At 46.6% G+C, this 70,885-nt stretch overlaps 1 protein-coding gene, 1 long non-coding RNA gene and 1 pseudogene across 4 annotated transcripts; 2 read left to right on the forward strand and 1 right to left on the reverse strand.

The window, feature by feature from the left end:
- Positions 1-13,638: 13,638 nt before the first annotated feature.
- On the reverse strand, positions 13,639-14,593 carry LOC147376145 (uncharacterized; annotated as a pseudogene). The gene has a single exon (XR_015160787.1). The product of XR_015160787.1 is annotated as an uncharacterized LOC147376145 (transcript).
- On the forward strand, positions 14,377-46,739 carry ATP1A1 (ATPase Na+/K+ transporting subunit alpha 1). 2 transcript variants are annotated; one of them, XM_086392052.1, is made up of 23 exons: positions 14,377-14,654; positions 25,816-25,920; positions 26,541-26,600; positions 28,684-28,887; positions 29,560-29,673; positions 30,054-30,188; positions 30,298-30,415; positions 30,867-31,135; positions 31,667-31,865; positions 32,117-32,226; positions 34,156-34,290; positions 34,948-35,140; positions 37,353-37,528; positions 38,520-38,656; positions 39,900-40,050; positions 40,646-40,814; positions 40,929-41,083; positions 41,455-41,578; positions 42,726-42,871; positions 42,997-43,127; positions 43,617-43,718; positions 45,794-45,885; positions 46,376-46,739. In XM_086392052.1, the coding sequence occupies exons 1-23, from the start codon at positions 14,643-14,645 to the stop codon at positions 46,402-46,404; spliced, it is 3,066 nt and encodes a 1,021-aa protein (XP_086248178.1). In that variant the 5' UTR covers positions 14,377-14,642; the 3' UTR covers positions 46,405-46,739. The 2 variants fall into 2 exon arrangements, with proteins under 2 accessions (XP_086248178.1, XP_086248179.1); XM_086392053.1 differs by lacking the exon at positions 14,377-14,654 and adding an exon at positions 14,817-15,436.
- LOC147376147 (uncharacterized) lies at positions 18,864-22,636 on the forward strand. The gene is made up of 2 exons (XR_015160788.1): positions 18,864-18,995; positions 22,405-22,636. It is a non-coding gene; the product is annotated as an uncharacterized LOC147376147 (long non-coding RNA).
- Positions 46,740-70,885: the final 24,146 nt, after the last annotated feature.

The following is a 70,885-nucleotide window of genomic DNA, read 5'->3' on the forward strand; positions in this document are numbered from 1 at the left end:
TTTCTTTATTATATAACTATCTCTCTGTAATTTCCATATTCAGTTCAATAAATGTCACTCTTATAATCAGAAAAAATATTAAAATGCTCAGATATCTTTTCAATGGAATTTAATTTGTCTTAAAGTATCTTTAGAGGTATATAGGGAATAGATATAATTTTTCTATTTTAAAATGGATAAAATGGACATGCGAAGTGTCATGAAGTGCCTGCTTCTAATCTCATAACTCATGACAGAGAATTGGAATTTAAAAGAGAAGCCAACCTCTTGGAGTTGTATAAACTCCAGGGCTGGTCTCTCCTTGGAGCCTTTTGGTGGCTGTACTCTCAGGGACCAGCTTCCTCACTGCACCTGGAGGAGACCCTGCGGCCAAGGCAAGGCTTCACCTCCCTGAGTCACAGCCCTCACCAGCCTTTTGCCAAGGGAAGGGAAAAACCCTTAAATGTATCTCTGGATTACCACAATTTCCAAATAACTGGATCTTCTCGTTGAGATCACCTTAGCTACAAATGCTAGCATCAGCAAAGGCCCATATTCCACGTTTTAAATTACTGGATGTCTAATTTTAGAGTCATTGTGCTCTTTTTACCTTGAACACCTCTCAAGAACAGGTACTGTGTAAATTCTTTTCCAGAGGCTCCAAGGCAAATTCCTCATACAGAGATATAGTACTCATTAACTCATCAACCATCTGCCTTAGGACATTGTACCTTGAAGGCACTAGTTCATATTCAGACTTTGTGGACAGTAGATGCAGTATGCATTGTCTTATTACCATGTGAGATGACTCATTCATCCCTGTAGGATCTCTGAATTTCCACTTGGAGATGCAATAAATCTTATGATTTGCTTTTCAAGTGGTTCTTGGTTCTTTTAATTTTTTTTTTAAGTCCCAAATGACAGCTATTTCTTTCTTTTTGTCATAGTTCTTGATTAAAAAATAGTAATGATAATTACCTGAGTTCACCTATGAAGACTTGGCTTTGGACTTACCTGGTAGTCCAATGGTTAAGAATCCACCTGCCAATGCAGGGGAAACAGGTTCTATCCCCGGTCAGGGAAGATTCCACATCCCAAGGGGCAACTAAGCCTATGAGCCACAACTACTGAGCCTGCGCTCTAGAGTCCTTGGGCCACAACTACTGAGCCCACTCACCGTAAGGAATGAAGCCCCACGTACTCTAGCCTGAGTGCTGCAACTACTGAAGCCCAAGCCCTAGAGCCCATGCTCTGCGACAAGCAAAGCCACTGCAATGAGAAGCCTGCATCCACAACTAGAGAAAGCCCAATAATGAAGACCCAGTACAGCCATAAATGCATTTATTTTTTAAAATGTAAAAATGCCATATATATATATATATATACACATATACATTTTTAAAAATAAACGCATTCATGGCTGTACGGGGTCTTCATTATTGGGCTTTCTCTAGTTGTGGATGCAGGCTTCTCATTGCAGTGGCTTTGCTTGTTGCAGAGCATGGGCTCTAGGTCAGGAAGCAACAGTTAGAACTGGACATGGAACAACAGACTGGTTCCAAATAGGAAAAGGAGTACGTCAAGGCTGTATATTGTCACCCTGTTTATTTAACTTCTATGCAGAGTACATCATGAGAAACGCTGGACTGGAAGAAACACAAGCTGGAATCAAGACTGCTGGGAGAAATATCAATAACTTCAGATATGCAGATGACACCACCCTTATGGCAGAAAGTGAAGAGGAACTCAAAAGCCTCTTGATGAAAGTGAAAGTGGAGAGTGAAAAAGTTGGCTTAAAGCTCAACATTCAGAAAACGAAGATCATGGCATCCGGTCCCATCACTTCATGGGAAATAGCTGAGGAAACAGTGTCAGACTTTATTTTTCTGGGCTCCAAAATCACTACAGATGGTGACTGCAGCCATGAAATTAAAAGACGCTCACTCCTTGGAAGGAAAGTTATGACCAACCTAGATAGCATATTCAAAAGCGGAGACATTACTTTGCCAACAAAGGTCTGTCTAGTCAAGGCTATGGTTTTTCCTGTGGTCATGTATGGATGTGAGAGTTGGACTGTGAAGAAAGCTGAGCGCCAAAGAATTGATGCTTTTGAACTGTGGTGTTGGAGAAGACTCTTGAGAGTCCCTTGGACTGCAAGGAGATCCAACCAGTCCATTCTGAAGGAGATCAGCTCTGGGATTTCTTTGGAAGGAATGATGCTAAAGCTGAAACTCCAGTACTTTGGCCACCTCATGCGAAGAGTTGATTCATTGGAAAAGACCCTGATGCTGGGAGGAATTGGGGACAGGAGGAGAAGGGGAGGACAGAGGATGAGATGGCTGGATGGCATCACTGACTCGATGGAGGTGAGTCTGAGTGAACTCCGGGAGTTGGTGATGGACAGGGAGGCCTGGCGTGCTGCGATTCATGGGGTCGCAAAGAGTCGGACACGACTGAGCGACTGATCTGATCTCATCTGATGGCTTTAACTGGTTACCAGTGAGACCCAGGCACTGATTTGCTTATTTTTTTTTTAATCTTGTTTGCTAATTCTAATGCTCAGCCAGGATTGACAGCAACTGATTTAACCTCTGAATCTTTGCTTCTATGACATATTTAGCATCTCTGATTTATCTGAGGTCAAGTCTTTGGTCAAGAATGTAACATGCAGGACTTCCTTGGTGGTCCAGTTGTTGAGACTCTGTTTCCATTTCAGGGGGGATGGGTTTGATCCCTGGTTGGAGAACTAAGATCCCTCAGGCCCACTGTGTGGCTAATAAAAAAATAAAACTAAATAAAAATACTTTAAAAAAAGGCAACCTCCAATTAAAACACAGATCCCATGGGTAAAATTAGATTTAGGATTTTCCACATGGTTTCCAGAAACATACTGCAGCAACAATCAACTATTTTTGGATATTTTATAGTTGTCTAATGCCAATTAGGAGAGGCCTGTTTTCTTAAATCTATAGCTCAGTTTAGAGAGAATGACTTCTTTGCAATAGTGAGTCTTCCCAGTCCATGAACATTATTTATTCTTGCATTTATTTAGTTCTGGTATCAGTCAGGGTTCAATGGAGAGATAAAAACCAGACCAGACTTTGAATGGAAAAATTCTAATATAAAATTATTTTTACAACGAGTAAAAAGGTGACTATTCAGAATCTTGGATATGCCTCTAAGGGGTACAGAAGGAGCCACTGTAGAAAGGACCTATGACCTCTGGGGCAGAGGAATAGTAAATGTGAAGGTACTTGGAAACTTTTTATTTTTTATTTTATTTATGTGTTTATTTTTGGCTGGGCTGGGTCTTTGTTGCTGCGTGCAAGCTTTCTCTAGTCGCGGAGAGTGGTGGCTCACTCTCTAGCTGTGGTATGTGGGCTTCTCACTGCAGTGGCTTCTCTTGTTGAAGAGCATATGCTCCAGGGTGCATAGGCTTCAGTAATTGTGGCACATGGGCTCAGCAGTTGTGCACAGGTTTAGTTGCCCTGTGTCATCCTGGACCGGAGATTGAGCTTGAGTCTCCTGCATTGGCAGGCTGATTCTTAACCACTGGACCACAGAGGGAATCCCAGATGCATGGAAACTTTAAAGAACCCACTGAAAGGGAATGGAGATTCAGACTTCTTTGGAGGTGTGGCTGCCATAGAAACATGCAGTCCACTAGTGATGGAGAAACAGGAGGGTGTGGACCACTGTTGAGTTGTAGGAAGGAGGAGGAAGCTGCTAGAGGCATGGGCTGAACAGCTGGTCTCAGGACTTCTGTGTTGGTGTAGAAGTGGTGGTAATGGGTAACAATCACTCATTTCCAACTTTAGGGTGAAAATGATCAATATTTCACCAGATTTGTTTTCTTCATGTTTTTGGAGGCTGCAAGCAACACCCAGGGAAAATCACAATGTAGTTCTCCCCCAAAAAGGCAACATTTTATTACCAGTGGGGTATGATTTATGGTAAGAGGGGCAGCCTTAAAAAGGAAAACGAGGTTACCAAAGAAATCTCTGATCCCTGTGTTGAAAAAGGTAGGAATTTTGCCACTAACCCAGAAGCTCTTACCTCGAGGGCACTGGGGTTAATCGGTCCCCCCACCCCGACCCCCAGCAAAAGGATCTAGAATCAGTACTACACCGCCCACCACCACTATTCCAAAGTGTGGGGATCTGATTTTCTGTACATTAAACATGATCCAGACTTGGCCAGATGGAGTTTTTCTGATTAGAATTTTCAGAGGAGCCAGGAGAGGCTGCTCTGTGTTAAAGCATGGCTGTGGATAGATGGATGTTGTGGCAGCAGAGGGAGAAACAAGAGTGGGCGAAGGAACAAGGAGATTTGAGACACTGTCCATTTGGCAAGAAAGAGGAGAGTAATGAGACAGTAATGCTTCAGAGGCTATAATATATTACTGATTGTAGATCAATATTGAAAGAGCCCTATCAGACAGAAACTTGTTTTGAAGAGGAAATTGGAACTTAACTGCTTCAGGACAGGATATGGTGGATAAAATAATTTTATGGCACCTTTTCAAATTTAGGCAAGTGCCTCTTTATTGGATTAAGAAACGAGATCTGAGCCAGGCTGAGGGAGCAGAAGAGAGCCTGCTGGGAGTTGGACCAGGCAACTGGAGGCTACTCCAAACTGCCTCAGACTCCCCACCCCCCACCTCCCCCCACCACCCCTCCACCCCTGTTACCTGCCCAAGCCTCACTCCAGCTCTGCTTCCAGTCCCCGGCCCCCACGCTACTGCCCTCTGTGTTCTTTTTCGAATGCTCCTCCATCCGTTGGCAGAAGGAAGAGAAATTTGAGGATGTTGGAGCCAAGATGCCCATGGAATGGAGCTGGGCATTGTCACCTAGCAGCTTGAGGAAACCCCACACAGGTGTGATGCCAGGTCCAGGAGACTGTCACTGAACAGACAGCAGGCTTCCCAGGAAAGAAGTGAAGGAGCCTTGTCCAAAGCCTGGGACCCCTGCAAGAAATTTTAATTGAATTTTACACTGACACCATCCAAGGCTTCCTTGAAGTGAAGTGAAGTGAAGTCACTCAGTCGTGTCCGACTCTTGCGACCCCATGGACTGTAGCCTATCAAGGTCCTCTGTCCGTGGGATTCTTCAGGCAAGAATACTGGAGTGGGTTGCCATTTCCTTCTCCAGGGGATCTTCCCAACCCAGAGATTGAACCCGGGTCTCCCGCATTGCAGGCGGACGCTTTACTATCTGAGCCACCAGGGAAGCCCAAGACTTCCTTGAATTCTCTCAAATTCAAAATAATAGTTTTGTTTATGTGTGTGTATCTTTATGTGTGTGTGCAGATATAGCTCCCTTGATGTGAAAAGAGGTCAAGATTTTTAAGATGAACCTGTATGAGTACCCAGTGCATCATGGAAAATTCTATTTTCAAAAAGCTGGCTCTTTAAATTGAATGTTTTGGATAACCCTCAGTTTTTGGTTTGGAAGCAAAACAGCTCTGTCCTTGAGTAGATGTTTTCAAGTGGTCCTAAAGCAAAGGAAACAGCATAGCGTGCTGGAAAGATAAGTGACTGGGGTCTCATTTTGACATTAAGCAGGTGGTCGGTCATACTAGGAAAAGCATATGCAGACCTGATTCCTCTGTAAAGGAGGAGAGCAGACCAGGTTATCTGTGGTGTAGAAGTCTCATTCCATAAGCTCAATGTCCCTTGTAAAGCTTAACTGCCTGTGAGTAAGATTTCTGTCCAGTGCAGAGCTCTACTCCCAGCTCTAGTATCCCATGTTGCCTGAACACGGCTCCTGATTGTACTCAGTTCTGTTATAGACATTTCAGATACAGGGAAACAGACTTGAAGAAAGTGTAAGGACTTGCTCAAGACCACCCAAGTTCCCAGCATTCTGTTTCTTTTTTTTTCGATTAGCCTATATTTCTTTTTTATATATATATATTTATTTATTTTAATTGGAGGCTAATTACTTTACAATATTGTATTGGTTTTGCCATACATCAACATGAATCCACCACGGGTATATCTCTGTCCTCACCAACCCTCCTGCTTGACACCAGCTCTGCTGTGCATGTAAACAGGAGGCGGGGTTACGAGTTGCATAAATGGTACTGATTTTTCCTGGTGTGTGGGCGTCTCAGGTCAGGAAACAGGACTGCAACCCCATTCAAGCTGCTTGATGGTGCCTCCCTTTGAGGCACAGGGGCGGCAACTGAGAAGGCTGCTAAGAAAGGCAGAGCATGGCATCCAGCCCATAGACACCTGATATTCCTCCCAGGCTGCCCACCCCTCTTTCCACCATCCAAGGAACTGGAAACACTCAGCCTCCAGAAACCTCTAAGAAAGCAAGGTGATTTCACTCACACATATTTCTATGACATGGATGTCCAAACAGGAAGCCAAAGAAAACCAGCTTTTCAGTTTTTGTTTTTTTTTTTTAAGGCAGCATGTGACCAGGAATGGATGAGACCAACACAACTGCTTTAATTCTAAATGTCTGCAGTCTGAGAAATCTACCATGCCTTGAGGTAACCTGATAGAACACCGCTTTCACTCCTCAGAAATTAAGGTTTCTGTACTGTGCGTGGAACGCCAGCCTGCATTTAGAAGTCAATGCAAGACCTCGACTGACACTTCCATACCTGCCAGGAGCTGCTGATGGAAACCAGGTGGCCTGCTTTAAGCAGAATTCAATTACCTAGATGGCAGCTGTTTCTTTATTCAAAACTTTAACATCGCCTTTTTTTCCCCATTATGAAAAAAACCAAAGAGGGAAGAGAATACATTGAGTTTGAGCACTTCTGGTTGATAAGTTTAAAGGCATGACAGGGAAGTGGATTCTTGCCCCCGCCACCCCCCACACCCCCTCTCCCTATCCCCTCACTCCCCAGCCCCAAGCTCCCTGCAGCTCTAGCCTGCAGCACCTTGTCTGGCAGACTTTTACCAGGAATGGGAGTGATGGTCCTGAAACCCAGCATTCTCTTGGGTCATTCTTAGGAAGAGAAAGAACTCTGGCTTGCCAATTAGAGACTACCTTAGCAGGTATTATCTTCCTTCCTCTCTTTCTCTTCCTCTCTCTCTTTCTCTCTTTCTGTGTGTGAAGGGGGAGGGAGGATGTAAAAAGGGAAAAAAAAAAAAAAAAACCTGTAATGGTTTTAAGTTACACTTGGACACAATGCTTTCTCTCTCTCCCCAATGCTTTCTCTCTCTCCCCTTCCCGGTCCCCTGCCCACACCCCACACCCTCAACCAGAGAGGTTACCCTGTATCAGCCCCTGCAGTCCAGAACATGGATAGTCAAGCTTCTTATTCCGAAGATGACAATTTCTCAGTGAGGCCAGTGCTGTTGTGTTTCAGCGCAGAGTTTATTTCCCTAGTCCTCACCTGCAGTTTGGTGATAACTAGACCAGTTCAGACAGGTGGAGCATTACCCAACCCTTTCTCACCAAGCTCCTGCATTCTGTACTGTGGTTTCTGCTACAAGCTGGCTGCATATCCCTAGACAGGCCCGCTGTTGGATACGGGAGGTTGCTGGGGCAAGAGGAAAACCAGCACAAAGCCGGTTCTGTTCTCACTCCCTTGTCCTCTAGACAAATTTTTGTGGATGTCCATCCTTCTTTGAACCTTGTTTCTTGCAGGCTGAGTAGGAATTTGAAATCAACAAGATCATTCCTTACACTGTTTGAACAGTTACAATGTGACAGGCAATGTTTCCTTAAGAGTATCACGTCAACTGATTCTCACAGCAGCAGCCCTGGTAATATGGTTACAGATAAAATAGGCTCCAAAGTTACATTTGAGGAAGGAAGACTCAAATTGAGCCACATTTTAAGGTCAGGGATTTGTATCCTAACAGATTGCTAAAATTATGTCCAAATCCCAATTTTCCACCATATCTAGCAACTTGAAAGCCTCTGTTTGGGGGAAGGAGTAGATAATCGGGATCATGATGAGGATCAAGACATGCATGTAAATGCACAAAAAAGGAAGAAAAAAAGTAACATGCCATCTCAGAGCTAAACATGGATGTCCTGAGATACTGAATCCAATAATATGATCAGAAGAGCTTTGGTAAATGCACTGATTCTGAAAGCTTATCCCAGAGCTCTGGTTGTTGTTGTTGTTCAGTTGCTAAGTTGTGTCTGACTCTTTATGACCCCATGGACTGCAGCATGCAAGGCTTCCCTGTCCTTCACTATCTCCTGAAGCTTGCTCAAACTCATGTCTAATGAGTTGGTGATGCCATCCAACCATCTCATCCTCTGTCATCCCCTTCTCCTCCTGCCTTCAATCTTTCCCAGGATCAGGGTCTTTTCCAGTGAGTCAGCCAAGGTATTGGAGCTTCAGCTTCAACATCAGTCCTTCCAATGAATATTCAGGTATGATTTCCTTTAGGATTGACTGGTTCGATCTCCTTGCTGTCCAAGGGACTCTCAAGAATCTTCTCTAGGACCACAATTTAAAAGCATCTGTTCTTCAGCACTCAGCCTTCTTTGTGGTCCAACTCTCACATCCGTACATGACTCCTGGAAAAACCATAGCTTTGACTACTGTTTTTTTAATGGACATTTGTCAGCAAAATGATGTCTATGTTTTTTAATATACTGTCTAGCTTTCTCGTAGCTTTTCCAAGGAGCAAGCAAATACTACCACGGAAATCTTTCCAAAGCACAAATCTGATCATGACACCTCCCTGCTTAAAACCCTGCAGTGTCTCCCTATGGCTTACAGGATAAAGTCCAAGCCCTTAGAATAGTACCGAAGTCCTCCACAATCGACCCTGCTCACCTCTCCAGGCTTATTTCCTGCTGTGTTCTTTCTCTCTCACACACACACACAACCTATGCTCTTGTGATTTTAAACTCCTGGCCAGTCCCCCCCAATAGATTAAGTTTATTTAGGTGCCAAGGGTCTTACTCATGCAGCTGCTTTTGCTTACAACCACCCCACAGTACACAAGCACACACACGAGTACGCATGCGCGCGCACACACACACACACACACACACACACACACACACACACGCACTCACGTGCACTCACAAGAGGCTCCACTTCATGAACTCCCATCTGTCTTTCAAGATCCAGCCAGGGAAGCCCTTTCAGCTCCACAGGCAGAACTGACTACTTCTTCCTTCATGTCCCCATGATATGCTACATAGATACAACACCTCTCACTGTGTTACTAATCTCTCTTTACATGCCTTACTTTATGCCAGATGGTGAACTATTTGAGGGTAGAAAATATGTCTTAGTTGTCGTTATATGCCAGCATCAAGCATGATGTTAGGCTCAGAGTAGATCCCCAGTAATGGCTATTTTGGGTTTTTGGGTTTGTTTGTTTGGGGGTTTTAAATTTAATTTTTGTTTGTTTGTTTGTTTTGGCATGAGTTAGCTCTTACTTCTGTTAAACAATGGAGAGTGCCAGAGGTAGGGGTGGGAGAAGGGATGAAAGAGAGGGAACTTCTCTAGCGGGCTTATCAGTAAGAGTCCACATGTAGAGGTTACCCATCAACCAAATGGCAGTCTCCAGAGTAAAACCTAAGCTGTTAAAAATGAATTGAGCTGGTTACTATTTTTGTACCTGACCTACTTTGGGGTTACTTTCTTCAAAAACTCCCAGACTTTTGTAAATGGACCAAACCACTTTTTGATGATTCTGTATTCTCTCCTATTATGGTGATTTCTCACTTCAGTGAAGGGAAAATCTGCAAAGTCCCTGAAACCCCATTTTAGTGCAAAGGGATCTAAGGAAGAGTGCTGTTCTCAGTGGAACCAGCCTTCACAGAACTTTCTCAATTGTTTTTCCATGGAAGATTTTAAGGCCAAGAATAGCAGATCTATCCACCCCAATGGCAGCCCTCATTTCCTCAGTGCTCATGGCTGTTTTCCCCTGAGAACAAGGAGGGTTCCACGACAGTTTGCTCCTGCTGCCTCTCCTTGTGCCTCCAGCTTGCCCGTGCTGGCTTGTAAGCCTGCCTGAAGCCATGTCTATGCTGCCTGGACGCAGATAGGACTTTGGCAGTAGAATACTTTTAGTTACAGACCCTTTGTTTGTTGCCATTTAATTTTTGTTTGCAATGCCCCATGGTGGTTGATTTGTAGAGAACAAAATATGCATTTTTACATGCCAGGATATTGTAACATTTAATACTGTTTTGATACTATTATCACAATAATAATCCCCGGGGTGAAGGGAGTAGCAGTGTGTTGGAAAGTGCTAGAAAAGAAGACCGAGCTGACTCTGAATTGAGGACACGGTGTAAAACACTTGGGGGGGGGACAACTAAAGAGTCCTTTATAATTGTTTTCTTTACAAAGACAGCTATTAATAAGAGCAAATTGTTTAAGTGGCAGTTGTAATAAAGGAGGGCTTCCTAGGTGGCTCAGATGGTAAAGAATCTACCTGCAACGCAGGAGACCGGGGTTTGATACCTAGGTCGGGAAGATCCCCTGGGGAAGGGACTGGCAACCCACTCCAGTATTCTTGCCTGGAGAATCCCAGGGACGGGGGAGCCTGGTTCCTAGTTCCCTAAGCAGGGATCAAACCCAGGCCCTCTACATTAGGAGCATGGAGACTTAGCCACTGGACCACCAGGGAAGTCCCCAGAACTGTGCTTTTAAAGCAATGGGTATTACATCTGCTGCTAGATGGGGACAAGCAGATTTGCAGTGGTGGGATAGATATTGGCTAGGAGAAACTTTGAAATTGTGAGAAGAACTGGCTTTAATGCAGTAAATATGGTAACTTTTATTGCAGTAACAGTGGCAGCTAAGTGGCTTCCTGGAGTACCAAGGAAATGGTTAAAAATAAAGATGCATGCCTAAGATTGTTTCCATGATAACTCTAGTGCAAGCTGGACCAAAGACTTCTATCTTTCCAGTTTCCGAGCTCATTGATCTCCCAAGTGTTTGCTTCCAATGGAAAATGCTAACTTTGTTGTAGGTTCCAACTCTTTTTCTAAAGCCCTTAATTGCAATGGCATGTTTATTCATTTCAGCAAGTACTTACTCAAAGTGCTAGCACTCTTGGCTCAAAATACTGACTTGCATCATGTTTTTCAGACGTCTCCTGACTACTCACAATGACTGGGCCAACACTCTGTGGTTGTGTCAAATCCTCCTCGAAGCCATCCACATTTGGCAGCCTTGGGGGCTGTAAATGCTGAGTCTCTGGTTCCATCAGTTTAATTGTTTCCCAAGCTAGAAGCTTAATTAGAACTGATAGTATAAGAGGTAGATAGAATAGAGAGACAGAATTTGTCCCCACATTCTCTTCTGGAAGTTTCTTTATCCTCAGCACTGCTCTGGGAGTTTGAAAAGATGCCCAATAGTTCTGCCAATGTTCAGGGACTGTCCAGTTCCAATCACTCCCTGATCCTCAGTTTTTTCACATAAAATGAGAGGAATGTTTGCTTTCCAAGGTTCCATTCAGAAAGCTCTCCCAAGAGGGGAAAGAGGCCTGTCCCCCAAAATGGTATTTCCCTCTTTGGTCACCCATGTCCCAAGGCATCTGTGACTTCTGCACCTCAGTTTTGTCCACAGTGTCTCTTTGTCTTAATTTTATAGGCATGCTCAGGGCTCCATTGTACAATCCAGCAGGGATTCTTTTCATCACTCTTTCCCATAAAAAGTTTTCAGCTCCAGCTTCCTTACCATATTTTTTTCCCTTCACCTCTTAAGATTTGTCCTCAACACCTGACGATAAACTTTATCCCTAAAAACACTCCTGAGAATTGCCCAGAAGTGCCTGGACCGTAACACTTGGCTGAGCACTTATAGAAACATCAACATTAGAGGAACAGTAGCAACAACATAACTTGTCTGATATTCTGAAATGTTTTTGTCAAATTATGTGTCTTTCAACAGGACTGGAATTAAAAAATGGATTATCAAATGACTTGAAAATGGAATGGGATACACCTTGAGAAGTGGGATTAGGTGGGTGAAAACAGGGGTGAGGGAGTGTTTGTTGATCTATAGCAAACATTTTTATAAAATGTTCTCAGACTCAATGATTCACACAGTAGACTGATGAAGAGTAGAAATAGGCAAAAGAAGGCTTTCGCTGGGGTCTTCTTGGTTATAAAAGAGGAGAAGCACATGGAAACCCTCTGTTCTTGTGAGGACAGCCCTGTTGAAAGCAAGTAGTATCCTTCCACCAAAAATTTCCTGGTGCCATGCTCAGAGACCAAATTTTACAAGTAGGAAGACGGTTCCCATCTTGCAATTTTGAGACCAGGCTCCTCCATCACTTGCTGAGTGCCCTTGTTTTGAGAAAATCCTCAAACCTCCTGTTTCCCACTCTGTAAAATGCAGCTAAAGCCCTTTGCCTTCCAGACTTGTGAGAATCCCAGGGAGGATTTTATATGTAAAAGTGCTATAAAGTGGAGCAAAAGTAAATTTCAGATTTTAATACTTCTTCCTTTTATGCCTTTTCCCCAGTCTAGAATATAGCTAGAACTTTGAGGTCCTCTTGAAAGGACCTTCAGCAATCTTCAGCTGCCAAATAAACTGCTGAAAAGGCCAAGGGATTTTTAAATAAATGTCTGATCTTTCAGGGTTATGTTGTTGAATTAAAATTTAAAAAGTGATAATTTTAGTTAGTTAGGGTGGAAAAGGTGATCCACCAGCAGGAGAAACCTACATTGTTTAGAATTTTGCTTTCTACATTTTGTTGTTCCTGCTGTGCTTTTTCCGCTCCGAGCAGGGCCCAAGGGATAATTAATCTCAAACAAGCTGAGAGATCTTTAGTAAGCAAAATCCTCCTACAGGTTAGCAGTAATGGGGGATATAGTGCATGAAAATAAATCATTTTCTAGACCTTTAGAGGCAGAGCCCTGATAACACTTGATAAATTCCTTCTGTTGAATTAGCAGCATTGGGAACTCTGTTCTGGATTTGGGGGTTCTTTCCCCAGCAGGCATGAATTTGAATTTACAGTTCCTCTGCTCTTCATGACCTGCGCTGATTTAACCAAGCCTGAAGGTCGCTGGAGAAGGCACCAGTCCTGAACAATGCATTCTTGGAAAAGAGGAAAGAAACAGTTTCTTCTAAGAAGGAACAAGACTTACTCTAATGGCCTAACAACTAACACAGATGCTAGTTTTTTCCCCCTTCGATTTTCTTCCTTCCCTCCCTTCTTCCCAGTTTCTTTCAAGGCTTCACCTCTTTATTTTTTCATGTTAAATTAATAGTTGAAATTAACAGGGCCAGTTTTAGCTTGCTTAGGAAGTTAATGTTTTCCCTGTTGTCAGAATTCCCAAAGACATGGAGTGACTCTCTCCTGCAAACCTTGTGCTTTCCCAGAGCATGCTTGACTTCCTGAAAACATTGTTAATAAAACCTTGCTTTTTAACTCCAGGAAACCTTCATCCATTGCAGCCTCTGCAGAAGCTGTAATGGGAGGAATGCCACACAGCGCAGCCAGGCCAGGGCCCTCTGGGGAGTTTCTGGGCTCCTCACCACACTCTGGGCCCAGATCCCTCAGAGAAGCAAAGGCTGAGGTGAGAGAGGCCCTGCTGTGCCAGGTGGAAGGCCAGGAGACAGACCCTCAAACATCTTCCCCTCCGCGGAGTCCCTTTTGCTAAAGATATGCATTCCCTTAGGTTTCAGGTGTCCCTCCCCCGTTAAAGTGAATCCCCAAACAGGACAAACAGTTTATATTCACACAGCAACATGAATGAATTAATCGCAGGCCCTCAGGATTATTATTTGGGGGTGTTGAAGCAAAGGGGGGGGGGGGCGCTTGGGACCTCTGGCAACGCCAGCCCAGGCCCTGTGGGATATAGACAACGGAGATCCCAAGACCATAGGAGGCATTCGTGAGAGCACCGAGAGGCTGGCCCTAGAGCCTGGTCGGGGAAGCCATCCGCAGGTAGGCGCAGGGCCTGGGGTCTGCAGGGACGCGCAGTCCCTCCTTCAAGCGCTGGCTACAGCCTCTCCGGACTCCCCACCTCAACCTGGTGTTTCCTTTAGCCCCAGAGGAGCTCCCTGATTCCCAGAAAAGCCCCTCCGCGCGACGATTCTGTCCCGGGTCCTCGGAGATTCGGGGGCCCAATTCCAGGAACATCCCCGCACCCACTGCGGACCTTGCGCGCGCTCCAAAGCGGGCCGGTCACGAGGGACGCGGGAGCTGCATGGCCGCCGAATCCCCGCTGCCCAGCCAGCCGGGGCGCCCCGCAGAGGCACGGTCTCGGCCGCCCGGGACGTGGGCACGCGCGCCCCACGCCCCGGCGCCCTCCTGCCTGGAGCCCTGGCCGGTCGCAGCCGGCACGGCCCCGGCCTGGGGGTGGGGTTGGGGCGGGGGGCGGAGCCAGGCCCGTGGTCGGTGTCAGGTTGCTCCGGTAACGGTGACGTGCCTGGCGTGGGCGGGGCTAGCACGCAGGTTGCATATTTTAGGAAGTGAGGAGGAGGCGCGGGCTTGAGCTGCGGCGGGGTCTGGGGCTCAGAGCAGCGGCGGGAGGAGGCGGACACGTGGCAGCAGCAGCAGTAGCAGCCCCGGCGGCGGCGGCGGCAGAAGGCATCGGCCCGAGCCGCCTGCCGTCTTCCCTCCTTCCCGCCTTGCGGCAGCCCTAGCTCCTTCCTCTTCGCTCCCCCGGCCGCGCTTGCTTGGCCGGGAGCCGCTCTCTTCTTTTCTCTCTCATTCTCTGAACAGAAGGACCCGGCTCGGGGCGCACACTACCGCAGCTATGGGGAAGGGGGTGAGTGTCGGGCGAGCCAGGGGAGGGGCGCGGGGAGCCCTGGTCGGGAGGCGGAGGAATGGGAGGAAGTCTGGAGGGCGACCGCAGCCGGCGGGAGGCGGAGGAGGAGGAAGCGGCGCAGCGCGGAACGGGTTGGCAGAGCGGCGAGGCTTAAAAGGCGACGCACTTTGGAAATTGGAGGGAGTGCGGTAATGAGGGGCGGACGGGGAAAGAGAGCGCCGAGGGGCCGGAGCGCGGCAGCCCCGGGCGGAGCGCAGACCCTGAGGGTCTGCGGGCCCCCGAGGCCGAGCGCGCCCGGGGTCTGAGGCTCCTGGAGGCGGCGCTTGGGAGCCGCCGGCTCTGGAGGAGAAGGAGGGAGCACGGCAGCCGGGCGGCCCTCGCCGGGAGCGGGCCGCCGGCGGCATCTCCAGCCCGCTCCTTCCCTCCCTCCTTCCGCCCGCCCTCACCTCGCGTCTCTCGCCTTCCTTTCTCCCTCCGCCCTTCTCGCCGGGAGGAAAGGCGTGCTCCTCCCCTTCCCCTGTGGGCGCTCTGCCCGGCCGGTTCCCGGGCTGCGGTTCCCGCCGCGGCTCCGGCCCGGGCCCTAGGGGGCTTGCTATGCGGGGCCGGCCTTGGGGTCCTAGGCTCCTCCTGGAGGCCCCAGGGTTTATCCAGTTGTCCGCAGAGGCGGCCGCCCTCCCCCAAAGGGTAAAAAAAAAACAAAAACTGGCTTCCCCTTAGTGTGGAGCCGGTCGGGCGGGCTGGTGCCAGAAAGGGTGTGCCTTCGCTCTAGGATGGCCTTGAAGGTATACTTTTGAGAGCTTTGATGGGCCACTTTCCATAAACACGGGATGCACTCGGGGAAGCTTGAGCAACAGGAGTGGTCATCTTGATGGTGGGGAGGGTGAATGTAGATTTTTTTGGAATAGCCTGGAAGGAGCACGGGCTGATCCACCAGTGTCTCCGGATACTATAAATACGAAAAAAGGAAGGGAAGCGAGGACAGTACAGGTTAGGAGTGTCTACGCACGGAAGAGAGATTCTAGAAGGAACGAATCTCCTCCCCGGGCAGGAGAGAGTAGCACTGTGGGATTACCAGAACGACAGCTGGTTCCTGCATTTTTGTAACTCAGTTAACTTATAGGCCCGAGGCCAAAGTCCAGTCGAGAAAGGTTTATACAAAATGACGATCAGAAGTATCAATTGATGGGATAAAATGACCAGGTCGTGAGAATACCGGTAGGAGAGCATCCCCTCCATTGTGTCCAGGGCTTGCACGCTGTCCGGCGCTTAGTAGGACTTTGAAGGGTCTGAGGGCTCCTCCGTGTGGAGTGAGTGATGGGGGAAGAGGGAGGGTTCATTCTTTGGGGACTCTAAATGGATTTTGAAGGAGGTCATTGAAAGGTTTGGACCTGGTGGAGAAGGGAAGGAGAAGTGGGAATGCACAGCTTGAATCTTTAAAAAGCATAAGATGTGGAGGGCTGCTGGCTCAGGTCAAGTAGCTGAAGAGAACTGAGCGCCAGCCTCTGTCCTCGGGGGTGCAGACTGGGTTAGTGGCCTGTGCTGGTACACACCGTCAAACCCTAGGTCATTCCAGTAAACAGGCTCTTAAAAGCTCATTTCTATGTCTCTTCTTCAGAAAAAGAGTTGATTTCTGGAGCCGCACGTTACTTATTGCAGGACTGTAGAGCCTCCTAGATATGTACCCGAGCTTGGCGTAGGAAGGTGAAGGGATTTGCTCAAGGTCAAATGGTTGGTTCGTGACACACCAGATGTCCCTGATTCGTGAACAGCCTGTAGTGTCCAAGCCTAATGCTCCTTAACAATGACTTATATGCAGAACTCTAAAGTTATTTTTCAGATGAAACTGGGGTGTTTGTTATGTTGGATTAGTGAAAGATGTTTCAGTAAATTATGTCCATAGACCTGTATGTCCCTTGGGTAACCACACACTTGCACAGTAGTGGTAAAGATAACAGCGTACCTGGGCTGTGGAGGTTCAACCTTTATGTCTTATGGATTCTAATAACATGTCTAGGGGCTAGCAAACCCAAAGCTGGAATTGTAACTGGTTAACACAGGCTGATATTGCTGCTTATCTGCTGGGTTGTCATTAGTATTTTGAGTACTCTGATGAATTGAACATTAGGGAGGGGGTGTGTGTTTGTGTTGTGGTGGTGGTGGGGTGTGTGTGTGTGTTCTGGTGGTGGTGGTGGTGGTGGTGGTAATTCTCCTGGGATAAAATAACTGCTTTTGTCCCTAGTGACTTACTCTGATAGTCCAAATGTTCAGAAGGATATTTTATGCTGAAATGTTGGGATTTTTCCACATGGGGATTAACATGTGGGTGGAGTGGTGACTAAAGCCCTGCTGATAATTGGTTAACCAGGAAGCCTGTGCTGGCAGCTAATTTTTAAGGTCATTGTTCATTTCTTCCCCTCCTCTTCCCACTACTGTTGGGGGCCCAGGTTTTGACTGTATTTCAGGTGATTTTAGTTCTCCTTAAAAAATCGATCTCCTAAGCTTTGGGTAATGAAATGAAAGAACCAGCTCCTGCTGAATCATTCTTGGATGAAATAGGATTTTGTCCTTTTTTTTTTTTCATACTGGCTGCTTTTGCCAGTGACTTGGCTTAAATCCGCAGCTCGGCCTACCACCCACAATTCTTTAGCCAACCAAAGATACACAAGAAACTTTCTTTTTCTCAAGTTTACAGAAGACCAGGGTGGGGAGGAGGGATGTCACCAGGCCTTTCACCGCAGTTCTCCATTGTTAGAGTATTAACTTAGTTACCTGGAAAAGAAACCATAGCTTATAGCTTATGGGTAGAGATGTAAAGAGGAGCTGGGGAGAAGGTGCAGGTGGAGGTTAAACAAGGTATACACGTGTCAGCAGAAACCCTGGTTGCAGGGTCACACTGTCAGCTGCCCTTTTGGAGCTCAACTTGAAAGTGACTGAATCTCCTATGGCTGCTGTAAAGCCAGTACTTTGGACTGAAAACATCATAAGGCAGAGTTCTCAGGATGGAAAGTTGCCTGGGCCCAGCCAGAGAAGAAGGTTGGGGTTGCATCAGACCCTTTGCCTGTCAAGTGTTCAGTGTATATGAGTGTGATTTTTTTTTTTTCCCCCTGCCACCTCCCCCCCCCCACCCCCGCTTTCTGTACCCTGCTGCTGCTCTGAGGGTGTATTCTCTTTGGGAAACTTACTGTTAGTTAATTTGTAGTTTTCTCTGCCAGTAAGTTTGTAACACTCTGGTGACTCACCTTTGGGTGGGAGGGTAGGAAAGGGGAGGTCTGCATCATAAATCTGAGAAGATTGAGAGTAGGCTTGGCCTGACAACCCCCCCCCCCAAAAGGAGGGGGAGGAATTTTTAAAAACCTAGTAAAATGTTTAGGCAGGTGAAGAGTAAAACTTAAAATATCCAGCCCACACCCTCTGCCCAAGTGTTAATCTTAAGTTGCATTTTAAAAAGAAAAAAGTGGATTCAACCTTACATAGCCCATCCATTCTGCACCCCAGAACCCTTTTAGAGCATTGATTCCTGGTTATTTTAGCAACAAATGAATAGATTAGTGACTCTCTGTTCAGTCAGGCTGTGTTCTTTAACAGAATATATCCAAATTTAAGAATGACGGTGGGTTTAAAGATAATTTTCTTGAAAGGAGATTGTGTGGAAAAGTAAAACTAGTTTCTTTATTTAAAACAAAAAAGGTTTTTAAAGCCCCGAAGCGTCAGTTTCTCATCTGACCCTTAGCTAGAGTACTCACCCAAGTGACATCAACTCTGTTCGGTTTAGAGTGCAGGGCAAGTGAGAGTGGCACCTGTTATTGTTGGGCTTTGGGCATTGAGAGATCAAACATGTATCAAGTATGGGTTTGTGCTGTTCACCAGTTAGTCTTAAGCCTTTTCAAAACTAGAAAACAGTTTTTCTTTCACCTGAAAAAAAGAAAAATACTGAGGGTTGGAAAGAATGGAAAGTATTATGAATTACCCTCTCCGGGGAGGCCAGGTGAAAGTGTCAGTGGACTCTGCTGGGGTGATGGCTTTTTAAGTTCTCTTCTACTTTCACTTTTCAGGTAAAAGGCTTTACACTTTCAGAGTCTTGGTCAAGGTCGTATGAAATGAAATGGGCTTTTCAGCCCTCTGTGAGGGGTGGGAGGACGAACATTTGTGCCGTGGTGCCTCCTCCTAGCTGCCCAGGGCCCTCTGCCAGCCAGCAAGCCAGAAGAAGAAACACGAGCGTCAGATCAGATGGCCTCACAGTAATCAGAGTGGCTGCTTTTGGCCAGCACAGCGCTGGGCAGAATGTTTCCCCGGCCCTGCCAGAGCTGTCCAGTTCTGGATTCCGCTGAAATTATAGGTCCAGTAAGTGATAATGTGAAGGACAGAGACTTTCAAAATCCACTAACTGTTTTCTTAAACTCATCTTCGTTTATGTATTTTTGGAAAAGGAGACGTAACCAAATCAGGCTTGAACTTTCTCACGTTGCTATGAATCGAGTGTGTGTGTGAGAGGAAGTGTATTCTTTGGCTGGAGTCGGAGGGAGACTATTCCTCTGCATATGAGTCACCTCCTTAGTTGTGCTTAAATCTGTCATCAGGAATCCACAAGAAGTTCTTCATTTATTTGACTGATGTTTGAGATAGCAGATTCTGTCAGAGAGAATAGAAGCACCCCACTCTACCCCCCAACCCACCCTGCAGTTTTTCTCTCTGGTTTCATATGGATCCTGAGCCAAGGGAATTTTGGCCAGTAGACCCCATTCCTTAGTTCCGTTGTGACTTGACAGTGAATTATATCTGAACGTTAATTAGTTCTGTATCTGGTTTTATTCAAACCCTGTTTAGTAACAGCTAGTAGATTTTTTTCTGTTGGTGATCTGAAAAGTGGATCCTGGATGCTTATGCTTTGGTCTTTGGGACCTGCCTTGTTTTCAGCGTTCAGGTTTCATGGATCAGGGGGACTTGGTTCTTAGTTTGTCTTTCCCGTTTGTCCGTATGGTGAGGGCAGAGCCTCATGCACTTTGGAGTGTTATCATCTTGCATTTTTCTTTTATCCTCCATATGATGCTTCTATGGTGCCATATTGGTTTTGTTTCAACTCACGGGGCATTTCTCCAGGTTATCACTGCCTTTGTTCTTTTCAGCCCTACAGCTATATTACTTCCCACCCTAGGCTTCGGGGTACCAATTGAGAGGAGTGATCAGGACTTTGGAAATTAATTCAGTCTGCTTTTAATGCTTGTGCCAGTTGTTAGTCCATGGTCTCTCAAACCAACAACTTCGTTTGAGTAGCACTAGCCAGAGTGGTCTGACAAAATGAGAAAAGAGATGAGGAGGGCAGCAAATGGGGGGAATAGGCAGAATATTTTAACTCTTCACAACCCAGGTACCTAGTGTAGAGGTAGAAAGTATCACCCCATTTTTAAAACAACTGAAAAAGCACATTTTTAAAGAGGTAGTAAATCTAAAGTATATTGATTATTTAGATGCTTTAGATTTTTTTTTTGAATGATCATGAATGTATACTAACTATTGCAGGTAGGTTGGGCTGTCAGGCTCCTTAAATTTCACATGCAGGTAGATTGGGGAGGGAGGTTAAGCCTTGTTCATTTTGGGCTGAGGGAACCCGCCAGCTAGAGCTGAAGCTGTTTTCTTTGCACTCTGCTGGCTGATGGACTGCAGCCCAAGTTTGGAGGGACTGAGCTGAGTTCACAAAGAGACCCCCTGCTATGGCCTGGCTGCTTGGTATTCCCCAGCTCCACCTCGGTTTAGGTGAGGGAGACAAGGAATGTGAAGGTAGGGTTGTCCCTTGGGTCACCTCCTCTTCCTCACCGCCTTAAATGCTGCTCTGGGCTGCAGCGTGGCTGTAGAATCACAGCAGTGCCTGCCCTCTCCCATCTCCAGCCTCAGATCCCTGGCAAGAGAAAATTCTTTGTACATAAACTACTTAGTCATTTGGGAGTGATCAGAGCTGTAATGAACGTGGTGTGGTAATATTTTCTGTTTTCCTTGTTTTAGTTGATGATAAAATTAAAAAATGCCCAAAATGAGGTTTCTTTTTTTAAGGTTATGACTTTGCATAGTCAATGAGGAACGGCAGTGATATAAGTTAATTAAAACCAAGTTATAATAACTTTTATGTAGTGCTTTGCAGAGTATCTTCACATACACTATTAGGTTTGATAATGATGTAATAATACATCAGGAAGATCCGCGCCCTCCCCCCCACCCCCTGCCCCTTTATATATAAAAGAAAGATGTAGTCCACTCTAGGCAGTACTCCTAGGCAACCAGCAGGATCAGAGAGAGATCATCCCTTCGACTTCCCTGCCTGACTGGAATCAGAGGTACCCTTTCTATAGCCCTCTTGGCAGGCTTTTAAATGGGCTGCATTTGGGGCAGTTACTGTTACCCTTCTTCTGGCCCCTCTTGATAGTCCAAAGCTTGCTTTGTCAGTTTTAGAAACAGTGCTGGTTTTAGGTGTTTTGTTTTTGGATTTGACGGTGGCCCCTTGATTCATCCGACTATTGGAATGCCATCTAGAGTCTTCAGTCGTTATCCCCAAGTGTTATTTCCATTTTAGGCCAGGAGGAAACAGGCTGACTGTTCAGGATTGTCTTGCTGGCATATGGCAGAGCTAGAATGACCTGGGGCTGACTTAAAAGCACCATCCGTAGTCTTATCCCAAGGGTATGGATGTCTCTGCTCCCAAGTACCCTCCAGACTTCGTCAACAGCAACTTCTGAAGTTTGAAAGGCCTCTGACTTCCCTATTGGCCACAGGGGATTGTGCTGATAGGGTGGGAACTGTGGTCAGATGTCCACTCTGCTCAATTGAGGACGTTTCCAAGGCCTGCCTTCCTGAGGGCTTGTAGAGATGGATCTGAGGGCCTCAGGGCAACTTTAGCTTATTCAGACCTCCAGTGACTCAACCTCTGGGATAGAAGCTTCTCTCCTAAACTCATTGTACCTTGTTTGCCTTTTTAAAAAATTTAGGGATAATTCTTGGCTTCCCTTGTGGCTCAGCTGATAAGGAATCCGCCTGCAATGCAGGAGACTCTGGTTCAATCCCTGGGTCAGGAAGATCCCCTGGAGAAGGAAATGGCAACCCACTCCAGCCTGGAGAATTCTATGGACTGTATAGTACATGGGGTCACAGCATCGGACATGACTGAATGACTTTCACTTTCATATGGATAATTCTCTGTACCTGTCATATCTGCTTCCCACTCCTCCCCCTTTAAATTGTCAGTTACTGAAGAGGAGGAAGGTGTCTCGCCAGCCCCAACAGGTCATTTCATTGTAAGGATTCAGTCTGTGCTTTTAAAGAAGTGAAGGCTGGGGCCTCGGCCTGGGGGCTGAAGTGCTGAGGGTGGGCACCTCGCCTGTGCTGCATACCAGCCCCGTTCTGCTCTGTGCGTAAATTCACAAACATGAATAGATGACAACAGAAAATGCTGTTAGAGCAGTGAAGTGAAGTCGCTCAGTCGTGTCTGACTCTCTGCGACCCCATGGACTCTAGCCTACCAGGCTCCTTTGTCCATGGGATTTTCCAGGCAAGGATACTGGAGTGGGTTGCCATTTCCTTCTCCAGAGGATCTTCCCAACCCAGGGATCAAGCCAGTGGGAATCAGCAGCTTTGCACAGGAAGCTTTGGAAGATGTTGTTTACTGTTGTCTGCCTGCGGTTGGGACAGAATTGAACAAACAAAAGGAGTTTGGTGCTTGGGGCTGTGGGGAAAGCTGCAAGTGAACTCTGTTCTCTTCTATCAGGAGAAGTCACTGAAGCTCTTGCCAAAAATCCAGGGCTTATCCTCGCATTTTGTTGTGAAGATGGTTGGCTAATCAAGATGACACTCAGTAACCATTCAGAACTAGATGAGCTAATTCAGATGAAGAAGCAACTGGAAAATACATAATCTATTGAGAAGTGAAAATGAAACCCCTAAATAAACTAATTTGAAACAATTTAAAATAAATACTAAATAAATGAACCTTGCTCCAAGTTTCAGCCTTGGCTCCTTTGGTTAGGAATTTTCTCTCCCCACATCCTGAGCACCCTTTCCCTCTACCCAGATCAAGTGGTGGCAGAACTCAGTGAACCTTTGAGAAAATGAAATCCCCTGGAAGCACGGGGTGAAGTAATGACACTTTTGATTTGAGGCTGTGTCACACTGGGCAAGCCCCTGCCCTTGTTGTGACCTCCCACTTCCTAAATTAGAATGACGGGGGGCGGGGCTGGGGGAAGGTTCACAAATGGCCCTTTTGGAGAGGGTGTAACAGTAACCTTGAGCCTCCATTGTACTTATCCTAGGGAGACAGCACAGTGGTGCCCCAAGGGTCCTGCGCACAGAGCGTGGTACCTGCCTGGCCTCCGAGCACTTCCTAATTGAAAAATTGACTTGTATACCTGGAGGAGTGGGAAGGTTATAGGAGTAGATTGGGGAGGCCATGTTATCATTCCCCTTTCCATGACCTTTGTTTTTCCCAAATGCTTTTCAAAGAAATAATAAAATGTTATCTACCCAATTTTAAGTTGTTCCCTGTTCCACCCTGCATTCCACCCTTCCACACACACAGATTTTTTTTCCCCCTGCTTTGAAACTGGTAATTGAGATTGGTAGGGACTGGAGTAATGTTTGGTTCCCATCAAGATGAGCTAGTATTATTGTTTTACTTGTAGGAAAGAAAGCGAAAAAGCGAAGTAACTCAGTCGTGTCTGACTCTTTGCAACCCCATGGTCTGTAGCCTACCAGGCTTCTCCGTCCATGGGATTCTCCAGGCAAGAATACAGGAGTGGGTTACCATTGCCTTCTCCAGGGGATCTTCCCGACCCAGGGATCAAACCTGGGTCTCCAGCAGTGGAGGCAGACGCTTTAACCTCTGGGCCATCGAGGAAGCTTCCTAGGAAAGAACTGAATTGCGTAAGCAGCCTGGTCTTCTGGACAAACAGTGCCTGATGAAGCAATTAAAATCTTGAAGGAAAAGAAATACCTCTTGTTAGTACTTCCCCTGTCTCTTTCACAAATCTCCTGTTTTAAACTTACCCCCTCTTAGTGTGCCATGAATTGATGGAGAAAGGGGAGGGTTATTAGGGAGCCTCTATTTCCAGCTACCTTAAGCATTGAGAACTGTGAAGCTTCAGGCAAGGGGTCTGTTTTTGTAAATGGGGATAGAACTTTGGAACATATCCAAGTTTTAGCTGCTCTAATAACTCTCTCCCCCTTTTTCAGAATGTAAAATGTTGAAAGCCAGAAAATAAAGCCTACAGATGGTGAGGCAGAGGGATTTTAACTCTGATTTTCATATATTTAAATTAAATATCTTTTAATGATATTCAACTTTGCTTAGAGAATTTGTGGACTGGATTTTAAAAATCAATACAAACTGGCCACGTGAGTCTTTGAGAGCTCCCTAGTCAATGTGTTTAATATAAAGTTTCAGGGTTGTGCTTCCTCATTAAATATATGAAGGAAATGCAGTGGTCTGTGGTGAGGAGGGCGGTGGGGGCGGCCTTTTTTTTTTTTTTTTGGTTTGTGTTGTCTATTTGCTTCCAGTGTGTGTGATGATTTTCCATTTTAACTCTGGCACCAGGGCTCTACCAGAGAGGCTGTCACCAGTGTGGTTGCTCCATAGTGGAGGGAATGTTGAGAATGTTGACTATCTTTAGCTCTGCTTCATTCTTAACAGATAAGATACAGAAGCTAAAGGACACTCTGAAAAAATTAATCTGCAGGGAACACTGTATATGTAACCACACAAGTTGAGCAGTGTGAATACTGTATATGTCCTTATGTCTTGGCAGCACGAACTTGAAGTTACAATCTCTTTAGAGTCTTAGGGCATTTTTTCAAATTCAAGTGATTATTGTATTTACAACCATACCTGCTATATCGATATGTTTTGATTTTTTTATTTGCAACACAGTATAATTTTAATCTAGACAGTGTTTTTCTACTTACTGCTTTAGTAGCTGGTGTACTCCTGAAAATTAGAAATGAATAAGGGAGAGCCGTGAATGAACAGAAATTGCACCACAGAGCACCCATTGTAAGAAAATTGTTAAGATCGCCTTTCTTTGCCCTTCTTAGGAGATGGTGGTGGTTGCAAGCAGATTGTGGGCTGGGGGCCTCTGGAGTGAGGGGTCTCTTCTGTTCTGGGGACCGCCCTTAGGAGCACTAAGTTCTGGCTTTGTGTAGCTGAGCGCAAGCATTTTCAACAGGAGGTGGGGGAGTGGAACAATCTAAATTTAAACTATGGAATCAAAGTTTTCTGTAAAAATTGTTCCAGTTTTCAAGAGGCGTAGGTGGATCCTGTGAATTGTGTGATAATGCACATGCTTCTCCTATATCCTGCCTCTGTCAAAACATTTCCAGGGACTTTTCATTTGGGGGCTTTATTCTCAGGCTGCAGATTGGGGTGGGGACTCCCTTTTTTGTTTTTCACTTAAAGAATTTGAAGGACTCTTGGGCTGACTTCTTTTTTTAAATAAGCTAAAAAAGTTCGTACTCTTAGGCAAGCCCTAAAGGGTATTATATTTAAAGTTGGTATGTAATGACTTCTTTGCAAAGATAAGAATTAAACATGATAATAAAGTCATTAGCATTTAGGTGTATATCATTTAGTCCTCTCAAACATCTAAGGGAATGGGCACCATTATCTCCATGCTGGGGAAGAGAATAGTGCAATTTCAGAATCAGTGATTTGCCCAAGGACACACAGCTGTTAAGTGGTGGAGCCCAGGATTTGATGTCTGATTCAGAGTACAAGTGCATAAGTATAGTGTATTATACTCTAAGTTAGTGATGTGAAGATAGTTTCATCTTTCAGTGGGGAAGATGAAGGGCCATGGTATGGAAATGTTGACAGTACAACCCTCTCCCCCGCCCCCCACCCCAGATGGAAGCAGCTGGTAGGGCCATTCTGAGTCCTGACAAGGCCTTCCCAGTGGCCTTAGTGCCCTAGGGTGCAGATGGCCTGTCTTGAGCTAGAGATGGCAGTATTCTGGATAATACTGGACTGTTGTCGAGTATGCATCATCAGCACATATATTTCCATGGATATTAGCCCAATAACTCTTCAAGATGCTCAGCTAAAACTGCTGAAAATCCCTTTCTCTACCACCTTGAATTTTGAGGTGCTGTTCCTAATTCACAGTCACACCTTTCCCTCGTTCCTCTATAGGTTGGACGTGATAAATATGAACCGGCAGCTGTTTCAGAGCATGGGGACAAGAAAAAAGCCAAGAAAGAGAGGGATATGGACGAGCTGAAGAAAGAAGTTTCTATGGTAAGTACCAGCAGGAAGGGTGCTTTCTGTTCTTAAATAGGAATTGTATCTTACATCCTTGAGTGTGTGGTGCCCTTCCCCCAGCCATTCTTCAATCAGATTTGCTTCATTTTCAAAGTTAAGAGATTATAGCAGTCCTACAAATGTTACTGAATCGTAGAGGTTGGTATGGAAAATTTTCATTGTAAAAGCTGTCAGTGGGTTGGACAAGTTATTTAATACTCTGTATTCAATACTCTGTATTTAATATTCAATACTCAGTATTCAACCAAAGGTCCACAGAGGAGTGGTTGATATCATGGGCCTTTGCTTCTGTGTTTCTGAATCATACTGCATGTAGGGAACTTCCAACCTCTTCAGGCGGTGGAGGCCTCCATGGATGCAACCTGTCTAGAATCTGCCTGGTCAGGCTGTGAAGGCCCCCATTATACAGCTTGAGCCATTCGCTAGTGAAGACCACTCAGAAGGAGCTGTGTGGTCACCAAGCCATTGGCAATGGTGAGAGTACATATACTAACTTGTATTCTGAGCCTAATGATAGTGAGGGATGACACTGATGGTTTTTTAATTCTTTTTTTAGTGATAAAATGTTTAATCCTTTTCCTTTTGTTTTCCCTTAGGATGATCATAAACTTAGCCTTGATGAACTTCATCGCAAATATGGAACAGACTTGAGCCGAGTATGTTCTAATTTTCATTTGTTGCATAGAATTCTGATCTTTCCCCTCACATTTTCCCCTGGTATCACAGGCCTAACCTTGGCGACTCCAGAATATTGATAGCCACCATCCATATCATGTCTGCTATGTGACATGCACAGAACTTGGGCTCTTATATGCTGTTTTACTATTTTGTTTCCCCTGAAACTTTCTGAAAATAGTCATTATTTTCCCCATCTTGTAGCAAGTGACAGGCAACAAGTAGGAGCTCCAGGATTTGAAACCGAACAGATCCAAGGTCATGCTCACCACCTGACCTTGTGAACACAGATGTTCCATTTATTCTTTGACATTGTTAAATTGAGTTGAAAATTTCAACTAGTTGAATCTTGAACAATTCAGATTTCTGTATTTTTATCAGCTAGCTCATGGTATAGTAGGTCAGAACCTTAGTTTATTCTATCATTTATTAGGAACTTTTTTTACACAGTTCAAAGAAACTTCAGTAAAATATGTACTGTATATCCTTGTTATCTAGTGGATTTTGATGTGTTAATTGTTTGCCGCAAACAATATAAAAGTAAAATCGGGGCGGGGGGGAGTTCGTTCTTTTCTGGACAGTCACTAATAAGTCCAAGGAATGACTTGAGTGCCAGCTACGATGGAGCTGTTTTTTCAGTAAATTACCAACAAGCTCTGAGAAGTTTGGGGCCTTAGGCTCTGAGAGGAGGCCTGGCACTAAGACCCAGCAGGCAGTTGTTCTCTGAGCACCTCATGTGGGTTATCTCACTGAAGTTTACTCTAGGTTCCTATGACGTGTGTTCTCGGCAACCTAGGTCACTTACTCAAATGCTGTGGGGCTGTTGTCTTGTAAAATGGGATTAATGAAAGGGTAGGGTAAAGGTTGTGGTGAGAATTAAAGTTAACTGGAAGTACTGGATTCAGTGCCTGATACTGGAAGTACTGGATTCAGTGCCCGATACTGGAAGTACTGGATTCAATGCAGCTCAGTGTCTCTGAGCTGCAGAGACAGCTCAGATGGCTGGTGTCGGTGGTGGTCATTCTGTCCAGGGATTGTGTCATGAACTTGAGGCAGAGGAAGGTCCTGAAATAAGTCCATGTGGACCCCGTAGGTATTCTTGTCCCTTTCCCCATATTCTCTGGTTAATTCCAATATTAAAGATAACTTGAGAACAAAATATATATATATACATGCTTCAGGCAAACATGTCTTTTATGTCTTTTGTGAAAGTAGCCACATTTTCCCCTCATGGTGGGAGCTGTGTGTCTCTTATCTGCTGTCAGTGCATCTCAGATTTAAGGCCCATTAGGAAACAGCAGGGCCTCAGTCCAGTGGGCTTTTCTTCCAGTGAATACTTTTTTTTAAGATTTTATTTGTTAATTTTTTGGCCACCCCAAGTGGCTCATAGGGTCTTAGTTCCCTAACCAGGGATCAGACCTAGGCCCTTGGCAGTGAAAGCCCACATCTTAAATCACTGGACCACCAGAGAACGCCCCCATTGAATACTTCTTAACTGATGGGTGTCCTGGGGTTATTAGCTCAGATATTACACAAGTGTGACCCCTTCCCCACCAGACAGGTGTTTTAATTGCCATCCAAGGAATGAAGTTCTATACTGAAACTTGGCAGTTAACCCAGTAACAGGGTGGATTCTGACAGATTTTTTTTCCTCCTTTGATATGAATAGTGTTTTTTTCGTTTTCCACTTCCTTGACAGATTCAATACACAGGAAACTCTTAAGCTCTTAATTTGCAAAACTGAATCAGTTAGTTAAGGTGGGATGTCTTTTTGGTAAATGCAGTTTGGCATGAATTCCTTCTGTAAAACTCAGAAGAGACCATACCAGATTCCAGTCTGTCCATGGATCAGTTTTAAAAGAATTTCAGTCTGAGTGTTGTAGGTTCTTCAGGACACTTGGGCTCTTGTTGGCCTGAACCATAGGGTGGTCATCAGGATTTTCTAGCTTCTGCGTTGGCCTGGGACATTTAGTTTCTCTCTGCTTCCTTCTCAGCTGTCAGGTAGCTGTGTTAGCTTGTGAGCCCTGGAGCAGTTGGTCTTCCTTATATCCCTCTGTTTTTCAGGGCTTAACAACTGCTCGAGCTGCCGAGATCCTAGCCAGAGATGGACCCAACGCCCTCACGCCCCCTCCCACGACCCCTGAATGGGTCAAGTTCTGTCGACAGCTGTTTGGGGGGTTCTCAATGTTACTGTGGATTGGAGCAGTTCTTTGCTTCCTGGCCTATGGTATCCAAGCTGCTACAGAAGAGGAACCTCAAAATGATAATGTGAGTACCATAGCTCTAGTGTGGATTGTTAGGTATGTGTAAGTGCTTAACAGTCCACCCTCTGCCAGCTATTTATTTTCAGTCACTATGGGTTACTTGATGGTTTTATTTTATTTTATTTTATTTTTTTTACTTGATGGTTTTAAACTCTGGGAAAAGTAACATCAGCATCAATTGCCTTCAGGGCCCGTACATCTTCCTTCTTCACTTCCGGTTCTCTCTCTGTCCCCTCCCTGTGTTTAGATGTTCTTCCAAGCTGGGCATCTGCCCTGCACGCTGCTGCCATGAACGGGCAGCTCTGCTCAGGCCCTATGCAGGTCCTTTGCCACTGAGTGGAGGGCATAGTTTTGAAACATTACACACATCCAGAAATGTTTGGTAGCCATTCTTCAAGTCATAAGTTGTCTTGAAATACGTTTAACAAAGCAGGAGAAACTGATTCATCTGGAACACTTCCCCAAGCTAGTGACCAAGTATCATTGTGACTCCGTTTCTGACTTGCTTGGACACTGTCTCTAGGAAGAAGCATGAAGGCATGAGTTTTGTATTTCTGAAGCCTTAATCTCTCGCTGTCTTTTTTTTTAAGTGTTTTTTATTCAGTCAAAAATTAACTGAATGTCCCCAGTCCTTTACTGAGAGCTGTGCCGCCCTAACTTGTCTGTTCTGTCACAGCTGTACCTTGGTGTGGTGCTGTCTGCTGTCGTCATCATAACCGGGTGTTTCTCCTACTATCAAGAAGCTAAAAGCTCAAAGATCATGGAGTCCTTCAAAAACATGGTTCCTCAGGTACCTGCTGCTTTTTGTCCTTCCCCATCTGGTAACTTGAAGTGCCAAGAGTGTGAACCAATGTGAGGTTAAGGCCTTCCGAGTATTCAGTGGCTCCACCAGAGAGAGAGGGACACCTCCCCCACCTAAGACCACATCTGTTTTTCTTACACCCCGGAAAGGGAGCGTCTTCCCTCTGAGCGTACCACACGATGGCAGTGTGAAGACTGCCTCTTAGGTAGCCTGAGCAAGCTTTCGTTAACTCGTGTAAATAAAAAGCTAAGTCTTGGTTGTAATGCAGATAGTTAAGATCACAGATGGTTTTGTGATTTGGACACTGCCTTCCCGGTGGTATCCATTTTTACCTGACGGAATGGTGTAAACGTGTCCCCTTCCAAAAGCAAGCCCTCGTGATTCGAAATGGTGAGAAAATGAGCATAAATGCGGAAGAGGTTGTCGTCGGAGATCTGGTGGAAGTGAAAGGAGGGGATCGAATTCCTGCCGATCTCAGGATCATTTCTGCGAATGGCTGCAAGGTAGGTTTAAACAGCCTCCACGCTTGGGGCAGAGGGAGTGGAGTGGTCCCGCAGCCCCAGATGAGGCTCGTGTCGCTCATGTGACATGTTTGACTTTATTCACGGGCAGGTGGATAACTCCTCACTCACGGGAGAATCAGAGCCACAGACCAGGTCTCCGGATTTCACCAATGAAAATCCCCTGGAGACACGGAACATTGCCTTTTTTTCAACTAACTGTGTTGAAGGTAGGACCGTTTTGAAGTACTCTTCAGCATAGCGTGGCATTTATCTTGGGCTTTAATGACAACCACCAAAAAAAATAACCCCACGGCCACAATTTCTCTTTGTTTTGTGGGTCCCATTTCTGACCACCTCAGTCAAACACGGCAGAAGCAGTTGACATGCTGGCAGGAAGACACAGTAAATCTCGTGGCTGTTTTTTCCCTGTTCCCTCTGCCTCACATGTCCCTCTTGTGTTGGCAACACTAAGCTCAAGTAAGGTTTGGAGCTGCGGTCCTGCTAATGGAGTGAAATCCCAGAGTCCATATAGTTTAAAACAAACAGCATATACCACCAAAGATGTGGCCCTTAAAATTATGGGTGTTTCTTCTCTTTTTTCAACCATGCTGTGTAGTTGTGCAAATTCTGCAGCTTCACTGATAAAATCGGGTACAATTTCCCGTACTCTTTTTTAAGGCACTGCACGTGGCATTGTCGTGTATACTGGGGATCGAACCGTGATGGGCAGAATTGCCACGCTGGCTTCTGGGCTGGAGGGGGGCCAGACTCCCATCGCTGCGGAAATTGAACATTTTATCCACATCATCACGGGTGTGGCTGTGTTCCTGGGCGTGTCTTTCTTCATCCTTTCTCTGATCCTTGAGTACACCTGGCTGGAGGCTGTCATCTTCCTCATCGGCATCATTGTAGCCAACGTGCCAGAGGGTTTGCTGGCCACCGTCACGGTAAGAGGCGGGGAAGGTGATGCTTGCCCATTCTGAAGGCCTGCCTCAGGGTGAGGTTCATCCACTGTCCTCTTCTCGGGGGCTGCCGACTTGGTTTTTTGTGGTTTTTTTCTTGCATGTGTTTATATGTGGGTTTTCTTCGGAGCCAGCTGGGGAGGGTTAAGACAGTGAGAAGACCTCAGCACATTTTTATGTGGAAGATAGTAAACCAGAAGCATACGTTTTTTTCCCCCCCCTTGAATTATCACATGATCCAGAACAGTGTAGTCCAGAAAGGAGAAGAACTTAGGGCTGAGTGGGAAAAACAGAATATGGTAAATCCTGACTATTTTCACTTTGCTTGATAGCCTTTTTGGAGGGGTGGAAGGAGCCCCATATACACGTGGCCATTATTATTTCTTCCGACTTCAGAGGAAGGTTAGAGAGATTTAGTTTTAAGAAAGACGTCTATGGGGGCAGGGGTAGCCAGAGTTCCTATAGAACGGCTGCCTGGCCATTTGAAGTATTAATAATCTGTTCCCAATGCTTCAGGTGTGCCTGACGCTGACTGCGAAGCGCATGGCCAGGAAAAACTGCTTAGTGAAGAACCTGGAGGCTGTGGAGACCTTGGGATCCACGTCCACCATCTGCTCAGACAAAACTGGAACTCTGACCCAGAACCGAATGACAGTGGCCCACATGTGGTTCGACAACCAAATCCACGAGGCGGACACGACAGAGAATCAGAGCGGTAAGGCCGGCCCGCCCCCACAGCTCAGCCTCCCCTGCTTGAAGTTGGGTAGAGCGTCATGGGTTTTCAATGTTTCTGGTTTGGGGGTTTTGTTTTGTTTTTTGTTTTTTTGCATGTCAATTCAAGCATGGTTGGGAAAATGCCTAAACCCTGACTAGTTTATGGGGAAAGGAGATGTGTCATTTCACATCTTTCTGGGACTTCAGTACACAGCTAAGCACTTTGTTCTTGTCTCTTTTTGCCTCCACCAGGTGTTTCATTTGACAAGACTTCAGCCACGTGGCTCGCTCTGTCCAGAATTGCAGGTCTTTGTAACAGGGCCGTGTTTCAGGCTAACCAGGATAACCTGCCTATCCTGAAGGTACTCTCAGCAGTTCTGTTACGATTGCCTCCAGGTTGTACTCATGCCACACAGGAACCACCACCTGAGGGTTCGCTTTAAAAAGCACGTGACCTTTGGGTGTTGTAAAGTCGTTGTCTATTGTAAGACACTTGGAATGGTGTGTAACTCTTTGCTGTGTGTAACCTGAGTTGTATTGCCTGTAGATCCCCAAGTATTTACAATACCCTGTGGTCAATAAAGATCAGTAAAGGGGGAATGTATGGGAAAAAAACTGACTTAAGTAGGAGGGGGCAGGCAGTCCACCTAACTTGTAAAATCCGGCTTGACTCCTCTTGACTTTATATCCTAATCACCTCACCTAGTGGACAGTGAGGGCTACTTTTGTGACTCGATAATCGTATTTGCATATTATGATACAGCAGATTCCAGTCAATCCCTTAAGCCATTTATTTTCTTAAAATAGCTCAGCTATTTCTCTTATCTTATTTGTTCTTAGCTTGCTTACTAATGATGCAAAAATAAGCTAATTAAGCTCAGCCTCCTGGAATTCGCATGAAATTTGCAATGACTAAGATATTACTGTGTGACCCAGTAAAGACTTGGTCCCAGAAAGATCATGAGCTATACAAGGTCCTTGAGGCCGAGAGGAGCTGTGTGGATCCCTTGGGGCAGCTCACTCTCCCCAAAGCTGCCTGTGGTGGATCTGGGTAGAAACTGTGTTGTCCAAGAGAATGTGGCTCAGATGGAACTGAGATGACCTCTGTTGTGAGGATGGGGGTCCTTTATTCTTGAAAGGAGTTTCTTGGCATTGAAATGATGTTGATTTGGGGATGTTGTTCATCTTGGGATAAAGCTTGAGATGTCTGCTTCATCGTTTTCCTTACCTCAAAGTGGAAATTTTCTAGGCTTTGAACACAGGGACTCATAAGTATCCAACCTTTTCTCATTTCAAAGCTCCAGAAAGGTAGCATGAGCTGTTATTTCTAAGTTATTTCAGGGGTCTGGGGCCATGTTATGTTAATGACATTATCAAAAAAAAAAAAAAAAAAGAGGGGCCTACAGCCCTATTCTGCTTTGATAATTGTCTTTTATTAAAGTGATCCTACTTACTTCCCACTTACTTCCTGCTTCTTATGAAACCTGGCCACATTTCTTATTAAAAAGAACTCCTGTATTTATAAGGGAACATTCATTTGCCCATCTGCACGTGTGGTCTGGTGTGCCAAAGTTGTAAAATACTCTTCTGTGTGAAAGTTGAGTATAGCCGAAAGTGCTTTTTAGTGTGTCAAAATGTATCACAGTATATAGCACACAAAATGTGTGTTACCTGAAGTGTGGGCTTTAAAATGGTAGCTGATGACATCAGTGTTGGAACTAAAAATAACTTCAAGTTCACATCATTCAGGCCCAGATAATCCTGCACAATTAAATTATGTTTAGAATGTAAAGTCCTGCTTAGTCCTTGACACAGACCATTTGCCCTCCATCCTGAGAACCCAGGGCATTTTCTTCTTAAATTGCAGGGCAGTGAAGGGGACTGTAACTATTTACAGTCTCACTCTGTATTTTCTGATTCATAACTAGAAATAGGTGGTTGGGAATAATACTGTCTTTGAGACTTCTCAGCAGGCCCAGGGAAGGTTAAAAAAAATAAAAGGCTGGAGTGGGTTGGAAGAGTGTATCATGCCTCTCCCAAGGGTCAGTGACACCTTGCACCAGTTTGGGTAGGGTGAGGAGGGCAGGCGGCCAGGAAGAGTTTGGAATTTGAGATAAAGGACTGTGATGGGTGGTCACACCCCAGAACGGTGTTCTTCCTCGCCCACCTTCCCTCTCCTCCTGACAGATGGGAAGACAGTCCAGGCTTTCTCCTGGGTTTCAGTGGTGTGGTGCTGAAGTGCTACAGGGTGAAGCGCTTTCAGGGTGACTAATGGAGACATCTGTTCACAGCGGGCTGTAGCGGGTGATGCCTCAGAGTCTGCGCTCCTGAAGTGCATTGAGGTGTGCTGCGGTTCTGTGAAGGAGATGAGAGAGAGATACACCAAGATCGTCGAGATCCCATTCAACTCCACCAACAAGTACCAGGTCTGAGGATCTGGGGTCTCGTTGCCAGGGGGCACAGAAAGGAAGGACATAGGCTGGAAAAAGATCCATCCACCCTTTTGGAATTTTCCAGGTTTAAATGCTTTCTAAAAACGAATTAGTCACACTCTTTGTGAGTGCTTGAATTTGACATCTGACTCTGTGTCCGTGTAGAAAATTCTCATTTATTTGAACATTAGTAGGATAAATGGAGCCTCTTCTTTCTAACGTGTTGTCCAGGCCCTTTTGAGTTCTCCTTTGTGGGTTGGAGTGGGTGTGGGGATGGGGGAGAGGGCTGGGCAGGGCTGTGGGTCCCTGTTCTGAATTTTCTTTGGGAAAATTGTGTACATGAACATGTGTCAGGGATGCGTGAGTACCTTGCCACGCTCGTTTCCTCTGTAGCATTCAAAGTGTGCTACAGGGTGTAAGACAACTAAATTTAGGAATAAGGGCTCTTGTATCTTTCAGAACAGATACTAGGGAGTTACCTAGTGCTCCACTGGTTAGGATGTCTTTTTCACTGCCACGGGCCTGGGTTCAATCCCCTAGTCAGGGAACTAAGATCCCACAAGCCACATGTCGCAGCCAAAAAAAAAAAAATCTCCCTCCCTGGGCTGTCAGGCCCAGCTGTCTAATGTTTGCATCCTTTCCATTCTTCAGTTATCCATCCACAAGAACGCCAATGCAGGTGAGCCCCGGCACCTACTGGTGATGAAAGGTGCCCCAGAAAGGATCTTGGACCGCTGCAGCTCCATCCTCATCCATGGCAAGGAGCAGCCCCTGGACGAGGAGCTGAAGGACGCTTTTCAGAATGCCTACCTGGAGCTGGGTGGCCTCGGAGAGCGTGTGCTGGGTACGCTGATAGTCCGGGAAACAATTGCAAGTTACCACCTTAACCTCTGCTTCTCGTTAACTTCCCTTTATTTGCCCCCTTTGTTTTGAAAACAATAAGCGCTGAAGACACAGGGCAACAAAATCCTGCCGGTTTGCCTCTGATTCTGACTTAGACCTTTAATCTCATGCTGGTCAGTTCTGTTTGCTCAGAAAAGGAGAGGGAAAGAGTAGTTGTCTGGCTTTTGTTGCTATGTCCATGATCTGTAAGCTTCATGAAATGAAAATTCATTCATTCCTAGGGCATCTAGAATAAAGCCGCTTCCCAGCTGCCACAGAATGGCTGTGAATTTACCTGGGCACTTTGTCACCAGCTCACAGATTAGGTGAATGGTGAATTTGGAGCCTCGGATGCCTTCGGTTCTGTGTCAGCCACTGCAGACAAGAAGCACGTTCACCCACTGTGTCATAGGGAAAGTGGCATCTGTCATCTTTTGTACAGATAAAAACTGAATTACATCATTAATGTAATTCCTCTGTTCTCCTTAGCTGGGTAACTTAGAACTGATTACCTGGTCCCCATACTCTTGTTCTTACCTGCTCTTCAGTCTAACTTGAGGTGTCTTAGGTCTCTATTCAACTGAAAGGTCATTCTTAAGTGTTTGTTTTTGTTTTTTTTTCTGTTTCTGCACCTCCACCACCCCACAGTAGAAGCAGTCTCTCCTATGAATCCACAAAACACCTGATACCACTTTAAAGGACATTGTAACCTCCATACAACATCGAAAGAAATGTCTTAAGTATCATGATTCTTATATTAACAACAATAATACTAGATGATGAACCCCTTGGGCAGAGTGTGTCTGATCTGCATTTATCCTCAAAGAAGCTTGGCTTCCTTCTTCTACACAGCTGCTCAGCAGTATATGTTTTGGTTAGATGAACAGTGAGCAGAGCCATGGCCTTGGTTTTTTTCTCCAGAGAGGAGAGTAGAGACAATTAATCACATGATGTGCCAAAGTCCAAGTAACTGAGGAGACGGGGTCTCAGTTCACTTGCATTCAATCGCTCAGTCATTTCTGACTCTGTGACCCCATGGACTGCAGCACTCCAGGCTTCCCTGCCCATCACCAACTCCTGGAGCTTGCTCTAACTCCTGTCCGTCGAGTCGGTCATGCCATCCAACCATCTCATCCTCTGTCATCCCCTTCTCCTCCCGCCTTCAGTCTTTCTCAGGATCAGGCTCTTTTCCAGTGAGTCAGTTCTTCATATCAGGTAGCCAGAGGATTGGAGCTTCAGCTTCAGCATCAGTTCTTCCAATGAATATTTATGACTGATCTCCTTTAGGATGGACTGGTTGGATCTCCTTGCTGTCCAGGGGACTCTCAAGCATCTTCTCCAGCACCACAGTTCAAAAGCATCAATTCTTTGGCACTCGGCCTTCTTTATAGTCCAACTCTCACATCTGTGCATGATGGAAAAATCATAGCTTTGACTATATGGACCTTTGTCAGTAAAGTAATGTCTCTGCTTTTTAATATGCTGTCTAGGTTTGTCTTAGCTTTTCTTCCAAGGAGCAAGGGTCTTTTAATTTCATGGCTGCAGTCACCATCTGCAGTGATTTTGGAGCCCCCCAAAATAAAGTCTGTCACTGTTTCCATTGTTTCCCCATCTATTTGTCATGAAGTAATGGGACCAGATGCCATGATCTTAGTTTTTGAATGTTGAGTTTTAAGCCAGCTTTTTCACTTTCCTCTTTCACACTCATCAAGAGGCTCTTTAGTTCCTCTTCGCTTTCTGCCATAAGGGTGGTGTCGTCTGTGTATCTGAGGTTATTGATATTTCTCCCGGCAATCTTAATTCCAGTTTGTGCTTCATCCAGCCCGGCGTTTCTGATGATGTACTCTGCATATAAGTTAAATAAGCAGGGTGACAATATACAGCCTTGACGTACTCCTTTTCCTATTTGAGACTGAAACCATGGTGCTCAGACTCCCATTTCTTCACATTAAACAGAGCCTCATCCTCAGAGGCTTGGTGATGGATTCTTGTCTGTTGCGTGGTTTCCAAGGACTCTGTATCATTCATAAATGTTCAGTGAAACTCATTTGGTTATAAAAGTAAGAATTTTTTTAAAAAAGCTTTCCAAACTAACAAACTGCTACACAACAAGCTGGGCTCCTGCAACTTCCTCTGTCACTGGAAGTCCTCACAGACTCCCTGCCCTCCTGCAGGTTTTTGCCACTTGCTGCTGCCAGATGAGCAGTTTCCTGAAGGCTTCCAGTTTGACACCGACGATGTGAACTTCCCTGTTGATAATCTCTGCTTCGTGGGACTCATCTCCATGATTGACCCACCACGGGCTGCTGTCCCAGATGCTGTGGGCAAATGCCGAAGTGCTGGAATCAAGGTACTGCTCCCACCCCGCCGTGGCATCACCTCTTAGCAGTTCTGGGCGCCCTGCTTAGTGCCCCTCAGGGTCCACGTGATCGCTGGTGTTTCTCACCTGGAGTATTGATTTCTCATCTCCAAAGCTTTTTAGTTACCCCCGGAGAAAGCCAAATGGTATTAAAATGTTGGTGTAAGCTGCAGATGAGGGATCGAAAAGTTAAAAATAAAAAAAAACCCGTAAGAGAAATGTAACTGAGCAAATTAAAAAGTGCTGAAGACTTGGTAAGGTTTTAAATTTTGAAATACTGCCTTATTCTAAATTAATACTCCTCATGCAATGAATGGCCTGTCTTGTGTTTTCAGATAGTTGGTTGTGAAGGGAATGTTCGGTGCACCACTCTGTGTCTGTCTTAAGTTGCAGAGTGTTCAGGTGCGCCGATTCATTGTGCTTTATACAGTCTGCCGTGTTACTGGTTGTTTGGCTTATTTCCAGCTTCTCAGTCTCATGAGTAATACTGCTCTGAAAAGCTTTGTAAAAAATTCTTCTCCTACCACTTTGATTGTATTCTTAATGTAATCATAGGGTCAAAAAGAACAGTAATTGATTTGAATTCTTGTTACTTACTGCTTTCCCTCCAAATTGGGCCAGTTTCAGGATGCTGACCAGCAATGTGTGGGCCCTATTACGCACCAGCATGAGATTTTCACCCTTTGTTGTTGTTGTTGGGTTTAGTAAATTTGAGTATCTTTGTTTGATGGTGTAAAAAGATAACTGTTTATCCTGTGTGATTGTGTGCCAAGATAAAATCTGGGTTTTGCTTGTTGTCTTCTGTGAACTCGTATTTGTGTTTTGGGCTAGTTCGTGTTTATCAGTGTTCTGTTTGCATTTCTTTCCCTTTGATATTGCAAGCTGAGTCATCCTTGATATTTATTCTTGCCCACTTGTAAGACTTCTCAAGGTCATTTGCTTGGCAGCTGCATTCAGCAGATTGTCCTCTTTTCTGCCACAGGTCATCATGGTCACCGGAGACCATCCCATCACTGCCAAAGCCATTGCCAAAGGTGTGGGGATCATCTCAGAAGGTAATGAGACTGTAGAAGACATTGCTGCCCGCCTCAACATCCCAGTGAGCCAGGTGAACCCCAGGTAAGGCGGGAAGGTCAGAGCACTGCTGCCTGGAATGTGCAGATGCTGGTAGTCGGGCATCTTCAGCTTGGTTCTATGTGGTTTCCTTCTAGGGTTACTCTGGGTAGGGAGGCCCCTTCAGTGGCAGAAAGCAGCCTTGTTCCCAGGGAGGGTTTTTTTTTTTTCTTTTTTTAAAATTTATTTTAATTGGAGGCTGATGACTTGACAATATTGTGGTGGTTTTTGCCGTACATTCACATGAATCAGCCATGGGTGTACATGTGTTCCCCATCCTGACCCTCCTTCCTGCCTCCCTGCCCATCCCATCCCTCAGGGTCATCCCAGTGCACCAGCCCTGAACACCCCAGGGAAGGTTTTCAATAAGAGCAATCATTGTAAGCAACACTTAGATGGTGCTTACTGTTCTAAGCATTTGCCATGGAAACCTACAGAGGTCGGTAGCGCTCCCAGCTTGCAGAGCAGGGAAGCTGAGGCCGAGTCACGCGGTACACTCAGCAGTCCGGCTTCTGAGTTCATGCTGTTCCCCTTCTCCTTACTGCCCAGCACCTAGCACCTTGTCATTTTCAGGTTCACACTAACAAAGTGGGCAAGGCCTATGACTCAGGCCAGCAAGAATTTTGGCGATACAGTGAAATAGATAACTTGAGACAAATTAGTTTTGCTTTTTTAATGTTTTGTTAAGGCTTAGGGGCCACCCCCAGCAAACCCTACTTTGGGTTTGGTCTTTCATCAGCTCTGCCACTGTCTAAAACTTAGTTATGTTGTTTCGATGCATCCTGTAAACATGGGGTAAGGAAGGTGAGAGACAGGCCTGCCTCTTGGTGGTCGTGAATCTTGAATGAGATAATATACATGAGTATGCTTTGTAACCTGTAAGACACTGCACAGGTAAGACCTTTTACTTAATGGGACAGTTCCCCGTGGCTTTATGGTGTTACGCTTCCCTGGTGGCTCAGACGGTAAAAAATCCACCTGCAATGCCAGAGACCTGGGTTTGATCCCTGGGTTGAGAAGATCCCCTGGAGGAGGAAATAGCAACCCGCTCCAGTATTCTTGCCTGGAGAATCCCATGGACAGAGGAGCCTGGTGGGCTACAGCCTATGGGGTCGCAGAGAGTTGGACATGACTGAGCAACCAACGCAACACTGCATGGTGAGAGAACTTCTGTTCTCAGTGAAAAGGGACAGACAGGTGACCTTTATTTGTGGGGTTTTTTTTTTTTTTTTTTTGGTCCTGATCGAAGGGATGCCCGGGCCTGCGTGGTGCATGGAAGTGATCTGAAGGACATGACTCCCGAGCAGCTGGATGACATCTTGAAGTACCACACAGAGATTGTGTTCGCCAGGACCTCTCCGCAGCAGAAGCTCATCATTGTGGAAGGCTGCCAGAGACAGGTTGGCACACAGCTGGGGCGGGCTCTTTCAGGCGCTGCTGACCTCAGTGATTGCAGTTCCAGGAAAAACAAAAAAACAAGGCAACAGTGCTGGAAACCTTAGCCAGCTAGCTCCTCTCTGTCTCAGAATACATGGGCCAGTAAGAAGCTCCAGGCGTACAGAGGATGGTGACTGGATCATGGTTTAGCCAAGACACATACTCTACTGTACTGGTCTTCGCTGTGGCCCAGAGTCAGAGCTTCAGCACTCAGCACCAGAAGAGCAGTGCAGGGTCCTGATGTCCACACCAGAGATGTGAATGCCCAGGAGGTTCATCCCGTAGTTGGGAGGGACCTGGGGGTGATGGTGCATAAAGGAGCGGGGCTTTCCTGAGTGACACTCACCCGAGTCACGACTTCACGTAGACCTTGTGAACGAGGTGCAGGTGTCTCCTGGATCCTGGTGTTTGATACTAGCTGTGTGCATTCTTGGCTGAGATAGTTCTAAGTCTAGACGGAGTCTCAATGGGAAAGGAGCAGTGTCTGTAATGAGAAGCAAATAAGAGGCTGCACCTCACTTATGCCCAACCACGCAATTCCACTCCTTTTCCTGGCAGGGTGCCATCGTGGCTGTAACTGGAGACGGTGTCAATGACTCCCCGGCTTTGAAGAAGGCAGACATTGGGGTTGCCATGGGGATTGCAGGCTCAGACGTGTCTAAGCAAGCTGCTGACATGATTCTCCTGGATGACAACTTTGCCTCAATTGTGACTGGAGTAGAGGAAGGTGAGAGTGCTGCGTGAAACCTGGTCCAGATGCTGCTGAGCAGTATCCATTTCTGCACGTCATTTCCGGTCCTTTTCATTAAGCTCTACATTAAAAACAATCTTGCTTTCCCAGGTCGTCTGATCTTTGATAACTTGAAGAAATCCATTGCTTATACCCTCACCAGTAACATTCCTGAGATTACCCCCTTCCTGATATTTATTATTGCAAACATTCCACTCCCTCTGGGGACCGTCACCATCCTCTGCATCGACTTGGGAACGGACATGGTAAGTGACTGGCACACATTCCACACATCACAGTGCTAAGGTGTGGCATTAGCACTCACTACTGTGTTCTCTGGGTCCCCGTGGCCAGCATTTGGAAATATCACTACCGAGAATTTCTTGGCCTGTGTGTGGCAGCCTCAGCATCAAAGATTCAGTGTTAATCATTCTTTAAGACAGGTGTCAATACCTATTTATCCGATAGAAATCTTCCCTTTTGTATCATTTTGCCCTTTTTTTAAAAAAAGACGGGGGACTTGTAATATCTCATTATGGAAAACAGTTTTTTTAAGGGAGAGCAAGAATTTGAGAACAAACAAAAGGGTCACAACATGAGCTTGCCAGTTTCTGATGACTTCTCGCCCCTCCTTCAGGTCCCTGCTATCTCCTTGGCTTATGAGCAGGCTGAGAGCGACATCATGAAGAGGCAGCCCAGAAACCCCCAGACGGACAAACTCGTGAACGAGCGGCTGATCAGCATGGCCTATGGACAGATTGGTGAGCCAGCAGATTTCAAGTATCTGTAGGGGTGCTGTCTGCCTCAGACAGGGTTTCTGAGGCTTCAGAAGTTGGGTAACTTCCAAATCTAAGATGAGCCAGGATCTAGGGTAAGGCTGGGGATTTTTTTTAGATTCCCTTCCAAGTGAGAAGATATCTTTTGCCATCTTCTCAGAAACCTTAGTTCTTTAGATTGGGCAGTTGCAACTGAGCTCATCTGCTTTAGAACAAAGAAAGGCCCCTGCTCATGGAGCCTTTTGAATGCCAGGCACTGCTCCTAAGAGCTGCAGTATTAACTCAAAGGCAGCTTTTCTGGGGAAATAAAGTCCTACCACTGATTGGACTCAGCAAACTCTGAACTCTGCACCCAGTGGAGTTTGGAGGTTTGGCTGACTGGTCACCATCACATGGCAACTCTGCACCCTCACTCTCCCCACCCCCAGTGCTTGATTTTGGTTCCACTCATGGAGCAGAACCAGCTAACAGGTAGTCTAGATGGTGGACAGTGAAAATGCCCTTTGATCCTAAACACTGCCTTTAGCAGAACTTCATAAAGCCACCAGCAGCAACTTGTTCTTCTAGACTAATTGCATCACTGTGAACACTTGGGTAAAAATGCAACAAATCAAGTATGTTTTGGAAACATGGCAAAGATTGATTTAACCATTTCTGACAACAAAGCAATTGGCTGATGGCTAGAAAGGCCTAATTTTGAAGTAGGAAAATGGTCCAGAGTATAGGATGAAATCCCACCCCAAAGAGTTGAAGGCAGTATAGTTGGATTGGATCCCAGAGAGAAGGATCCTGGAAGTGGGGGAAGTGGAGGATCAGGTCAGAAAGTGCCACATTCGTGATTTCCACAGTGGCTGGCAAAAAGGCCATGTGTAAAAAATTTTGAGAGATGGAACAGGAGTCGTAATTTTTTTTCAGGAATTAAAAAATGGGGATGTGGATTTTTACCCCTAAGGGTCATGTCCTGATAGAAGCAGATGACCAAGGAATAGAGGTGGGTGTTTTTAAGAACAAGGGCCAGGTCCCTCTTTTAAGCTCTAAAAAGTGACTCAAAGTGGAACAGGTGTGGGTGAAGAGTGTGCCCGCAGATGATTTGTACCAGGCTCTGGCATTCAAGTTCTTTTCAACTTCTCAGGTATGATCCAGGCCCTGGGGGGCTTCTTCACTTACTTTGTTATCATGGCTGAGAACGGCTTCCTCCCAAATCACCTGCTGGGCATCCGAGTGACCTGGGATGACCGTTGGATCAACGATGTGGAGGACAGCTATGGGCAGCAGTGGGTGAGTGAGGGCTGCCCGCCCGCCAGTGCCAGACAGAGCTCCTCTAGCACCAAAGGACAGGGCCTCACGGCCTCTGGACACAAGGGCCAAGAGCCAGGCTCATCCGTCTGCCTTGTGCGTTTCAGACCTATGAACAGAGGAAGATTGTGGAGTTCACCTGCCACACGGCCTTCTTTGTCAGTATCGTGGTGGTGCAGTGGGCTGACCTGGTCATCTGCAAGACCAGGAGGAATTCTGTCTTCCAGCAGGGGATGAAGTGAGTAGGCCACAGTCAGGGGTCTCAGCTCAAAGACGGGTCTGGTGATGGATGTCTAACCCCTGCGCTAAATAAAAAGCCCAGCACCTGACACATTGGACGGAAGTTCTAGAACCTTGTCTGGGGAGCTAATTCATGCAGCAAAATGTCATTTTCTAGGTTTTTTCATCTGAACTCAGGTTCCTAAGTACAAATACATAAAGACCTATGAAGACATCAACCTGCCATGTGAAACATAGTAGGGATTCCCCTGGCACTCCAGTGGTTAAGATTTCACCTTCCAATTCAGGGGACATGGGTTCGAACCCTGGTCAGGGAGCTACATGCCTCATGGGCAAAAAAGACCAAAACATGAAGCAGAAGCAATGTTGTAACAAATTCAATAAAGGCTTTAAAAATCGTCCACGTTAAAAAAAATAATAAAAAACAATGTTAGAAGATATACTTTTATTTGCAGTTTTTTAACCTCTCTCCCCTTCTTGTTTTTAGGAACAAGATCTTAATATTTGGCCTCTTTGAAGAGACAGCCCTTGCTGCTTTTCTTTCCTACTGCCCTGGAATGGGTGTTGCCCTGAGGATGTATCCCCTCAAGTAAGTCCTTCTTCTTTTAGGTCCAAAAAGTTGGAAATAACCAGCATGGCTTGTTCCTCCCATGGCACATGTTAGTAGCTGTTTTTTTCAGAGCTGTTGGGTGATAGGTACAAGAATTCCTCTGAACTGGGAAACAAAGGCTGACTCAGTGATGCAGACCAGGAATCAGCATTGCTAGGGCCACCCAGGCTCTGACCCTTGGGCTTGCTCACCAGCCAGCTGAGCTGAGCACCAAAGCCCAGTTGTCTTGAGGCCAGCTGGGGGCATCCTCAGCTGTGAAGTTGGGGTCACAAGTCCAAATCTTGATTTGCTCACCCAGTGAGTGAAGTGCATCCTATCGCAAGCCCCTCATCTCTGGGGCCTCTGACTCCTCTGCTTTCAGAGGAGGATGGTGGAGCCGCAAATCTAAGGTCTTTATAGTCGAGCACTGGTAGTGTCAGGAGATCATGCATAGGTAGGAAGCCAGCCACTTGTCTTAAGTCAGAACCCAACTGGCCTTGAACATGGTGAAAGACAACACCTTTGATAGATTGAATTTTCACATGCAGAATTTGCCACAAACTCCCAAGAGTGTTTTGAAGGATTGAGTGTGTTTGTGGTATCTGCCAACTGGTTCAGGTTAGGCAGCTGCATCCTCGTTAGAATATGCTAAGCCACAGAAACTGCGACTTGTGATCTGAACATCAGTCTCCCCGTCCTTGTTCAAACCCATCTGGACTCTCTCTCAAGTAGCCTGTTGCCCTCAGCACTTCTCCCTGTTCTCATCCCAGAAGTAACCAGACCTCGTGGGGTCCCTGTCTTCCTGTCGGCGGTGTAAGGGTAGACTGGCATCCAGGGTCTCGTTACTGTGCCAGACGGTCTTCCTAGCCTTGTACCCATCCAGGCTTACTTGAGGTGGATTGAGCACTCCTCCTCTGCATTCATGTTAGGGAGGCCGTTCCTCCCCACTCCGTCAGCCCTGATGGTTTCCAGGTTGCTTCCCTTGGGGCTTCCCTTGCTCTTGGCTTCCTGGGCCCGCGCAGCTGCACCCCTCCTTTGCCATTGTTGTTGCTTGTGCACTCCATAGATGATAATCTTAAAAGCAAGGACCACAGTATCATTTTTTGGCTTTGTATTCCCAGTGCCCCACAGAGTCTGCAGACAACAAGGGCAAGCCTTGCCCAAGCTGAATTCTATCATCTTGGGCCATTGTTTTAAGAGAAGGCCAGGAGAATCAGAGCTCTCTAAAAAGGCCAAAATGAAAAGTCTCACAACAAACTGATGCCTCTGAGCATCTTTTGCTGTGACTTGAGAGAGAACTTGTTCCCAGTGGGTTCTACCCAGTGTGGAAGGTGGCTTAGTTACAAAGGTCCCCAAGTCAAGCGAAGTCGTCTTTTAGCAGCTGTGGAGGACACACCAGACAGGAAGAGGGGGAGATGCCAGAGCTCTGCCCTGGGACGGCCTTCCTCCTGTGGTTGCCCTGGGAAGTTGGGAGTCAAAGTGTCAGCCTCCTCTAGAGGCTGCCCAGGGTGCCTGTCTCCAGGCTGGGGACTGTGGCAGCAGCCCCTGGGTCCCCAAAGGCCTCGGATCTCTGCTAGGACTCAGCTGCTTACTCCCCGGGTCTGGGACTCAACACACTCCTGACTCTTCTAAACTCTACTGTCAGAGACCAGATTCAGGGGATGATTAAACCAGTCATGACCCACACTGGCAGTTCTTTTATCTTCAAATGCCAGGACATGAGCCAAATGTACTTGAGTTTCTTAAATATTTTAGAAAAGGAAAAAAGGAAATATCCTGTTGGCTCTGGAATTGTCAACAAAAAAAAAATCAAAGCTGACCTACAGTACCAACTGGTTCTCATGGAAACCCAGCTGAAGGTGGCAGTCTGCTTTCTTCTGCGCCTCTAGGCTCTGAGCGTGCAGAAGTGGGGTGTTTTCATCATGAGTTCTGTGTGAGTGCTCAGCAGTTAGCCAGGACTGTGCCTGGCTTCTCCTTTGGGGCTGATGTGTTCCGCTGTCCCTTTGCTGACGTGCAGTCTCTGCCTGCCTCTGAGTGGTGTCCACATGTAAATTGCCACCTGGTTCTGCTTCCAGACCTACCTGGTGGTTCTGTGCCTTCCCCTACTCTCTTCTCATCTTCGTGTATGACGAAGTCCGGAAGCTCATCATCAGGCGACGTCCTGGCGGTGAGTACAGGCGTTTTCAGTTAGAACTGGGGCTGGGGAGGGCTGCCTAGTTCTGGCTCTTGCTCTGTTTCTTTCGAAGTGTCTGGGCTCCTCCACAATCAGCCTGATTAGCTAAGTCCACGGGACGCTAACTAACTCCAGTCACAGCCCATCCACAGCCCATGGAGATCTCAACTGAGGTTTTAGAACTGATCAAATACAACCTGAATAGGATGTGGTAGAAACTTGGTCAGAAGTCTAAACTGTCTTTCCAATTAAAACATTACTCTTAAAAACACATACAGTTGCTGCTAAGTCACTTCAGTCCTGTCCGACTCTTAGCGACCCCATGGACTGCAGCCTACCAGGCTCCTCCGTCCATGGGATTTTCCAGGCAAGAGTGCTGGAGTGGGGTCCATTGCCTTCTCCGACATACAGTTGAGGGCCCCGTAGACTTAGTTCCCCAAAGCTCACAGTCGCTGACCTCTGTCTCTCTGTCTGCTACCCGCAGGTTGGGTGGAGAAGGAGACCTACTACTAGACCCCCTCCTGCACGCCGTGGAGCATCATGCCACAAACTCTGCACCCACCACCCACCCCCTCTTTGTGTACTTCAGTCTTGGAATTCAGAATTCCACCCTGGTAGGAAAGCACCGAAGCATGTGGGGAAGGGAGACGTCCCGGAATGAAGCATGTAGCTCTATGGGGGGGGTGGGGGTGGGGGGAGGGGTGCCCGAGAAACATCCGTCTGTGGAAACGACTGTGGGGAAGGTTTTTATGTGCCTTTTTGTTTTTGTAAAATGGAAAACTCGGAAAGACTGAAAGAATACATTTTATATTCGGATTTTTACAAATAAAGATGGCTATTATAATGGAGTCCGCCTCACAGCCTTCATCAGTTCTGTGGTCCAGATGTGCACGCAAGATTCATCTGGAGCGGTGCTTCCCAGCGCACGCGTCCCTGGCTGGCAGCCTCATCAGCATCACCTGGGGACTGGTTAGCACAGCGAAGCCACGGCCATGGAACAAGACGCTAGCCAGCAATCTGTTCAATAAGTCTGCAGGTGATGCTGATTCACATTCAAGTTTCAGAACCACAGGCTGAGGGAAACTTCCTGCCCATGCTTTTGTAGTCTGAGGAGACAAGCTCACCCGAACGGGGTTCCCCATGGGCTCTACTGCAGGGGCTATGGCTGAAACCCCCCACTGCTGCCTCCACATCTGTTTCTTGATGAACATACCTGTCAGGAGAAAGATTTTCAGACCCTCAGAGAAGGGCCCCCCCCACCCCTTTCCCATCCTGGGTGCAGCCGCAGCCGTGGTCTCCAATCACCAGGACCACTCCGGCCTCAAGTGTCTGTGTACCAAGATCTGAGAAGTAGGAAGCTACCTATACACAGCTGGTTGGAACACATGTGCACATCACCAGGTGCTTCCCTTCCATATAACTCGTTCCTAATTTAGCATCGAACAGCTCCATTTCAGAGTGGCTATGTGCCAAGAAGGTACTTAAGAAAAAAGGTGGAAAGATTTGTTTGCTGCAGGGTCAAGATCAAGCATTCCTTCTGCTTTCATAAAGTTAGTGTAAAAGACCCCTTCAAGTCCCATCATTCAGTAATCCATCCTGAGTGCTGTTTACTAGCTGTGCTTCAAGGCTGTCCTTGCTTCAAGTAGACGCAACAAGCGGGGAGCCCTTATCTCTGGCACTAGTGCTCATTATCTGCCAAATGATGATAGTTTGGGTTCAAGTTTGTGGTTTTTCTCTGAAAAGCTTGATTCATTGCTCCTGCCTCTTGTTCTACTCACTTCCAAGCTACGCAGATGGGAGGGGAATAAGTGACTCGCATGTACCAACCGGGCATCGTCCCCAGCCTCTCCCACTGGGGAACTGGGAGGGCAGGGTGACCTGTGCCTCCCTCATCCAACACATCAGTTCTTCCCTCCTTTCTCCAGGATCATGTCTATGCCTGTGGGCAAGTCATTGTTAAAAGAGCCACTCGTTCAGCCCAACATAAGGAAACAGGATAAAGCTAAGAACTAACAGATCTCAGGCTCAGGGCTGGCAGACAAGTGATCACTGTGTCCCCCCTGAGAATATACAGCTCTGAGGGCAGGAATGAGGCTGCCCACGTGCTTATACCGGCAGGGACTTCCAGAGGCTTGCTGTCTCTAATCCCCATACATCTGTTTTGTGGCACCCCTGGACAGCTGACCAATGAACATAACCCTGATGAAGGTCATGGTTATTGCCTGACTTAGAGGCATTTGAAGCAGCCTGAGACTGTAGACTTGTAGGTGACCACAGATAGCTTTCTGCTGGGGCTCTTCGCGCTGTATGCAGGCCTGGACTTCCAGGAGCATGGGGAAGCAGGGGCAGAGCAACACAAGGGCTGGCCGGAACCTCCTGCCCTCTTTCCACCAGAATCTCTCTGCCCTTGTTCTGTTTGACAGTCCCTTGCATAAAAAGTTTTATACCCAAACATTTGATCTAGAGACCTCAGATAACGAGGGTAGGCAAAGCTGGCATCAAAGCCAGGCCTCCTAGAGGGCCAGATCTTCCCAAGTCTCCTTTAGGCAGCCCAGGCCTCGTCCTACCCAACACTCACCCATTAACTTTAGCCCTGTCAGTAAGAGCTATGATTTGCCCCAGAACAACAGAAACGGCTCCTGAACACTGACATCAGCTACTGTCTACCCCTACAAATCTGCAACTGAGCCCTCCTGACCCCCAGCCACGTTTCCCCGCAATGCCTCCTAAACATCCCTGGGGTAATGCCCTCTTGACACTTCTGACCACGTGCCCCTTTGGCCACATCAATATCTGAGCTCTTGCCAGTCATTTTTTGGTGTCATTACTGGTTCCTTCTCTCTTTAGGTCTCACCCTCCTTCCTTTCATGGACAGGCTTCTAAGGAGAGTACCCATCATGTCTTCCCTCTATTGGCTTATCAGCCATCATCCCACCTGCCTCCTTCCACTGCCTGCCATTAACTCTGGCCCACCAGAATTGTTCCAGCTGAGGCTGCCACTGACCTCTTGAGTGTCAAATCCACTGGGTACTTCCTCGGCCTCTGCAGCATCTATGACGCCATCACACGTCTCCTGAAACCAGCTGCCTTGTCTTTCTGACATCACCTCTGCCCTCTCCTTACCTTTCTGCCCTCATCTCCACCTGCCCCTCTGTTGCTAGTTCCCTCGGGGAGGTTCCCACTCCCTTTCCCACCTATATTCTTCCTCTGTGTGTTAGTCGCTCAGTCGTGTCGGATCCCGTGGACTGTAGCCTGCCAGGCTCCTCTGTCCCTGGAGTGCTCCAGGCAAGAATACTGGAGTGGGTTGCCATTTCCTTCTCCAGGGGATCTTCCCGACCCAGGGATTGTACTCAGGTATCCCGCATCACAGGCAGATTCTTTACCATCTGAGCCACCAGGGAAGCCTGAGCCCCAGACCCATAAATCCATTTTTCTCAGCATCTATTCAGAAAGCATAGCACACTGTGGAGCCTTAACCCCAGTGACAAAACTGAATCTGACTGAGGTCCCTCACAATGAACGTGCTCTGGGCAAAGTCATCCGTCACCCTGTGGCCACTTCAGAACCCTAGAAGTCACCTGAGGCTTCTCTCCCTGATCTTGCTGTGGCCCCGCCACCCCACCAGTCACCACCCACTGCTGGTTCCCGTGTGGTGGCTGAGAGCAAGGGCTTTGTGTCTCTACAGCCTGGACACAGTGGTCCTGTCACTAACTGACCACGGGCATGGAATTTAGTCTCTTTGCGCTTCATTTACTCTAGAATAAGGGTGGCTTTCTGAGTTGTTAAAAGGATTATGTGAGATTACACATAAAGAGATTAGCACAGTGGCTGGTAAAGCCTTTTCTCTGTTGTCACCGCCCTTCACATCTGGATGTCCTGGCTGGTCTCCACTTTCTGCCTTCCTCTAGTTCAGTGGCTCTCAAAAAGGGTCATCTCTAGACCAGTATCACCTAGGAGCTTGTTAGAAAAGTGCATTCTAATTCAAACTATTGAATCAGAAACTGGTTGGGAGAGAGAGGGACGAGAACCGCAGTCTCTTTTATAAGCCTTACAGGTGATTCTGATGCGTGTCAAAATCTGAGAACTATTGCTCTACACCATCCTCCAAGCTCTACTTGGCTGCCTCTCACCAGGCCTGTCTTCACCCTGACCTCAGCACATAAACCCATCTCTGCTCAGCCATCCAAATTCCTGGGCGGTCCTAATGGGCTCTCCCCTTGGCATCCTCCTTCCAATCATCCACCCTGGATCAACCTGCTAACCTAGCCAGTCCTCCTGGCTAATCGACTGACCTTTCCAGGTGCCTTTCAGGCCTTTGCTCCCTGGGAAAGGTTCAGTGGCCCCTCCCTCATGCACACCTTGCTGTACCCCCCAGACCTTTGTTTATTGGTTTATTCCCTCACCAGGGAACTAGAGTTCCCTAGAGCAGTGAACCAGGCCACACCCTCCTTAACATCAGACAGGATCAGTGCTTGTTGAATGAATGAACACGTGCTTGTTACCAGACGTTTTTCCTGCTACCCAAAACAGCCATATTTTTAACATTTCACCTTCATCTTGGGTCTGTTTTTGGATCAGAACTGACGGTCCCCAAAGGAAATCCATGCCCAGGCTTGCCAGAAATCTATGAGTTAGGGCCTCTCCCCATTTCTCAAGACTCTGAAACTGGAAATTAGGGATTATTAAAAATGAGTCATGGATGGAACTAGGATGGCAAGAAATGGACTGGCAGACCATGGCAAGTGACACAAGAAGATAGAGGAGAGGAGATGTACACAGAGACACCAAGACAGGCCTGCCTCAGTTCCAGAGCTTTCAAATCCCTGGGCCTCAAATAATCTCACGAGAAACCCTTCCCACTCCCTGATTAGGTTAGAATCTCCTTTTAGGTAGTTGATCAGTACTCTGCTTCTTCATAGAACTCTCTGTTCTCACTATGTATTACTCAATTATGTAATAATGAATCTAACATCTATTTTTGCTTGGGAACCTATAAGCCCCATGAGGTCTGGGAGCTGGTCTGTTCTTTTCTGTTTTATCCCTGGTGCTCAGTTCAGCGCCTTAAAAAGAGACTTTGGCACTTAGCAGAGTGGCCAACACTCTATTTAAAGAGAAGGGCGGGTTCCGGCACAAGATGACAATGTAGGAAGATCCTGAGTTCACCTCCTCCCACGGACGTGCCAAACCCACAGCTACACATGGAACATTTTCCTCTGAAAACGAAAACCTCTGAAAAACTAGCTGAGCGACTCCTCCACATCAGGCAAAGCCCTTGGAAGACTTTACCCACTGTGCGATGACCCACAGTCAGGGGGGAGTCTAAAACCAGAGTTTCTTCCTGGGGACAAAGGCACCCCTACTTTAAGACCTGCACTTAAGAGACATGCGGCCACCACCCCCACCCCACCTCCCCCTCCCCGCCCCCTGCAGACTTCTAGCGTTGAAAACCAATGGGCCTCACAGCCACAAGGCTCATAGGCTGTAGTGAATGGAGGAACAGCTCTTAAAGGGCTCCCGTGTTTGGGTTCATCCCAGAGACCAATATAAAGGGAGCCAATTGAAAGGTGCCCAGACCTTACATGAAATAGGCTTACTTGCATATCTTATAGCATCAGTCCAGGAGCAGACACCTAATTCAACACACATCTAGGGCCTGCAGGGTTCTTTCCAGGGATGAAGCCTACTGTCAGACACCATCAAGCACCCCAACTCCGCCTTGCCCCCAGCTTGTTAGGACCTCCCAGGAAGGAGCTTGAACCCCCTTCTGACATCCTGATTTTTGTGGCTGCCACTCAAGGGACACCTTGAGATCACCCAGCTCTGGTGCCCAGTGAGGCTTTTATGCTCAAGCATCCCACAAAACTGTAACCAAAGGAGAAAGAGGTTTTAAACAGCCAACTCCCACCCCTGCAAGGCATACATCATGAGGCAATGGTTTCCAAGGAGACCAGTCTTTCTATGAAAGAGGCCTATAAGCTATCTTCATAGGTGAGACCTGAGGGTTCCAATCAGACACACATCTAAGGTTCTACAGAAACCTTTCCAGAGACCTCGGAATGCGGGCTCTATCTTTGTACTCTCCCCCTTCACTCGAGAGCATCAGCATTTCCTGGAGAGGAGTTTTTGCACATGCCTGGTGCCCTAGGTTTTTGGTCTGGCACCCAGGAGACACTGATTGCCTGGCTTTCGTGGGCAGGGGGGCTTGCATCCCTGAGTCCCACAGGCCTGTGACAGATAGACCATCCCACCCCAGGGCAAAGCACAAACAGCAGATTGAAATACACCCCTAGTCTTCCTGAGCAAGAGGCCTACTTTCTTGTCCTGAAGTTCTAGGCTGAGGGGTAGCCTTCTGGTCTGGTACACATCTAGGCTCCTACTGAGGTGCACTTGAGGGATTACAGAAGCCATCTCTGTGCGCTCCTTCTGCCTCATTCCAGGTAACTGCAACCAGAACTTGAAGTTTCCAAAAAGGAACTTTCATCATCTAGCAACCCCATTTTTTTTACAACAGCTACCCAGAGGACATATTCACATTCAGTTCAGTTCAGTTCAGTCGCTCAGTCATGTCCGACTCTTTGCGAGCCCATGAATCACAGCACACCAGACCTCCCTGTCCAACACCAACTCCTGGGGTCTACTCAAACTCATGTCCATGGAGTCGGTGATGCCATCCAGCCATCTCATCCTCTGTCGTCCCCTTCTCCTCCTGCCCTCAATCTTTCCTAGCATCAGGGTCTTTTCAAATGAGTCAGCCCTTCGCATCAGGTGGCCAAAGTATTGGAGCTTCAGCTTCAACATCAGTCCTTCCAATGAATACCCACGACTGATTTCCTTTAGGAGGGACTGGTTGGATCTCCTTGTACTCCAAGGGACTCTCAAGAGTCTTCTCCAACACCACAGTTCAAAAGCATCAATTCTTCAGTGCTCAGCTTTCTTCACAGTCCAACTCTCACATCCATACATGAGCACTGGAAAAACCATAGCCTTGACTAGACAGACCCTTGTTGGCAAAGTAATGTCTCTGCTTTTGAATATGCTATCTAGGTTGGTCATAACTTTCCTTCCAAGGAGTAAGTGTCTTTTAATTTCATGGCTGCAATCACCATCTGCAGTGATTTGGGAGCCCAAAAAAATAGTCTGCCACTGTTTCCACTGTTTCCCCATCTATTTCCCATGAAGTGATGGGACCGGATGCCATGATCTGGCTCTAATGGCCTGTAGGACTTATGTTTGCAGTCCCACTGGACTGTATACTATTTGCATACTTTAAAATCTATTGCCTGAGGGTCTGGGTCCTAGTCAGTCTGAATCTAGGTGCTAAGGTCTTTTCTTCTGAGACACTGAACAGTCTTGGCACACCCTTAACTATGGGGTGGTGGTGGTGGTTGTTCAGTTGCTCAGTTGTGTCTGATTCTTTGCCATCCCGTGGACTGCAGCATGCCAGGCTTCCCTGTCCTTCACCATCTCCCAGAGTTTACTCAAATTCACATCCATTGAGTCGGTGATGCCATCCTATGTCATCCCTTTTCTTCTACCTTTGATCTTACCCAGCATCAGGATTTTTTCAAATGAGTCGGCTCTTTGCATCAAGTGGCCAAAGGATTGGAGCTTCAGCTTCAGCATCAGTCCTTTCAATGAATATTCAGGGTTAATTTCCTTTAAGATTGACTGGTTTGATCTCCTTGCGTTCAAGGGACTCAAGGGTCTCCTCTGGCACCACAGTTCAAAAACAATTCTTCAGCACGCAGCCATCTTTATGGTCCAACTCTTACATCTGTACATGACTACTGGAAAAACCATTGCTTTAACTATATGGACTTATGTCAACAAAGTGATGTCTCTGCTTTTTAATACACTGTCTACGTTTGTCATAGCTTTTCTTCCAAGGAGCAAGTGTCTTTTAATTTCATGGCTACAGTCACCATCTTTAGTGATCTTGGAGCGCAAGAAAATAAAGCCTGTCACTGTTTCCACTTTTTACCCATCTATTTGCCATGAAGTGATGGGACAAGATGCCATGATCTTTGTTGAATGCTGAGTTTTAACCAGATTTTTCACTCTCTTCTTTCACCCTTATCAAGTAGCTCTTTAGTTCGTCTTAACTTTCTGCCATTAGAATGGTATCGTCTGCATATCTGAGGTTATTGATATTGCTCCTGGCAACCTTTATTCCAGCATGTGATTCATCCAGGCCAGCATTTTGGATGATGTACTCTGCATATAAGTTAAATAAGCAGGGTGACAATATACAGCTTCAGTGTACTCCTTTCCCAATTTGGAACCAGTCTGTTGTTCCATGTCCAGTTCTAACGGTTACTTCTTGACCTGCATAAAGGTTTTCTCAGGAGACAGGTAAGGTGGTCTGGTATTCCCATCTCTTTAAGAACTTTCCACGGTTTGTTGTGATCCACACACTAAAAGGCTTTGGTGTAGTCAATGAAGCAGAAGGAGATGTTTTTCTGGAATTCCCTTGCTTTCTCTATGATCCAACAGATGTTGGTATTTGATTTCTGGTTCCCCTGCCTTTTCTAACTCCAGCTTGTACATCTGGAAGTTCTTGGTTCATGTACTGCTGAAACCTAGCTTGAAGGATTTTGAGCATGACTTTGCTAGCATGTGAAATGAGCACAACCATACAGTAATTTGAATGTTCTTTGGCATTGACCTAACCACTAAAAATAGGCTGCTAAGACAATCACAAAGGTTTGAGAGGCAACCAAGAGCTAGGGCAAGGTGAACAATAAAGTTCATCTCTTACATAATGTCCCCGTTTCATGACTTGGAGAGGCGGCTGTTTCATCTAATGCATACAAATCAAAAGAGAGTTGAGGGAAATGAAATAGGGGATTATGTTCCAAATGAAAGAACAAGACAAAATCCCAGAAAAGGCCCTTAAGGAAATAAAGATAAATGATTTATCTGAAGAACTAAAAATAACGATCGTAACACCCTAATTGGGAGAAAAATGGATGAGCACACTGAGAACGTCAATAAGAAGATATAAGAGATATATGAAAGCACCAAATAGAAGTCACAGAGCTGAAGAATACGGTAACTGAACTAACAGCAACAGCAAAGCACTAGCAGAGCTCAACAGTAGACTAGATGGAGGAAAAAAAGGATCTATGAACGCAAAGACCGGACAGGGGACCCTACCCAATCAGACCAGAAACAAAAAACACATCTTCTTGAGGCTAGAAGCCCGGAGAGTTTCAAACAAGATGGAACCAAAGTGACTCATACCAAGACACATTATAATTAAAAGAGGCAGAGACTTGTCCATAGCATCCTGAAGCTGAAAGCAAAGGCAAGGCCTAGCTGGTGGGTCTCCTGCTCTCTGTCCTCCTGGAGGCAGACCCAGGCATGCAGAGCTCCAGAGAGCCTCCTGGCTGGGCTCAGATGGTTTCAGGTGCTGGGTTTCCTTTTTGTTCCTTGTCCCTCTCAGCCTGTGTGCCTAGAGAGAAGCGGTCTCAGCAGTGGTGCGGGAGGTCTGTTTCCTCAGTTTGTGAAGTGGGAGATCTGGACGAAGACCCGGACTTTCTCTAAATCTCCTTCTGGGCTTCCCTGGTGGCTTAGCAGTAAAGAATCCGCCTGCCAATGCAGGAGACACGCATTCAACCCCCAGGACCGGAAGATCCCACGTGCCACGGAGCAACTAAGCCCATGTGCCACAGCTACTGAGCTTGTGCTCTAGAACCCAGGAAGTGCAACTACCGAGCCCGTGGGCCACAACTACTAAAGCTTGAGTGCCCTAGAGCCTGTGCTCTGCGACAGGAGAGGCGACTGCAATGAGAAGCCTGGGCACCACAACGAGACAGTAGTCCCACCTCACCATAACTAGAGAAAAGCCCCCGTAGCAACGACGGCTCAGCACAGCCCAAAACAATAAATAAATAATTAAAAACAAATAAATAACCCTCTTTCTGTCTGCAAAATGGAGGCAACTGAAGACTACATGAGGAGTACCTGAGTCTTCATCAGGTTTCATTAAAGGGAAACACTTCCCACACTCGCCCACCAGCACATCTGCACAGTAACTGGGCTTCAAGTACCCCCTGAAGACAAACCTAGGGGAGCAGACGTGGTGTTCCCAGAAGAGAAATAGCTACTTGGGCCAGGCAATGGCCTATACTACAACTATTTTATAAATGAGGAAACAGGCTCAGAGAAGTGGAGTAACTTGCCTGAAGTCACACAGCTAAGGAGTGACAGAGATGGGCGAGTCTGTCTTGAAGCCCAGACTCCTAAGACTTTGTACCTGGCCCATATTTAGCAAGCACTAAGAACATGTCTGCAGTCCATGGGGTGGCTGAGGGTCGGACACGACTGAGCGACTTCACTTTCACTTTTCACTTTCATGCGTTGGAGAAGGAAATGGCAACCCACTCCAGTGTTCTTGCCTGGAGAATCCCAGGGACGGAGGAGCCTGGTGGGCTGCCGTCTACGGGGTCACACAGAGTCGGACACGACTGAAGCGACTTAGCAGCAGCAGCAGCAAGAACGTGTCAACATTGTGGCAGAAAGCTAGTGCTGGGGCCAAGAACTGCAGAAGGGCAGTTTTTATGAAAAACAAAGGTTAGAGTTGGTGTTAAAACATAAGATCATGGAAAGTTTCTTGGAAGTTAAGCACATGGTGTTCCACAGTTACTCAAATGGATTTGCCCTCAGGAGCTGCTGGGTGACTAAACCTGCAGTTTGCGTAACTGGGCAGTGAGCATGAAGGCGGGTGGTTGTAACCTCAGGCCAGCTCTGTGCTGCCTCTCCTATTAGGCTGGTGGTGGATCTGCTTCCCACAATGTTGCAGAACTGTGGGTGGAAGGATAGAAGTTCCCTTACATTCTCAGGTTCTGTGTTAATGATTGCTTCTCAGTGGTCAGGAGCTCACATTGCCCTTCCCAGCTCTGCCTCCTGTAGAAAGCAGTGATCCCTTCCCTTCTAGCATTCCAGGCTGCCCCGGTGTAGTTAATTTGTGCACAGGAAAGCAAAGTTGCTTAAAGAGGTTGTTCATTAACTCAAAGAATATTTTGTAGTATAAATAACTGCTCCTTTTAAAACTAGTTGCAAGGGGCTTCCCTGATGGCTCAGATGGTAAAGAATCTGCCTGCAACTTGGGAGACCCGGGTTCAATCCTTGGATCGGGAAGATCCCCTGGAGAAGGGAATGGCAATCCACTCTAGTACTCCTGCCTGGAGAATTCCATGGACAGAGGAGCCTGGTGGGCTACAGTCCATGGGGTTGAAAAGAGCTGGACATGGCTGGGTGCCTAACACACACAAAACTGGTTGCAAGCTTTTAATTTCTTCCCAAAATGACAGACACACAAGGACATCTTGCCAAAGAAATTATCCCAGAAATCGAGTTTCAGCCTTGAGTTCTGTGGGGTATTTTCTCCCAAAGAATAGACAGCAAATCACTCCCAGCCAGAGTTTCATCGCATATGCATGAGCTAGGGGTAGAAGCCCAGAGTCTTGGCAGGTCACCTGTTTCAGTTCCTTTATCTCTGGTGCCTGGAGAATCCCAGGACAGAGGACCTGGGTGGGCTACAGTCCATGGGGTCGCAAAGAGTTGGACACGACTGAGCAACTAAGGAAGGGTCTCTGGTGCCAGTTGGGCAGTGTTTTCTAAAGGAAAGGGAACTAACATTCCCTGAACATGTACCATGTGCCTTCAGCACTCTTTGGGCTTTAGGTTTATTTCACTTAATCCTCCAAAGCAGATAGAGATAGGTAGATATTGTTCCCACTTTACAGAGGAGGGAAACTGAGGTTTGGAGATATTAGGGGCTTCCCAGGTGGCTCAGTGGTAAAGAATCTGCCTGGCAGTGCTTGCCAGTTACAGGAATCACAGGTTTGATCCCTGGGTTGAGAAGTTTCCCTGGAGAAGGAAAGGGCAACCCACTCTAGTATTCTTGCCTGGGAAATCCCATGGAAAGAGGAGCCTGGTGGGCTACCTATGAAGCAAATAGGTAGATATTGTTCCCACTTTACAGAGAAGGAAAACTGAGGGCTGGAGAGATTAGTAGCTCATAAAAGGTAGTTGAGGAAGGAGCACAGGTCGATAAGCCTTGAATCTTTCAACTATATCAAGATGCCTTCCTCCAGGGACATAAAAGCACCCCAGCTTACCACTGGTAGCTTTTACCCGGACTTACTCACCCTAAAGCCTTGAACTCCTGCACCCTCACACTGGCTCACAGAGACTCCTGAATCCACACTTGTGGGCATCTATCTCTCCAGGTATGCTTGTTCCAAAGCAGCATGGAGTTATGGTAGCAACTCACTAGTTTTTCAGCGAACGATGCTCCCTTTCCACCTGAGCTCCCAGTGAGACCACACTTCCCAGTCTACCCTGTAAGCTGCAGCTACACTCCTACAGGTCACCTCCAGGCCTGGCCCATACACCCTTCAACGGAGAGAGTCCTCACCCTCTTTCCACATCCACCTGTGGAATGCAGGAAGAGACTGATGTTGTAGCCTTCCAGGCTCCTCTGTCCATGGGATTTCCCAGGCAAGAATACTGGAGTGAGTTGGTCATGGATCTTGCTGACCAAGGATCAAATTCGCATCTCCTACACTGGCAGGCAGATTCTTTACTGCTAGACCACCTGGGAAGCCACAGGAAAAGATGTGTGCATGCTCATTTGCAGTCATGTTCAACTCTTTGTGAACCCCGAGACTGGAGCCCACCAGGGTTCATGAGTTTCTCCAGGCCAGAATACTGGAGTGGATTGCCATTTCCTCCTCCAGGGGATCTTCCCAACCCAGAGATCTAACCTGTGTCTCTTGTATTGGCAGGCAGATTTCTTTACCACTGAGCCACCTGGGAAGCCATAGGAAGAGATAGTAAGGCCCTAAAGCAGTGGTTCTCATCCTTCGTCACAAAACGAAATCAGCTGGAGAGCTTTAATGATCTCCACGGCCAGGCTGCTTCCTAGGCCAGTTAAATCAGGAGCGCAGGAAGTGGAACCCAGCCAGTGGGAGTTGTCAATGTTCTCCTGCTGATTCCTCCTTGCAGCCAAGGTGAAGAACTGTTGCCCTAGAGTGGTGGTTCTCAGCGTATGCATGTCCAACAGCATCAGCATCACCTGGGAATGTGTAAGAAAATGCACATCCTCCAGCCTCACCCTAGACCTGCTGAGTCAGAACTCTGGGGAATCATGTTTTCAGCTCTGCATCTGGTTCTGCTGAAGTTTGAGAGCCACTGTCCTCGAGGAAGGAAGCCACGAGACAGCAGGAACCTGGGTCCCAAGCTGCTGTATCAGGAATATCCATGTTGGAGCATGAGTGAGAAATAAACTTTTATTTTGTTAAGCCACTGGTCCGGTAGGTCAATGTTTGCAGAGCTTAAAAGACAACAGGGAAAGCTGAAGGTGGGACTAAGCAGTGGTGTGTGAGAGCTGGCTCCTATCAGCTCACTTCATTGATCCATTTTTTGGAAATTTTTCAAGCCAGGCGACTTCACATCAGTAGCTTGACACTGGAGGAGACTAGAATATTTACACCTTGGAAAATGTCAAATGCTGCAAACCATGGCCTGTTTTCCCAGAGAGCCAGCTGTTAAACACTAACCAGCACATTGTTAGGACCAAGTACCAGGGTAAGACAGCAGCATGGTGCACCCTTCCTGAGCAGTAATGAAGCATCAAAAGAAACGCCACCAATGTGTGAGGCTCCCTAGACCCAGCCAGCCCTCAGACTTCTCTGGACAAACTCTGTCTTGGCCAAGTCCTTGTATTTAGAGCTTCTGGAGGCTTGAGAGATAGGGGGCTGTAGGAAGCAGAGGGGATGAATGGTCAACACTTTCTTACAGATTGAGTGATTGATAGATTCAGAGCAGAGTTTCCCGACCTTGGCACTGTTGACATTTGGGGTCAGCACATTCTTGTTTGGGGGGCTATCCTGTGCACTCTAGCTTCTTTGGCAATATCCCTGGCCTCTGCCCACTAGATGCCATTAGTCAGGTACTGCCAAGTGTCTTCTGGAGGGCAAAGCCACTCCTAGTTCAGAAGCACTGATTAAGAACTACCTAGAAGAGAAGAGACCTAGAAGGGAAGAGACATGCCAAGGAGTGCTGTGCTCAGCATACCATCTCAGCCCCAGAGCAATTTTGAGAAGATGCTGTTGGAGTCAGTTGCAATCACATGCTGGCCTCCTGCCACTGTCCTCAACAAGCTCTCTCCCTTGGTTTCCCATCTCCTTGATCAGGCCCTTTCTTTCTCAATGATACCTGTACTCCCGGAGTCTTACCACAACCTTTAGCTCTCTGTTTTGGAGTGTCTCTGCAGGTTCCATCCCTTGGTTGGGAAGATGCCCTGGAGAAGGAAATGACAACCCACTCCAGTATTCTTGCCTGGGAAATCACATGGATAGAGGAGCCTGGCAGGTTACAGTCCATGGGATCGAGCAAGACTCAGACATGGTGAGCAGCTAAACAACAGCAAGCTGGTGCTCTCAAAGTGCTGCAGGCGTGTTCAGTTCTCCTCATAACACCAGTGGCCTTGCCCTCTCCCTCAAGACAGTATGATACAGTGATTGAGGATATTGGTCCCAATGGCAGACGGTCCAACTGGACCCTGCCCTGCTGAGATTTAGCTGTGTAACTTTTGACACATTTCTTAACCTCGCTGAGCCTCCATTTCCTTGACCAAATGCTGCTGCTGCTGCTGCTAAGTTGCTTCAGTCATGTCCAACTCTGTGCAACCCCATAGACAGCAGCAAATGGGGAAAGTACTATTTCCTACTTCATAGGGTTCTTTGTGAGAATAAAATGAGACAATACTCAGCAAGCCTTGGCTATTGTTTAATAAACAGAGCTTACAGACTGCACCTGGTGTGGTAGACTCTATACCATGTGCTGGGGATGCACTGTTGTGCAAACCACAACACACAGTCCCCCACCCTGTAACTCCCAGTCCGGGAGAAAGACTGTGCAGTCAGATCTTAACATGTTCTGAAGTAGGTGCCAGAATAGGACTCTCCCCACTCCTGTGCCTGCTCCTATGCCCCTGTCACCCAACTCCTATGCTGCAGAAACTCACAGAAGGAGCCTAACCAAGCCTTGGCGGGGGTGGGTTGGAAGGAGGCTCCTGAAGGAAATCAATGTGGGCACCATACAGATCCTACTGTTTGCCTGCAAACATTCATTCCGTGTCCCCTCCCTGCCTTATTCTTACGCATCCCAGGCTCCACTGGGACATCCCGAGTTTTCAGGGCCTTCGTGATGGAACAGAAAATATTTCCTCTATTTTCTTTTTCCTTTTATTCTCCAACTTCTGTGTAATTTTATTTCAGCATGTTCCCATAATGCTGGTATTGTTTTTTGAGTGTTCCTTTAAACTTCAATTATGAAAAATCTCTAAGGTACACAAAAGTAGAGATAATACAACAAAGCTCCACATAGCCATGGCCCATTTCAACAACTACCAATATTTTGCCAATTTTGTTTCCTCTACCTTCCACCTTCCATGCTCACTTTTTCCTTCAGGAGTATTTTAAGGCAAATTCTGGACATCCTATCATTTCACCCAGAAATATTAATACTTCACTATGTATCTCCAGCAGAAAGTGATCTTTTAAAAAAACTCACAACCACCAAGTAGATTTTTTTCTTCCAAAAAACAGTGTTTTTAAGATACACACATGTCGCCATGGGTACCTATGATTCTTCACTTCTAACTGCCGTCAGGGCCTTTGGTGCACCCACATTTGGCCTCTTCCTTCTCTCGGTGATGGACATGGGGTTGTGGACAACTCCCCTCCAGAAGAGGTAAAGCTGCAGGGGACATCCTCACCCATCTCTTGTGGCCTTTGTGAGAACTTGCTTGGGAGAATTGGTGGTCACGTGGTGTAATGTTGTCTTTACATAATTTGACCAAGAACTGCCCTCCAGGAAAGCTACAGTAGTCCTCACGCCTACAGGCAGCATGTGTGGGCTCCCATGTCCCCACATCCTGTCAGCAACTGGAATTCCCCAGTTTTCTGTTAACCTAATGGATATAAAAAATCTCAGGCTTCCCAGGTGGCTCAGTGGATAAGGAATCCACCTGCAATGCAGGAGATGCAGGAGACACCGGTTCAACCCCTGGGTTGGGAAGATCCCCTGGAGGAGGGCATGGCAACCCACTCCAGCATTCTTACCTGGAAAATTCCAAGGACAGAGGAGCCTAGCAGGTTTCAGTCCATAGGGTCGCAAAGAGTCGGACACGACAGAAGCAACCGGGCATGCGAGCACACAAATCTCACTTGAATTCATTTCTTTAATGATATACTTAGAATATAATTAATCATTATATTCTTTAATGATTTTGAATATTTTGTCATATGTTTCTTAGCTTTTAGTGTTACCTCTTCTATAAATTGCATGTTCATATCTTCTGCCCATTTTTCTCTTAGGGTTGCTCTCTTTTTTCCTGGTTTGTAGGAATTTCTTGTACAGTCTAAAAATTAGTCAATGTCAGTTTTCGACATTACAAGCACCTTTGCCCATTCTGTCATGAAAGCCAGTCTCTCCTTTCTGCAATGTTCTCTGGCTATGACATGGAGCTTCTGTACTCATCTTGCTACCAGCCTGAGGATAAAGCCCTCATGAAGGCTTGGTGTCCTTGGTGGCAAAGAGGAGCCTGAATCCAAGTGAAGTCTGTGTCCTGAGGCCTTGCCCCACTTCTGGATTTCTTAAGTGAAATAAGAAACATTCCTCTTGCCTACACTAGATTGAGCCAGATATAGCCTCTAAGCCAGAGTCTTTCCATTTTCTTTCTTTCTCTTTCACTACAATCACCAATATAAATTCATTTCATACAGGTAACTGAAACAACAGGTATCTTTATTACATCAGATATATTTGGATGGTTTCTTTCTTTTAATGCTGGGTGTGACCTACTAAATTTAATGGTGTCATGACAAGCGACTAATGGGTCATGACCTACAGCTTGAAAAATGCTGCTCTAGGGCTCAGTACTCTAAGTTAAGGTGTGAAGGCAAAGAAAGCATTAGTCAAGTAAGACAGGGGGCTTCCCAAGTGGTGCTAGTAGTAAAGAACCTGCTTGCGAATGCAAGAGACTTGAGAGAAGCAGGTTCCATCCCTAGGTTGGAAAGATCCCCTGAAGAGGGGCTTGGCAACCCACTCCAGTATTCTTGCTTGAAGAATCCCTTGGACAGAGGAGCCGGGCAGGCTATAGTCCATGGGATCAGAGTCAGACACGACTGAGCGACTTAGCATGCACACAAGTAAGATAGTGGGCAGGGAGAGTGGCAAACAGAGCTGCTACAAGGTGCCCAAGGGGAAGGAACCAATCAGATACCTCCCTCCCCCAAGGATGACCACAGAGTGAGCCCTTAGCAAGCTTTCACTGATTAGCTGTGGCCCCTCCCACAACTCTCCTCCCCCAAAGATACTGTGAGCAGATGAGGCTGGAGCTCTTATCTCACCTCTGCCTGGCCCTCAGGATGCCCCAAAGTCTGCTAATTAGAGATGGCTGGGAGGATTACCAGGGCCTGGTTCTGGCAGTCGTGCCCGGCTCTAAATTCAATAACCAGTGCCCCACAGGGTAAAGGTTCACCTTGATAAGCCCCCAAGACAAAGCAGGGAGACAGACAGGGTTTGTTCTCAACAGAGCCCTCACCCTTTGAATACAGTTTTTGTTTAAGCCCCGAGGCTGGGAGCATTCCACGGCCTGGCCAGCTCCCCATCTTCTCAAGGCCAGTCCTTCCTCTGCATTCCGCTTGGGAAACATCTCCCACGGCTGGCCCTGCTCCTGCCCCCTGGCTTCGGGGGCAGTTATGTAACTCTTGAGAAGACCTAGAAATGCAAGCGTATGGTGTCCTCAATTCCCGGCACAGACTGGCTGCTTCACATTTTTAGCTGCTGCCGAGAGACTGGCTTCACACACAAACGAGCATACACGTACGCATCCCTGACTCACAACCACATTTCTGCTGCAGAATTTTTTAAAAATTAAATCTAACATCTGGAGCCATGTAAAGGTGAATGCATAGGACATTTTGTCCCAATAACTGGAGTGAGAAGGGAGAAGTGAATTCACTAGAACGAGAGGGTGGCGAGGCCTCTGAGGCAGGATCCAGGGAGGCTGTATCATGGTGTCATTGCAACTCCAGAGCCAGGGGGTCTCGTGCCCCTGAATTTCGCTCTGAGGACCTGGGTGGGCGGCAGGAAGTTTGCAACTGAATTCCCTAACCAAAGTCTGCTAAGCGTGGTGCTGAGCTTACCAATTCAGCATGAATGCATTATGTGCTTACAATGAATAAAAGGTTAGTGAAGGAAGATTGGTTTCATGGGGTGGAGGAGAACCTAGAAAACATGTTCTGCAAAAGGCTTTATTAGAGCCCCAGAAAATGCGGACACAAAGCATTGTATTTAAAGCAGAGGATATGGGCGTATATTTAGAGTAGTTGTGAAGAGCACACTGTTTATAGATCAGCCTATTTCATATTCTGGCTCTGCTGCTTTCTAGCTGTGACCCTTGACAAGTATCTTAATCTGAGTCTCAGTTTTCCAATATGTAAAAGGGACAGAATATTGTGAGAGTGATTATAAGAATTAAATGAGATTACAGAGCACTTGAAATGCCTTTCCTTTGGACAATGGAATGAAGATGTCAATTTTCTCTTCTCTGCACGCATGCTCAGTGGCTCAGTCATGTCCGACTCTTTGCGACTTCCTGGAGTGGAGCCCACCAGGCTCCACTGTCCATGGGATTATCCTAGCAAGAATACTGGAGTGGGTTGCCATTTCCTTTTCCATGGGATCTTCCTAGCCCAGGGATGGAACCCGGGTCTCTTGTGTCTCCTATACTGGCAGACGAATTCTTTACCACTAAGCCTCCTGAGTAGCCCTTTCTCATCTCTAGTACTCTATAAATTCTGATTTACTGCAGACAGGAGGAGCGACTGACCACGGCAGGCCTTCCCTTCCCTCCGAGAAGCTAACCCGGAGGGTCTCACTGACCTGGAGGTTATGGGACCTTCACCTGCTGACTTTGAGGGCTACTGCCATTGATGTGTGCTGCACTCACTGTGCTCAACCAGGACAAGCTGTCCTTGTGCTCACTGCCTCAGAGAACAGGTGTGGGAACTGATGGGTGCAGCAAATACAAACAGCAGGCAGGGTGGGGCAGAGAGCAGACACTGATGAGCGTCAAGACTGCCGACTGCCTGGGCATGGCTGGCTCCCTTCTGGCTCTCTCAACTCTGGCAGTATCTGCCCTCTCTCTGCCCCACTCCCACCCCCAACTCATGAGAAGCAGGTGCTAAGGGTGGGTGTTTCCAGTGGTGCCACTTGTGTAGTGAAAAAAGAACTACCATTTTCCAAGGGTTTCCCAGATGGCTCAGGGGTAAAGAACCCGTCAGCCAATGTAGGAGATGTGGGTTTGATCCCTGGGTTGGGAAGATCCCCTGGAGAAGGAAATGGCAACCCACTCCAGTATTCTGTCTTGGAAAATCCCACGGGCAGAGGAGCCTGGAGGGCTACAGTCCGTGCGGTTGCAAAAGAGTCTGACATGACTGAGCGACTAAACAACAACTACCATTCTCCAAGTCCTAATTAAATGCAGGTTCTGTATGTGTATTTTCTCACTTAATTCTCACAACACACCTATTAACTCCAGCTTAGAAGCAAGCTATCCACCGAGAGGCTGTTGCAGACGTCCATTTGTAAGGGGGCAGTAGCAGTAGAGGGAATAATTTATTTTAGCATCAGCCCCTGTGGCTGATGACATAATATAAACGAGATGATATAATCTGGTTTAATCTTTTTAACATTCCAGAAGCATCATCCTTATTCAAGGGTAAAGGGATTTGGGAGCTCTTTGAAGAGGTATTGTCCCTAGCTAGTGCCAGGAGTGTTGTCCATGAACTGTCCCTAACAGGGGTACATTTGGAAACTCCTCTTTAGGCTGGCTGCCCACACTGGGCTTCAGTTCAGTTCACTTCAGTCGCTCAGTCGTGTCCAACTCTTTGCGACCCCATGGACTGCGGCACGCCAGGCCTCCCTGTCCATTACCAACTCCCGGAGTTTACCCAAACTCATGTCCATTGAGTCGGTGATGCCATCCAACTATCTCATCCTCTGTTGTCCCCTTCTCCTCCCGCCTTTGATCTTTCCCACCATCAGGGTCTTTTCAAATGAGTCAGCTCTTGACATCAGGAGGCCAAAGGATTGGAGTTTCAGCTTCAACATCGGGCTTGGGCTGCGATAAATACTCTACATACATTACCTCATTCAGTCTTCATACGGTCCATGAGGTAGGAAGCCATTTTACAGGTGAAGAAAGCAAGGTCATGAGGCTCTGAGGACGCACCGGAATAGCCCAGGTTGGTTCAAGTCCCGGGTTAGAATAGCGCTCAGAACGCACGGATTCAGCTCCGTACTACGGCGGCCGCCGAGGGTCTTGCCGCTAAGCCCAGAGCTTCGCGGGGCTCCTCCGAGCCCTGGCCGTGGCAGCGAGCGGGAAGCTGACCTGAGTCTCTAAACCCACCCCGCCTTGGCCAGCCGGGAGTGCAAAAGGTTTTTCTGGCCAACAGCGCTCTCCCCGCACCGGGCTCTCGCGTCCGTCGCCAGGGCTCCTGCGCCCTCGGCCGCCATCTGACCTTGGTCGCCTAGAGAATCTCCCATCCGCGCTCCGGGAGACGTGCTGGAAACCGACCGGCGTCAGAGTTCGGTCTACTTCTGCACCAGGCTTAAAACTGTCTTGCAGCAAAGAAGCACTCCAGGCATCACAGTCTTTGAAAATACTGAGCACAATAAAATGAGTTTAAGAGCTTCCCTGGTGGCTCAGACGGTACAGCGTCTGCCTGCAATGCGGAAGGCAAAGCGGGAGGATACAGGGACCTTCCCTGGGTCAAGAAGATCCCCTGGGGAAGGAAATGGCAACCCACTCCACTACTCTTGCCGGGAAAATTCGATGGATGGAGGAGCCTGGTGGGCTACAGTCCATGGGGTCGCAAAGAGTCGGACATGACTGAGCGACTTCACTTCACTTCATAATTCTACCACCAAGTAAATCATTATTGCCACGTGCATATATTTTCATTCATTCTGTTTCTATGAATTTTTACATAACTGTGATAAAAATACATCTACAAGGATTGTTTTCACTTTTATAACATAAATATTTTTGTTATGGTATTACAGACTCTTTCCAACTATAATTTTTAGTGAAAGAATATTTTTTTCATTGGGTACATATGATAGTATTTACCTGAGCATTTCCCAAATATTTATCATTCAAGAGGTTTCCAGAGTTACATTGTTATGAATTATTTTGTGATAAACATTTTTTGTGTACAAAGTCCTCTCAGTATTTAGATTACTTTCCTTAGGTTGTATGCCTGCATGCCTTCTCAGTCGTTCAGTCCTGTCCAACTTAGGCTCCCCTGTCCATGGGATTCTCCAGGCAAGAATACTGGAGTGGGTTGCCACTTCCTACTTCAGGTAATCTTCCCAACCCAGGGATGGAACCTGTGTCTCCTGTGTCTGGAGAATTACTAGGTCAGAGGGGATGAACATTTGTAAGGGCTTTTTCAGTATTATTGTCAAATGGCTTTGCATGGGAGCCTTATGGAGGGTTTTGACACTTGGAATACTAGCACTTATATCCTTTAAAAGCACTTTATATCCTATGAAACACAAGCTGGAATTAAGTTTGCTGGGATAAATATCAATAACCTCAGATACACAGATGACACCACCCTTATGGCAGAAAATGAAGAAGAACTAAAGAGCCTCTTGATGAAAGTGAAAGAGGAGAGTGAAAAAGTTGGCTTAAAACTCAACATTCAGAAAATAAAGATCATGGCATCCAGTCCCATCACTTCATGGCAAATAGATGGGGAAACAATGGAGAGAGTGAGAGACTTTATTTTGGGGAGGGGAGGAGGCTCCAAAATCACTGCAGATGGTGACTGCAGCCATGAAATTAAAAGATACTTGCTCCTTGGAAGAAAAGCTATGACCAACCTAGAGAACATATTAAAAAGCAGAGACATTGCTTTGTCAACAAAGGTCCATCTAGTCAAAGCTATGGTTTTTCCAGTAGTCATGTGTGGATGTAAGAGTTGGACTATAAAGAAAGCTGAATGCCGAAAAAGTGATGCTTTTGAACTGTGGTGTTGAGGAGACTCTTTAGCATCCCTTGGACTACAAGAAGATCCAACCAGTCCATCCTAAAGGAGATCAGTCCTGGGTGTTCATTGGAGGGACTGATGCTGAAGCTGAAACTCGAATACTTTGGCCACCTGATGTGAAGAACTGACTCATTGGAAAAGACCCTGATGCTGGGAAAGATTGAAGGCAGGAGGAGAAGGGGATGACAGAGGATGAGATGGTTAGATGGCATTACTGACTCGATGGACATGAGTTTGCGCAAGCTTCAGGAGTTGGCAATGGACAGAGAAACCTGGCATGCTGCAGTCCAGGGGGGTCACAAAGAGTTGGACATGACTGAGTGACTGAACTGAACCGATATCCCTAATTTTCTTTTAAGCAAATTTCTAAAATATACTTCCACTGAGATGTAGTCATCCCTTCTGAATGTCTAGACTTAGATCAGAGTCAGTGTTCAAAATGGAAAGATCTGTGCCCTAATGGTGGGCCTTCAGGCATTAGTAAGTTATGGAGATTCTTTGGTTTGGAGTGTTTTTTTGGTGACCCTGAGCAGCTGGCCTCCTATCTTGCCCATGTGTAAGACTAATATTGACCCTCAACTACTACACAGGGTTTTAAAGGAGGCCAAGAGTCACAAGGCAGATGGGAGACAGTTCACTTAGAAATAATTCATAAGTCCACAGACCATAGATAACCATACACTTCCTCTTACAGCTGAGAAGATAACAGAGAGTAATGACATGTGATGCTACGGCAATGCCCCCAAACAGCTATATATGCACCACCCACCAAAGCCTATAAATATTGCTGAACTGACTCTGCTGTTAGAGTGCAGATTTCTGGGGTGAGAGATAAAGAAGCCAAGCCCAGGACATCATCATACTTACTCTGTGTACGCGTACTTGTTGTCCGGAATCTTTCGGCCAATGTCACCACCATTTATTCTGACATTTCTAGTAGTGAGTGGAAAGTAATCTTGCAGGGATTGAGGTACTGGGAGGCAATGAGAAACATCCCTGTGAATCAACTCTTTGCCTGGATGGGCAAATCCATACATCTCTTTCTGCACACTCTCTCCCTGTTCTGGACTGTCCCCTATACCCAGTGCTTGGAGGGCCCCCTCCAGGTCACTGAAACCCACCCCACACTTGAGCTCTTAATCTAGGTGTAGTGGGCTTTGTGATGCACTGCTCTAAACTGATGGGTTTATCCACCGACTGCTGGGAGTGTCTAGCAGGTAGCCATAGGCTGTCAGTCTTTTCCAGGAAGTCTCTCTACAGAGTGAGATGTCTTATCAAAGTCACCCCTTGTCCAGGACTGTCCATATTCAACACAGGTATAAAGGGTTAGGTCTCTCACCACAGCTTAAAACTCCATAGGAGCGCAGCTGTGGGCGTTTGTTGAGACTGCTTTGAAGCCCAACTTTTCTCGCTGCCCAAACCATCTTTCTTACTTCCCTTCCCTTCCAGAGGTGTTGATCCCAAGGGCACCCCCTAATAAATGTCCTACATGGAAATCTCCATCATCTGGGGGAATCCAACCTTTGACCTCAATCCCACATGAAATACTTGATATTCTCAAGTTCTCTGTTTAATTAACATTTCAGTTCAGTTCAGTTCAGTCGCTCAGTCGTGTCCAACTCTTTGTGACCCAATGAATCGCAGCATGCCAGGCCTCCCTGTCCATCACCAACTCCCAGAGTTCACTCAGACTCACGTCCATCGAGTCAGTGATGCCATCCAGCCATCTCATCCTCTGTCGTCCCCTTCTCCTCCTGCCCCCAATCCCTCCCAGCATCAGAGTCTTTTCCAATGAGTCAACTCTTCGCATGAGGTGGCCAAAGTACTGGAGTTTCAGCTTTAGCATCATTCCTTCCAAAGAAATCCCAGGGCTGATCTCCTTCAGAATGGACTGGTTGGATCTCCTCTCAGTTAAAGGGACTCTCAAGAATCTTCTCCAAAACCACAGTTCAAAAGCATCAATTCTTTGGCACTCAGCTTTCTTCACAGTCCAACTCTCACATCCATACATGACCACTGGAAAAATCATAGCCTTGACTAGACCGACCTTTGTTGGCAAAGTAATGTCTCTGCTTTTCAATATGCTATCTAGGTTGGTCATAACTTTCCTTCCAAGGAGTGAGCGTCTTTTAATTTCATGGCTGCAGTCACCATCTGCAGTGATTTTGGAGCCCCCCAAAATAAAGTCTGACACTGTTTCCACTGTTTCCCCATCTATTTCCCATGAAGCAATGGGACCAGATGCCATGATCTTCGTTTTCTGAATGTTGAGCTTTAAGCCAACTTTTTCCCTCTCCTCTTTCACCTTCATCAAGAGGCTTTTGAGTTCCTCTTCACTTTCTGCCATAAGGGTGGTGTCATCTGCATATCTGAGGTTATTGATATTTCTCCCAGCAATCTTGATTCCAGCTTGTGCTTCTTCCAGCCCAGCGTTACTCTGCATAGAAGTTAAATAAGCAGGGTGACAATATACAGCCTTGACGTACTCCTTTTCCTATTTGGAACCAGTCTGTTGTTCCATGTCCATCCAGTTCTAACTGTTGCTTCCTGACCTGCATACAGATTTCTCAAGAGGCAGGTCAGGTGGTCTGGTATTCCCATCTCTTTCAGAATTTTCCACAGTTTATTGTGGTCCACACAGTCAAAAGCTTTGGCATAGTCAATAAAGCAGAAATAGATGTTTTTCTGGAACTCTCTTGCTTTTTTGATGATTGTGAGCAATAATATGGGGGGATAAGTCATAAATCAAAATAGACTGATTCCTGTCCCTGTAGCTTCTTTCATGTTACTCTTTCTGTGTGATCTCCTTTCTGATCCTCCCACAACCTGTTGTACTTTGACACCTGTTTCTAGTT

Source organism: Bos grunniens, chromosome 3, assembly GCF_055505025.1.
Source record: "Bos grunniens cultivar Pamir isolate PY7600 chromosome 3, Bosgru_T2T1.0, whole genome shotgun sequence".
Lineage (NCBI taxonomy): Eukaryota > Metazoa > Chordata > Mammalia > Artiodactyla > Bovidae > Bos > Bos grunniens.

Coding starts and splice junctions, on each gene's coding strand:
- ATP1A1 (XM_086392052.1), top strand. Junction 31,136..31,666: donor GTTTGCTGGCCACCGTCACG/GTAAGAGGCGGG, acceptor CCAATGCTTCAG/GTGTGCCTGACGCTGACTGC. Junction 34,291..34,947: donor ACTCCACCAACAAGTACCAG/GTCTGAGGATCT, acceptor TCCATTCTTCAG/TTATCCATCCACAAGAACGC.